Here is a 72,089-nt window from a genome sequence, read left to right as displayed (position 1 = left end):
ATTGTTGATAGGCAGGTTCGCCAGTTGAGGTCCAAGAGGATTTTTGAGGTAAAGGTATAGTGGAGGGGCCAATCAGTCGAGAAGCGACTTAGGAGTCCGAGGAGGACATGCGGAGCAGATATCCACACTTATTCAGCACTTTAGGTATGATTCTAGACCCGTTCGAGGACAGATGTTTGTTTAAGAGGTAGAGAATGTAACGACCCGACCAGTTGTTTTGCTTTTTAGAATCCCGTCCCCCTAAATAAGACTCCCCGTACGTGCTTCTACTGTTTTATGACTTGCGGGGATGGTTAGTTCGGGATTTGGAAGGGTTCGGGTTGAAATCAGAACACTTGGTTCCTAAAGGTAGGCTAAAAAGGCTAAGTTTGACTTCGGTTAACATTTTGAGTATTCAACCTCGGAATCGCGATTTGACGGTTACAACAGGTTCGTATAATGATTTCGGACTTGGGCGTATATTCGGATCAGGTTTTGGATGACCCGGGAGCATTTCAGCGCCTAATAGTGAAAGTTGGTTCTTTGAAGGTTTTGAAGTTCTTTAAATTTGATTTGGAGTAGGTTTTGGTGTTATCGAGGTCCAAATGGGATTCTGAGACTGGTAATAGTTCTGTATGGTGATTTAAGATTTGCACGCAAAATTTTGTGTCATTCCGAGTAGTTTAAGTACGCTTCGGCGCGTTGGGAGTAATTGAAGAACTTGAAGTTCATATTTTTATTCGATTTGGTTTTGGGGTGTGATTCTTGATTTTGTTGTTATCTTACGCGTTTTGATAGATCGAGCAAGTCCGTATTATGTTTATAGACTTGTTGGTATGTTTGGACGGGGCCTCAGGGGCCCCGGATTCCATTCGGACGATGCGCGGATTGAGTTAAGACTCAAAGGGGCTGCTGGTGCATCGGTTCTAGTGTGACCGCACCTGTGAGCTTTTGGCCACAGGTGCGAGCTTGCCGGTGTGTGTTTTGTGCTGCAGAAGCGTCTTGGGAGCATTTGGCCATGGACCGCAAATGCGTATGATTTTGCGCATCTACGAATGCGCAGGTGCGATAGGGGAAAGCGCAGAAGCGGTAAGAGCCGCCGAAGCGACACTCTCATCGCAGAAGTGGGACCGCAGAAGCGGGATCCCGTTCACAGATGCGGCCTACACAGGGCCTGTAGAGTTCCACAGAAGTGGGCCTTGTGACATAGAAGCGGCGTCGCAAATGCCGAAGTACTGCTGGGCAGAATCCTCATTTATTGACGGGACTTGGGCATTTTAGCTCCCTTATTTCATTTGTTTAGGCGATTCTTGGAGCTCTTAGAGAGCGGATTTCACCTAGCACTTTGAGGTAAGTAATTTCTACTCAACGTGAGTTAAATACATAGTTTATGGGTAGAATATAACATGTAAATTAGTGAAAATCATGGGTTTAGGTGAATATCTAGGTTTTTGATAAAAATGAGATTTAACCATGAAATTTGTTATGGAATTTAGTAAAAATTATATATTTGTGCTCATGAGGTTATGGGTAAAACGTTCTTCGAAAATATTCGAAATCCGGGCACGTGGGCCCGTGGGTGAATTTTAAGGATTTTTCAAATATGGTTGGAAATCACTTTGATAGTTAGGATATGCACTTTTGAACATGTATTGATCATTTTATATAACATTTGACTAGCTTCGTGTCATTGGTGCACCGAATTTGAGGGTTTGAGCACAATCTTGGACCGGAAAGTAGGCTTTGAGACAAGGTAAGTCTCTTTTCTAATATTGTAAGAGGGAATTAACCCCATAGGTGAACTTAATTAAAATATTCTTCTATTTGTGGGGGGGGGGGGAGAGCTACTATTTATGCTTATGTCCGGGTAGTTTCAGGTTTACACCATGCTTTGTTGGCACCGTTATTTGATTATGCTTATTAATTGCTTTGAATAGAGCTGAGGTTGAGTATTTCCAAGTTTTTTTAGGGTTCTAGTTAATTTTTCTTATTTTGGAAAGAATTGGGGGATATTATGATAACTTGATAAACTCTATGTTCAACCGCGTCGCAAGTATATTCCGCGAGCGGGGTAAATTTCCACTACTCTCATGGGAGCGGACCGTTCACCTCGGCAGGTTAATAGGTGCATCTATGGTTCGTTCCGTTCGACCCTCGGCAGTGCACACAGTATATGTATATGTATATTCGGATCGGGTCGTACGTCCTTGGCATAATTTATGCGTAATAATACTGGAAGCCCTACTATATTTGATATTGTTTCATTGGCTTGGGAGGTTAAATGGTTAAGTGAGGGAAGTGATTTGATATCTACTGACGGTAAAAGGATTGTTTATTTATTTCCTGCTCCGAGTTCTATTGGCATTTACTTATATCATGTTTAATTAGAATTTCACATACTTTATTGTTGGCCCATAGTAAGTGTCGAAATTGACCCCTCGTCACTACTTCTTCGAGGTTAGACTAAATACTTATTGGGTACACGTTGTTTATATACTCATGCTACACTTCTGCATTAAATGTGCAGGATCTGAGGCAGGTGCATCTAAATTTCAGTCCGGCGCGCATCCTTGACTGCTCCGAGACTTTGCGGTGAGCTGCCTTCTGAGCCAAAGTCTTCCCTTTGCTTTATTTTCTGTCTATTTCATTTCAGACAGTAGTGTAATATTCTTTTGTATATTCTACTAGTAGCTCATACACTTGTGACACCATGTCTTGGTGATTCATGCTAATAGACACTTGAGGGTTTTTGGGTTATTTCATCTATCTCTCATTTTATTTAAATTCTTATTTCTTATTTATGCACGAACTAAAAGATCAACAAAGTTTTAAATCTTTAAAAGAAAGGATCACAGAGCTAGTTCAATGTAGGCTTGCCTAGCGGTAACGTTGGGCGCCATCACGACCTGTAGCAGAAGTTGGGTCATGACATTGATGTTGGCGAAATCCATGTGGGGCTACATATAGGGAAAACCAAGGGAAAGTAAGCTCTGTTTGACTTTATCCATTTGGTGTGGGTAATTTGTGATTTGATTTGCTGATTTTGTAGGCGCATTTCTTCTGTTATCGTGGAGAACCAGCACTTTTGGTTCTTACTTGTTCGTTTAGTAACTCCATTTTGTCATCAGATGAATACGGCAATTAAAATTTAAAGAATGGTTCAAGTTGTAAACAAATGTTGAAAGCTACTGGAAACTAGTGAATTGACCTATATATGCTGGTCGGTTAATATATAGAATGATCTACAAAAAGTTTCTTGGAGAAAAAAGATGAAATAAGAACATACCTGGAAAGAAAGAAAAGAAAAGCTTGTTGGTAATACACCTGGTAACTCTTGGCATTAGTAGTTGATGCTTGAAATATCTAGAATTTATAACAAGTGTTCAAATAAAAAGTACTCTAATTGAAACCACTTCACAGAACCTGCGATTTATTTCGTGCTATTGGATTATCTATAAGATTTTTATCTTTTGCTGTTATTTTTGTTCAGTTATTTATATTATAGATAGTGGACAACTGTAGAGTATATTAAACTACCATACTGTTTGCTATTGTTGTCATATACCAGTAATAAGTACGTAGTTGGTTCAGCCAAATCTTGCTTCTGCAATTTGTATTCTTTTTTTCACCATTCAGTGATATTCAATAGACTTAAGGATGTTTAAGTCGCATGAGGTTGACCTTATTGTGCAAGGAAAAAGGGATAGAATTGATATTGCACTATGAATACTTCAATCTCATAGGATATAACATTTTCTTGTAGGTCTTCTCAACACACTTTATCTCTGAAATTTAGTTTATGAGTTTTCTGAAGTGCACGTCTTATTTCAACCAAAGTAATATGAGATTAAAGCATGAATGCAGTGAAAGGGAGTAACTTTAGTCTTCATTTTGATCGTGACTTTTAAAAAAGCATATTAATAGGATTAAATCATTCCATTTTTATGGTATCAAAATGTGTTGTCTAATAAATCTTCCGAAATTTCTTCTATAGGTGGTAACGGATCTATCCAAAGTGTGCACAAACAATAATGGCATGTCATCTTATGTAACATCACAAAGGAGTTGCACGTGGGGATACGGCAATATTATTCCCTAGAGGTTTTGTTCAGGATTTTTCTCGCACCTTTGACTGCATTCTAGGATACGAGAGAAAGTCATGGTCTTCAAGAGGAAATGATTCTAGCCAAGGAGGAGTTCCAAGATATTTTATTTTTATGTTGTAACTTTTTGTGTGTTTCATGTGTATACACAATTACTATATATTATGAATTTGTTAATAGAAATTCATGTATCATTTTATTTGAAAATTGTCTTCAATGGTCTCTTATAATGTTAATGGGTTGTTCTAATATACATTTGTGCAATATTAGTATGAATTCGGTGTTGCATTTTTTAAAAATAAAAAATAAAAATCAACTATTTATGGCGACCAAAGTCGTCACTAATACATAACTATATTGTGGCGATAAAGACTTGCCACTGATATGTCAGGATTAAAGAGACACAAGCTCTTCCCAGGCACTTGGTAGATAACAATTCAAGCAGTTCTGCGTTGATTTCAACTCCCTGAAGTCTGAAGGATGATGGTAATAAAGCTTGCATAGTTTCAGAAGCTGTAGAATGTGAAGTAGGAATTTCTTTGATTGTTTCCAGCTCTTGATGGGAATAGATAGCATCGCTCGCAATTGAGCTGAAACACGTGTTGTTCCAAATTTATATGAATTTGGACTTATACAGAATGGAATTGGTGCCAACCACAACTAGTTCGGGCTTGAGGCTACTAGCTATTGTACATATTGAAATTTTGTGTATATCAAGGGCCTTATTTAAATGAAAATATTCACTCTTTATGAGTAGCGTATGATGTATGTCTTTATGTTCGAGTGCTCCTGGATTCTCCCCCCCCCCCCCCCTTTTTCTCCCTTTGGTAAGATTTTGCGCATTTCCATATGGGACCAAGTGAATACTAAATGCATGAGTAGTTAATTGACTCCCTTCTGGAGAGCTCATATAAGTTGAGTAACTATCTTGAGTTCTTTACTTCCTAAGACTTTGTGATGAAAGTTGGGGATATACTAAGTACTACTATTAGGTTGTGTTGTTCGACATTTATTATCACAATGTGTCTATCATACATAACTTGCCGGGCTTTTTGGGAATTCAATCAGCAAGTAAAAATGATAAAAAAAAATTGATGTTACCTTAATACAACCACAATGTTAGTACTACTATAAATAGCGTAGTCACTCCAAGCATTTCATCCACAACATTCAAACACAGACATATTAGATTCAACAGAAAAATTTAGGTAGTGAAAAATGGCTTTGATATCCAATTGGAAGCTTGCTTTTCTAGCTCTACTAGTGTTAGGAATGTGGGCTTCTCAAACCACATCTCGTGACTTGAACGAAGCCTCAATGGTCCAGAAATACGAGCACTGGGTGGCTCGCTTCGGATGTGTGTACAGAGATGATACAGAGAAGGCAAAGAGGTTCAAAATATTCAACGACAACGTTGATTATATTGAGTCAGTCAACAAGGCAGGAATTAGGACTTATAAGTTGGGCATCAACGAATTTGCAGATTTGACAAATGAATACTTTAGAGCGACTCACAATAGATTATTAGGCCATGTTAATAATAACATTTTCTTTAATGAATATGCTAGAAAAAGATAGAATCTTATTAAGCGGATAATGTAGGATGTTGTTGGGCATTTTCTGCTGTTGCTGCTACTGAGGGGATGAACAAGATCAAAACAGGTAAGTTAATATCTTTATCTGAGCAAGAACTCGTGGATTGCGACACAGGTTCTGATATGGGATGTGAGGGAGGTCTTATGGATGATGCTTTTGCGTTCATAATAAAGAACCATGGGCTTACTACAGAATCAAATTATCCATGCGAGGGAACTGATGGCACTTGCAAAATTGGAAAGGAATCCAACCATGTTGTTAAGATTACTGGTTATGAAGATGTTCCAGCCAACAGTGAATTTGCTTTGTTGAGTGTTGTTGCTAACCAACCTGTATCTGTTGCCATTGATGCTAGTGGATCAGATTTTCAATTCTATTCTAGTAGTGTTTTTACCGGAGAATATGGAACTGAGTAAGATCATGGTGTTACAGCAATTGGATATGGGAAAACTAATGATGGGACAAAGTATTGGTTAGTAAAGAACTCGTGGGGGACTAGTTGGGGAGAGAACAGTTATATTAGAATGCAAAGAGGCATTGATGCTGCAGAAGAAATTTGTGGAATTGCTTTGCAAGCTTCTTATCTAACTGCTTAAATAGCTGAGAAGCTTTGGTGCATGGGAATTTTTTGTTGATTCTTCTTTAAACACTATTGTTGTTCTCCTTGTTCATATTTTATGTGATGTATCTACTGTGTATATATGCTACAAATGCCTTGTATGTACATAAGTGTTAAACAAAAGTTTCTATGTGAAAATATTGGTAATACGAGTGAATGATATAAAAAAAATGCTTCCCTTGTTTAAGACTTTAGATTCCATAAACACGAGATTACTGTATATACTTTCTTAGATTCCACTATTCAATATTTGATCATTAGGTTTCTCTGTCTTAGATTCCACAAGTTCTTTCAACTCGTTTCTATCAACACTTGGCCTAAAATAAGTAATTTTTGTATGGACCCAAAAACCAATTACTAGCAGTAAGTAATGTTGGAGAAACATTAGAGGATCGTTTGCCTCAAAATGACAAGCACAACGAGGTATATATAATTGTCAAGAGAGACTTCTACACTCACTTGTAGGCTCTAGTTAATTGAATTTTAAAAATGATCTAAATATCTATCATGATAATGCTTAATTGATCTAGAAGAATCAAAATCCTGCATTTACAAGTTGGGATAACCACTCGTCATAAACAAACACAAAAAGAATGTCCAATCCAAATATTAAGCAACTAATTGGATAGTAGTGTCTAATACATACATCATCTCGTTCTAGGTTTAAAATTTATCCAACTTTCAAAGATAAAATTTATAGCTTTTCTTTAATACTTTAATAAGCTTCTCATTTAGCATCGAATTAATTGTACAATATAATATGAATGTTTTTTTTAAATGTGGTTGTGATTGATCAGCATCAATGTGTAGCTTATAAATTTTGATATTGTCCCAAGACTAATGCTGAGTCTTAACAAAAAAAACACAATTGCTTGAATTAATTTGACATGATAGAAAAATTGAAAGGAATGCCGACTTCTTTAGCAGTATTACAATTTACGCGAGAAAACGAGCTATATACCTATGAATCAAAGGTTGAATATTCAGCAAGCTATATATCACAATCTCCGCAATCCATGTCTACTAACTGGCAAGAAGTAAGAGTATATATCAGCAAGATTAGTCTTTACAATTTGACATGATAGAAAAATTGATTGATAAGTGTTTAGAAGGTTAATTAGTCTTTCACTCAACGGTGGCCATAAGTTTCTATATTATGAGATGATGATATATGTGTCTTAAAACATCCCTACCTATTTACTGATTAAAATTTGTAAGGACTAATAAGTATGAACACCATTAGGCAGTTCTAATAAAGAATATACCATCTGGCAATTCGTGGTAGCTTCTGTACTCTCAAGAGTGGAAATCAATATTGAATAGTGGTGTTTAATTTTAGTCATGTCACTGTTGGGAAAAAAAATAATAATCCCGCCAAAAAATAATATCCACGGAAAATAATAATAACACAAGAGAATAACAATGACACCAACTCTTTTAATGAGGTAAATACAATACCCGAACATATTAAAACTTAGTAGTGTCAAGAGACTACAATAAATTTTGAAAGAAATAACACTCTTTATTTAGAACACCTCACTACAATATTACTATCACTCACTATTTATCTCACATACAACAATCTGTAGATTACTCTCACTGCTTTGCTTTCTGCTTAGCTTCTCTTTGTTTTGGTGTATTTAACAGAGAGGGAAGCATCTCTATTTATAGGCAAAGTTGCCAACCTCTCAGCCAATCATATTGATTGGTTCTTTGCAATTTGCATTGTCCACATAATAGTTTGGTTGCAATTTGCAACCTTTTTCCAACCGCCCTCACTGGCAACTTGCTTATCTTTTCTTTCTTTTTAATTTGGGGCTGGTTCCACAAATCTCTCCCTTAATTTTAATTTTTCTTCTTCATTCCAATTCTTGATCTTAATCTGTGAAAATCTTCAAACTTCAGGGGCTTTGTAAAGATATCCGCAACTTGATCATAAGACTTCACATATTTGAGCTCGACTTCCTTCTTGGCAATGCATTCTCTGATGAAGTGATACCTTGTGTCTATATGCTTGCTTCGATCATGATATACCGGATTCTTCGCGAGTGCCTGTGCGAATTTGTTGTCAATGCAAATCTCTATAGCTTCAATTTGTGATAAATTGAACTCCTTCAACAAATTGCTCAGCCAAATAGCATGTCATGTACAAGATGTTGCTACTATATATTCAGCTTCACAAGTCGAGAGAGTAACAATGAATTATTTCTTTGAACTCCAGAAAATAATAGAATCACCCAAGAAAAATACAAAACCAATTGTACTTTTTCTATCATCAATATCTCCCGCATAATCACTATCACAAAATCCCATAAGGTTGAAATCACTAGAAGAAGAATAAAATAACCCAAAGTCAATCGTACCTTTTAGGTAACGAAAAATTCTCCTAGTGACTTTCAAATGGGTAGAGGTAGGAGCATCCATGAATCGACTTACTACTCCAACTGCAAAGAGTATATCTGTCCTTGTACAAGTCAAGTACCTCAAACTTCCCATAAAACTTTTGAAAAATGTGGGATCAACATTTTCTACTTCATCAAACTTGGATAATTTTGTCCCACTCTCCATCTGTGTGTTCACGGGGTTTCAATCGAGCATTTTGAACTTCTTCAAGATTTTCTTCGTATATCTTTCTTGAGAGATGAAAATTTCATCCTCCATCTACTTTACTTCTAGGCCCAGGTAGTATGACATGAGCCCTACATCTGTCATCTCGAACTCACAAGACATATCTTTCTTAAAAACTTCAAACAAACTTGGGTTATTACCCGTGAAAATAAGATCATCAACATAAAGACAAACAAGCAAGATATCTCTAATAGTATGAACTTTAAGGTAAAGAGCATATTCATGGAGACAATGAGTAAACCCATTGTCTTGAAAATACTTGTCGATGCAATTATTCCATGCTTGTGGGGCTTGCTTTAATCCATATAAAGCTTTCTTCAACTGCAACACTTTATCTTCATGGTTTTTGACCACGAAGTCCAATGGTTCTTCAACATAGACTTCTTCATCAAGATAGCCATTCAAAAAGGCTTACTTGACGTCTAGTTGATGGATCTTCCACTCTATTTGCGCCGCCAAAGAGATCAGCAAACGAGTCATCTCCATGCGGGCAACAAGTGCATAAACTTCTTCACAGTCAATGCCCTGCCTTTGCTTGTAGCCTTTAGCTATAAGCCATGTCTTGTATCTCTCCACATCTCCATCAACACTCTTCATTGTCTTGTATACCCATTTTACTCCAATTGCACGATGACCCTTGGGAAGAGTTGTTAACTCCCAAGTGTTGTTCTTCTCTATTGACTTGACCTCCTCTTCTACGACTTGTCTCCACCTTTTTTCTGTAACAACTTCATCAAAGTTTACTAGTTCACTATCAGCAAAGAGACAATATAAAAAATCAAAATTAGTAACTTCTTCAGTGCCATCATAGAGCTCTTGAATGCGTGAGTTTTAATATGTTGCTCCAATGGCTCTTCTTTTCTCCTTTTTATCTTTTCTTCGTAGGTCTGTAAATAGCATCTGTCACCTTCTCAAACATGCTAGCATCTAAACATTGGTGGATGAGCGTGAGGGCTTATTGATCCTTCTTCCTCGTCTTTGCCAATACCTCTTTTTCATTTTGAGGCAGAGCTTCCTCATTATCGGGTTTTGCATACCCTTTTGACTACGATTTTCCATACATCCAGAGAGCCAAGAATGACTTTCATACGTAGACACCATTTCTCATAATTATCTTTTATGAGACGGGGGTACTGATAAGATAACGGACCATTATTCGCTATGGATCTGATACCACGTTATTGGGGGGAAAAATAATAATCCCGCCCAGAAATAATATCCACGAAAAATAATAATAACACTAGAGAGTAACAACGACACCAACTCTTTTAACGAGGTAAATACAATACTTGAGCGGAGCAATATTACCACTATAATATTACAATTTAGTAGTGTCAAGAGACTTAAACAAATTTTAAAAAAAATAACATTCTTTATTTAAAACACTTCACTACAATATTACTACCACTCACTATTTATCTCAGAGATAACAATCTGTGGATTACTCTCACTGTTTTGCTTTCTGTTTAGCTTCTCTTTGATTTGGTGTATTTAACAGAGAGGGAAGCATCTCTATTTATAGGCAAAGTTGCCAACCTCTCAGCCAATCATATTGATTGGTTCTTTGCAATTTGCATCGTCCACACATTATTTTGGTTGCAATTTGCAACCTTTTTCCGGTCGCCCTCATTGGCAACTTGCTTATCTTTTCTTTCTTTTTAATTTGGGGTTGGTCCCACAGTCACTTCTCTTCTAATTTCTTTTCCTGAAATACATTTATGTGTTATTTAGTAGTGGCAAAATCATTAAAAGAAATAGTTATCCATCCATATTATTCAATTAAAAATTAGTTGGAAATGAGCTTTTTAAAAAGCTGGACAAATAACCATATTATCCATTTAAAAAATGGATAACCAATGGATAAGTAATGAGTTAAACTTTTACATTTGTAAAGCCTCAAATTAGGGTTTCTCGAGTTTTTTTTTTGTAACTAAATTTTTTGTATTAATCACCAAGTAAATATTTACATGATCCATAACAAGGCTACACACAACCTGTTATCTCAAACAAAAAAACCAGAACTTATAACACATAGTTAATCTAGAATTTAAGTGTATGACCAACATTCTGAATTCTAGGGGAAGTTCTAACACTACAAACTATTACAATATCCCTTGCTATGCTCTCCCAGCTTTTGCTTTGTTTCTCAAACACTCTAAGATTCCTTTCTATCCATATTGCCATGTACAAATCCAACATATAAAAGTTTAAAAATCTGTGCAGCTTGTGACTTGCCTTTAGCTCTAGCAATGATATTGTGATTGTACCGATCCCATCCAGCAGCAGTCTGATTTTGTCTATGTACCCACATCATCAACCTGGACCACACACTTTGTGCAAATTCACATTTTCTGAATAAATGATCAACTGTTTCATCATAGGTCTGACGCAATACACACTTAGTTTCCACTTTTAATCCCCATCTGGTTAGTCTATCAGTGGTTTCTCAAGTTTGGGAAATTAGAAATTCTCCCATAGGTGATCATATTCAAGACGCCATGCATAATAAGGTTATCCATATTATCCGCCGGTTAATCCGTTTTTTCATCCGTATAAAATATGGGTCGGGTCGGATAATTTATCCATTTTTTGTATTACCCGTTTTCGACTCACCCACTCCACGTTTATTTAATTTGAAAAAAACAAAAGGGAAAGGAGAAAAAATAATCTCATCTTAGCTTGCACCGGCTTAACAGGCGGAGGAAATTTGCGGAGACTCCATTTGCGCAAAATTTACGTATAAGAACACTAGAAAGTGGGAAGTAATTTCTCCTTTTTAGAACAAAACCACCAAAAGTTTCAAAAGGAACAAAAGCATAAAGAATTATGTAGAGCAGAAAGTAGAATATGAGTCTTTCTAATAAACTTGCCGTGGGCCAGTTAGCGTGGACTTGAAGTTGACAGAACCTTTGAACAACAGCATTTGCATCCTATTAGCCAGGAAGACCAATATGCTACTCTAACAGAGTGCCGTTGGGCAAACGACGAAGACTTCTAGATTAAAGGACTGGCGCTAGGAAAATGCAAGTATGAGGCAGTTAAACATCTAATTAAATTTAGCATTAGTACCTTTTCTGCGTATCCTCATAAATAATACCTGGCTATGAAAATTATTTTGATCAGTATGGCTGTGGAAATTTCCGTTGACCTGGGTCGAAATAACAAGCCGTCACGTAAAAGCTAACAAACAAACTTTCGCGACGATAAATCATACAACAAAGAAATATAAATAAATATGTATAATATACTTTAATATGATTTGTTCAATTGACTTAAATCAATCTACTAATATAAAGAAAAAAAAACGTATATACGTGTATTTTGGGAATGTGTAGAGAACATATATACGTGTTATCCTATTTTAGGAGCAATTATTGCACCATTATGTCAAGATTACGGGATACCAACTTTTGCTATACTTATTGTGTAATTAGTTTAGTTTCTCGATACTATAATCAAAATTTCCTGGAAAAGCATAAGATCGGTGTGCAATCCAGAAATGAATAATCTGAAAAAAAGAATTACTCCCCGAAGATACATAACTTCAGATTTTCTATCAATAAATCCAAATGGTCATAAATCAAAACTACTTTTCCAAGACGGAATTGTTTTAATTTCCAGTTGTTAACTAAAAAGGAGGTTATATTACTGGTAGTCTAGAATAGTACATTGGGATATAATTTCTCATCTACGCGTCTCTATATAAACGCTCTGCTACCAAAGACATTGAATGCAAGCCTTAAACATTTACTTACAACAATATTCTTTGTGATCAAACCATATTTCTCCCTCTGTTATACTTAACCATGGCTATGAAAATCAATTTGATCAGTGTTCTAATATTGTTCTTTGTAGTTGGCATGTACAAATCTCATGCAACTGCTCGAAACCTGCAGCCAGCTGAATTGTCTGTGTCTGAGAGACACGAGCTGTGGATGGCACGTCATGGACGAGTTTACAAGGATGAAGTAGAAAAAGGAAAACGACTCATGATATTTAAAGAAAACATGCAATTCATTGAGTCAGTCAATAGGGCAGGAAATCTGTCTTATAAGTTAGGCATCAATGAATTTGCTGATATTACTTCAGAAGAGTTTTTTGCCAGGTATACTGGATTAAACATGCCTTCACACCTTCCATCTTCTCCAATATCGTCGACGGAATTCAAGATTAATGATCTAACTGATGACATGCCGTCTAACTTGGATTGGAGAGAGAAAGGAGCTGTCACTGAAGTGAAGCAGCAAGGTCACTGTGGTAAGATACAACATCATATGATTTTAACGCACCATGTCCTTAGTGACGGATTTACACTAGATATATAGAAATTACTGCGTACATCTAACTTGTTATATATATATATATGTGCATGAGTGTGCATGCGTGTGGGAAAGATAAAATAGTTACTATACTACATATATAAAGATCAGAAACTCTAAATTCTGGATTCTTAGTACTGCATGTCCTTGCAAGCAGTTATTTATCACCCTTTCCTTTATAAGTATTTCTTTTTTTAATGTTGATGCACCTGTATATGTCTTGATATGATGCGTATAGGATGTTGCTGGGCATTCTCTGCAGTTGGAGCACTAGAAGGAGCATACCAAATTGCAACAGGCCAAAAGGTGGAACTTTCTGAGCAAGAACTTCTCGATTGCACCACCAATAACAATGGCTGCAACGGAGGATTTATGACCAATGCATTTGAGTTCATCATACAAAATGGTGGAATTTCCACTGAATCAGACTACCCTTATGAAACGCAACAAGACACATGCAGAAGCCAAGAGCTCACACCAGCAGTTAAAATAAGTAGCTATCAAGTTGTGCCTGAAAGTGAAACAGCATTATTGCAAGCCGTAACTCAACAACCAGTGTCAATTGGAATTTCTGCTAGCCAAGAGTTCCAATTCTACCAAGGAGGAACTTATCAAGGAAGTTGCGCAGATCGAATTAACCATGCTGTTACAGCGATAGGATATGGAACTGATGAACAAGGTCAAAATTATTGGTTATTGAAGAATTCATGGGGAACATCTTGGGGTGAGAATGGATTCATGAGAATTATAAGAGGTACTGGAGGTCACTGTGACATCACCAAGTTGTCTTCTTATCCAGTCATTTAATTTATCCTACGGAAGTATTCTATATTTCAGTTTCTAATTATATTTTGTAGTAAGAATTAAAAGAAAATATTGGTCGTGCATGCAAAACTGTTTTGCATGCATGCAGTATCCGGGTCTTTTGTATTGGAACTTTAATTTATGGAATTATACAAGTGTATTGATTTTATATTATATGAAGCACAAAATGTAATATTGTGGGGTTGTTGTTGATTAAATAACTATTTTAATTTTCTTAGTTGAAGCTGGAAGTTTATTTTTAAGCGAGTGTTATATAGTCACTTATCCAAATTTAATAAACAATCGACCAGAACTTCTCTATACATGAGTACTTTCCATTTTGAATATTTTTTCCTTCTCTGTCAATCACAAACAATAGCTATCCAAGTAGAGGGGAAAGAGGTGTGATCACACTTAGGATTTAAGAATATCATGTTTCACACAGATTAAAAATCATGCTATCTCAGAGGAGAATTAAAAGTCTTTAAAGATTTTACAATCAGTAATCTTTTGAAGAAAGTAAATGAAGATTCAAGAATTTTTGACACCTCAATTTTCTTAAAGCTAGATATTATTGGCCGTATTCCAATATTTATATTCAAAATTTGTTTCTAGATCCCACATGACCCTGGATTATTGATAGTAGTTTGTTCCCTTTTTCCATATCAATTTTCCTATTCACCTATTTTATCTTCTCGCAAGAAATAAATTACAGAAGGAAAAAGGTTGCCATTAATTGGCGTTTTTCTATAAACAAAGGGACTCTTCATTATATTTCAAGTCTATTTTACACTTCACATTTCTTTTGGGAATATAGATGAAAATACATTGTTCGATTTGTGTTCTTTTCTTGGATAATTTAGTGTTATTACCAAGAATATATATACCGAATTTGAAACGTGAGGAAAAAATCATTCCGAAAACCTTACGTAAGAAGGAAAAGTCCGAAACCCTTACATAAGAAAGGAAAAGTCTATATTGTTTGAGTGACCCCCCAAAAAGAAAAGAATTGCGAACTGCAAAGTGAAGAGAAACCCTAGCATCCAAATCGAAGCAATAGATTGCAGAATAGGCAAATCTTGTTAATCAAAGAAACAGAGAAGCTCCAAGGATGACACAAAAGACAGATCTTTTCAATCAAACCAGTAGAGAAGCTGCAAAGATTGCACGAAAGGCAAATCTTTTCAAAGGCCAGCAAAAGAAGATTGTGTGTACTTATTTTAAAGGGAAGAGAGTTATGAAGCCGTTAAAGAATACAACGCAGATGAACGTTGATCCGGCCATGGGAATTCACTTAGACAGAGAAAATAATTATGATATCCTCAGCAGGTTACCTGTGCAGTCTCTTCTTCCATTCAAATGTGTTTCAAAATTTTGGAAGAACAATAATATTGGATCCTTACTTTAAGATGAAACATCTCAATCATGCCAAAAATAACCAAAATTTCCAAAAACTCCTAATTAGCCAATTCTACATAGATAAGGATGACTTCTTTTCCTTCTATTGTTCTTCTTTGTTGGTTAAGGATGTGCAAAAACGTGATTGTCGTTTAAACATCGAACCAGCGGTCATAGAATCTTTTGTTGTTATGATGGCTTGTCTCTTATTGGGGTTGGTGATTTTCCAGTGAAGACCTCATAATTTTGTTATGGAATCCCTCCACAAGAGAATTAGTAGAACTGCCCCTTCTAGAATTACTGCCAGAGACTAGATTGAGACATGACTCTACTAGTGATGATTATAAGATCCTTAAGATTGATGAGGAAGTACGCAGTAAAATTTTAGCGTTGAAAAGTGGTTCCTATTGGCATCTCCTTTGTCGCGTGGGGTACCGAGTCTTTGTCAACTTTACATGGTGCATTTCATTGGCTTGGTATGTCATTAAATTATTCGGTGGTTTCATTTAGTATTTCAAATGAGGATGGAGAGATACCATTACCAGACCCAAATGCATTTGATTTGAGACGTGGATCACATGGAACATGCATGTCGTTTCAATATTGAGAGGAATGCTTTGTTGTTATTCTACTTCTTATATTCTTGGGAAGGAAGGCACTTTTAAGTTATGGGTATTGAAGGACTATAATGTCAAGGAATCTTGGTATCTATTGGCTATTATAACATGTACCGGTCTTTTTCAATCCAGACCAAAATATTGGTTTGCGGAGCATGAGTTGCTACTCTTTTCCATATATTGTGGAGATGCTGATTTTGTATTTGGAACATCCAACGAACCATTTGAATTACAGCCTCAAAGTGATGCCTTTCGGGAAGGATTTGTATATACGGAAAGTTTGATCTTTTCAAAATTATCTACACTTAATATTTGCTTATGTATGATGGAGGCCCTTGGTTTTTTGTTTTGTTGTACTGATGTTACAACAACCCCTTATTTTTATAAAAAAAATTTGTTGCTCGCCAGTTGTTGGTTTCAAATGTACTTAACAAAGTTGTTAGCTTGCTTTTATGTTTTTAAAAAACAACTCTCCCCCACCCCCCACCCCAAGAAAAAAAAAAGTAACTTAAAAGATAAGTCTACACCCCAAGTAATCAAGTAAATACATATTTAATTACATGTTCAGCACTAATCTGACAAGTTCAGAAGTAATTTCTCTTCAACACTAGATCGAACTCTTAATTAGTTTTTTCCTTATCTCCCTCAAAAAGTGGTTAAAATCAAAGTAAAAGTTTCTTCGTAAATTAATTAACATGTTTCTTTTTATATCAGGTGCTTAGCTTGAGGGAATCTTGAGTTTCTCGTATTCAATTCATACTAGCTGTAATTTCCCCTAAAGAAACATTAAAGAAAATTTATGGGTCATCCGTCAAAAATACTGGTCCTCAAGCTTTTGTGGTGTTTTCGATTTGCTAGAATCTGCAAAGTTCAGACAGTATTTAAGAATATGGGCGGTATTTTATTCTTTTCAAAATCGAGGTTGTGAAACTTATAATGATTTATGTTTTAGTTGTGGTTAAGTTAATATCACAATAATGTATTTCTCATTTGTCTACCAATCACCCTCAGTGGTTTCACATTAATCAACTGTAGAAGAGGAACAGAAAATATCTCTTTAGATGAGAATACGGAATAGACCAAGTGAAAAACGGAATAGACCAAGTGAAAAGCCAATTTTGTATTCAAATTTGAAAGACCAAAGACAGGACAATGACCCGTTTACGCGCTAAACAAATAATAACAACTTTACCTTCACACACTATTTTGATAGGTGGATTTGCAGTCGTACCATATATTTATGTCATCTTTTAACTTGTACCCTATTTTTTAAAGTTATTGATTTGGTAGTCATCTCACAAAAAATCCGTAATAATATGACAATTACACCCCTAACAAAAAATATAAAACGATCTCCTCTTCTCCTCTCAGCAACATTATCAAAAAATAAAAACTTGTTCAGATTTATCTTCAGAATCACATTTGCATGAAGTTGTTTCACCTTGAAGTTAAAACTTCATGTTATTGCAGCATGAAGTTATTTCATGTTAATGTATTATCTTTGATTTTAATTTTTTCATGATTATGGCTTTAGATGTTTGAGTGGACACATGAATGTATAGTACATGCAGTGTTAATTTTGGTCTGAAAATGAAAGAAAATTCAACAATTATACCAAAGTGGGTTGAAGATTATCGTATGTATTCAATTCCTTTGCAATATATATGTGATTCATGTTGCACATTCCGTTACTTGTATTCTTCGGTAATTTTTATCGTTCCCTTTTTCTAGGCGTTGGGGAAATTGTTTTAGTATTTTTGTTAATAGAGTTAATTTTGTTTAGGGTCATTAAACTATATTCAGTAAAACAGTAAGGTTATAAACTTATATTTGTAATCATATTAAAGTAAGTGAATTTTACCTAATATATCTGTGGAATTGCAACGCCACATCATGAAGTTTTAGCTAATGCATACTGAAGTTATTTATGCTGCAGTCTACAGTTTTGTCATAAATTTTATCTGAAATTTCAGTCTAAACATGCTGAAATTATTTAGTTCATTTGCTAAAATTTCAGTCTAAACATGCTGAAGTTATTTAGTTCATTTGCTAAAACTTCAGACTAAACATGCTGAAGTTATTTAGTTCATTTGCTAAAACTTCAGACTAAACGTGCTTAAGTTATTTAGTTCATTTGCTAAAACTTCAGACTAAACGTGCTTAAGTTATTTAGTTCATTTGCTAAAACTTCAGACTAAACGTGCTTAAGTTATTTAGTTCATTTGCTAAAACTTCAGACTAAACATGCTTAAATTTTTTAGTTCATTTGCTAAAACTTAAGACTAAACATCTTAAGTTTTTGTCTTGCAATATGTAATTTTCTAATGAGTTTTTGCTAATGCATGTTGAAGTTATTTAGTTCATTTGCTAAAATTTCAGACAAAACATGCTGAAATTATTTAGTTCATTTGCTAAAACTTCAGACTAAACATGCTGAAGTTTTTTAGCTCATTTGCTAAAATTTCAGACTAAACATGCTTAAATTTTTGTCTTGCAGTATGTAATTTTCTAAAGAGTTTTTGCTCATGCAAACTGAAGTTATTTAGTTCATTTGCTAAAATTTCATACCAAAACATGCTAAAGTTTTGTAACACAGTCTACAGTTTTGTCCTGAGTTTTATCCGAAACTTCAGTCTAAACAAGCTGAAGTTTTTTAGTTTATTTGCTAAAACTTCAGCCTAAACATGTTTAAGTTTTTGTCCTGCAGTTTGTTAATAGTCTTTTATTAAAGAAGGGCAAAATCATCTTTTCAAAATGCTTTTAACAAAAAAATGGGTACGGATGCAAACAAAAATGTATAGAAAAAGTAAGGATAACTAGGGGTTTGCAAGAGAAAATAAAAAACCGAACCAAACAAAAAAAAAATATTTTTTGACTCGGGTTAGTATTAAATTAGTCAAAAAGAAGAAGAAAAAAAGTAGACCGATTCTCTCTCAGCAAACACAGAGACATATCAACTTATAAATTCTATGTAATTCTTTTTTACTTTGTAGGGATTTTTCTCAAAAAAATATATTTTTCCACAAAACAGTTGTCTTGAGATATTGCTAATGGCCTGGATCAGGTTTTGAAAAAAAGGAGTGGTAACAAGGCTCTTGACTTCAGCTCTTAAGCTTTTTGAATAGGGATTTTTTGTGAAAATTAACCAACCAGCTACAACGTATGTGAGTTGGTTAGGGTTTCAGACAAAAGGAGAGAAGAGAGCTCAGAGAAAAATCAATATTTTCATTTATGAGTGTTAAATCTGTACAGACTTCTAGAAACCTATATTTATACTTGGGGCAAAATTGTAAACATACTACCCTCTTTTACATGGACTGTAAACCCGGAAATTTATAAATACACGTGGGCCAAATTTTGGCCCAAAACTAAAACTATCTAATAAAACTAACTAATAACTGAGTTGTATCCAAGATATCACGTAATGCCACCCCCCACCCCCACCTATTAAACACTTAGTAAAAATGTCAGCCATTTGAGAAGAAGTAACAACATGATGCAAAGAGATGAGACCATCAGCCAACTTGGTCCGGATGAAATGACAGACGACCTCAATATGCTTTGTACGCTCGTGAAAGACTGGGTTTTTAGCTATGTGAAGTGCAGCCAAGTTATCACAAAAAACAGGAACTGAGGCAGAAGTAGGCAAGTCTAAATCAGCAAGCAAACGAACTAACCAAACAAGTTGGCATTGCAGTGAAAAATCTGATGCAGCATTAAGAAACACCCCTACATCAAGTGTGTCATTCAAATACCTAAGGATATGCATTGCAGTAGACATATGAGGAATGCGAGGAGACTTGAGGAATTGACTTAAATGTTGGATAGCAAAACATAAGTCTGGTCGAGTGTGGGTGAGAAAGTTCAATTTTTCAATGAGGCTTCTATAAGGCTGAGGATTAGGCAACACCTCACCCTGATCAGATCTCAACTTGACACACAACTCAAGAGAAGAGACTATTGCTGAAGCATCAGTACACCCAAACTCAAAAATTAAATCAGAAGTAAACTTCTTTTAGTGAAGAAGAACCCCAAACTCATCATACAATATTTCAATACTCAGAAAATAATTGAGCAAACCTAAATCCTTGATTTTAAATTGGTCATCAAGGAATTGTTTGAGAGCAGCTATCTCAACAGGATCATTACCAGTTAGAATTATATCATCGACATAAACAGCAAACAAGACAGTGAATGAAGCTAATTTCTTAAAGAAGAGAGAGTAATCATTCAAAGAATGGGTGTATACTCTAGTATAAAGAGCTTGAGATAGCTTAGCATACCATTGTCGGGAGGCTTGCCTCAATCCATAGAGAGATTTTTGAAGCTTACAAACAAGAGTAGAAGCAGAATTTGAGGTAGAAGCAACTGTTAGGCCAGGGGGAAGTTTCATGTACACTTCCTCATCTGAGTCACCATGAAAAAATACATTGTTGATATCTAGTTGAAAAAGAGACCAATTTCTCTTAATAGCAACAACAATTAAGCACCTAATGGTGCACATTTTTACCAAAGGGGAAAATGTCTCATGAAAGTCAACACCATCTACTTGTGTATCACCCCTTACAACCAACCCTGCCTTGTACCTCTGTCACGACCCAAAATCTAACTAGCCGTGATGGTACCTAACCTCATCCGCTAGGTAAGTCCAATAACAATAATCCAATTCAATTAATATTTAACTGACTCTAATTCACTTCCCAAGGACTGGTAGTACAAATCATGAGCTTCTAAAATTAAAAATTATAAGTTGGTATAAAATAAATACATCATCTGTTCGAAATGTACATAAACAGATTTTTATAAATCTAAGGCTACCATGAATAAGAGGCAGCTACATCTAGAATGCAGGTACGTCTTCAAATCTAGCTCCCGTCGATCACAGCAATATCAACATCTAATATATGCATGTAAGGTACAAAAGTGTAGTATGAGTAGAACCGACTCCATGTACTCGATAAGTAACAAACCTAACCTTAGGTTGAAAGTAGTGACGAGCTTGTACCAAGGTCAGAGTCCAACTCCCACAAGCAACAATAATTCGTAACAACACAAAGTAAGTAATAAAAGGAGTAACCCAGATATAAAATGCTCAACTGAATCACGATTTCTGAAAATAGTTCTGCCTTTCAAGTACATCAGTGAAAACTCAAATCGTTTACCGAAGTAGCCAAAAATATGAGTAAGTTGAAAACATTGATATTACCAAAAATCCTTTCCACAATAAATAAGATGTTTCATTTTCTTTCCAGATAGCCAGTGAAAAATGCATCAGTATGCCCATAGGCCAGTAGGTGTACGAAGTCATGAATAACGTGATATCGTACAGCATGAGAAAAATACATATCTATGCATGTATGTCATGTGTGCATGTCAATGTGATGCAAATCAGTGATAAAGACCATATGCATACTCTCATAGTATCATTTCACTCAGTCCTCCCAGTCACTCAGTTCTCACGGTCACTCAGTCCTCATAGTCACTTAGTCCTCACAGTCACTCAGTCCTCCCAATCACTCGACACTCGCACTCAGTAGGTACATGCGCTCACTGGGGTGTGTACAGACTCCAGAGGGGCTCCTTCAGCCCAAGCGCTATAATCTGCAGGGACAACTCACATGATGTACGGACAACTCACATGCTATAGTATCAATATTTGTATCCGCACGGATAACTCATGTGCTATAATAAGTCAATTTGGCCTGCTACAACGGGCAGCCCGATCCCATAATAATAAAATTTATAAAGCCAATATGGCCTGCTGCGGCGTACATCCCGATCCCATAATTATCCTCACAATCAGGCCCTCAGCCTCATTCAGTCGTCAATCTCTCCAGTCTCTCGGGCTCACAATGTCATAAAAATAGCCCGAAAATGATAATATGATGTATTAATAAATAGCAACAGAGAATGAGATATGATATGCAATGAAATGAATATGACTGAGTATGAAATTTCAACTTAAAACAAATAATTCATATCAATATGACCTTTGTGGGTCCCAATAATACTGGCACATAGCCTCAACATGATTTTTAATATGATTCTCAGCTAAATTTCTTCAACACATAAAACTGCATGGAATATGCCAAGATTATTTGACTACAAAATTCCAGAGAGCAATTACGTCACAATTTCTATGGTGCATGTCAACACGCCTGTCACTTAGCATGTGCATCACCTTTACAATTCACATAATACATATATTCAGGGTTCATACCCTTAGCTCCAATATTAGAAAAGTTACTTACCTCGAACAAGCCGAATCCAATGTCGAGCAAGTTAAATAATGTTCCAGAAATTCCATTATACGTGTATCAACTTCCAAACGGCTCGAATCTAATCACAATTAATTTGATTTAGTCAATACAAATTATTGTAATTAATTCCATTAGAAAATACTAATTTTTTAATAAAAATCCAAAATTAACTCAAAAATCTCCTGTGGGCTCACGTCTCGAAACCCGACAAAAGTTACAAAATATAAACGTCCCTTCAACCACGAGTCCAACCATACAAATTTTACTCAAATCCGACATCAACTCGACCCTCCAATCTTCAAATTAAACCAAGAGGGTTTATAAAATTTTCCAACTTAATTCACTAATTTAATGTTAAAAATAACCATGGACGGGTAATTAGACCAATATTGAGTTAAGAACACTTACCCCATTGTTTTTCTTAAAAATCTCTCAAAAATCGCCTCTTCTCGAGCTCCAAATCGGTAAAAATAGAAAATGGGACGAAGTTAAACTCTCTGCCCAGTCACTTCTTCTATGCGATCGCGGACCAACTCACGCGATCGAGAAGCACAATTTTCCATTGCCCAAAAATAACACTACGCGATCGCAGAAAATTTTACGCGATCGCGAAGCACAGTCTCTATAAGCCTACGCAATCGCGAACCTTCTTACACGATCACGAAGCATTAAGCGCGTAGCCCAGCTCCTCCCTCTGTTTCTCTTAGCGAATGCGGCCTAGCCCACGCGTTCGCGATGCACAGCCTGGCCCAACATACACGATCGCGGATGCCTTCACGCGATCGCATAGCACAAAATCTCACTACTCCAACTTAGCCTACGTGATCGCGGACATTCTCATGCGATCACGTAGAAGGAAATCAGTGACAGAAAACCAGCATTTTTCAGTTGGAATGCAAAGTCCAAAATTGATCCGTTAACCGTCTGAAACTCACCCGAGGCCCCCGAGACCTCAACCAAATACACCAACAAGTGCTAAAACATGATACGAACTTAGTCGAAACCTCAAATCACATTCAACAACGCTAAAACTATGAATCATACCCCAATTCAAGCCTAATGAACTTTGAAATTTCCAATTTATACAAACGATGTCGGAACCTATCAAATCACGTTCGATTGACCTAAAATTTTGCACACAAGTCATAAATGACATGATGGAGGTATTCCAATTTTCAGAATCAGGTTCAGACCCCGATATCAAAAAGTCAAACCCCGGTCAAACTTCCAAAAATTCAACTTTCGCCATTTTCAAGCCTAATTCCCCTACGAACCTCCAAATAATTTTTTCCAGATGCGCTCCTAAGTCCAAAATCACCATACAGAACTATTGGAATCATCAGAACTCAAATCCGAGGTCGTTTACACATAAGTCAACATCCGATTAACTTTTCCAATTTAAGTTTTCAATTATGATACTAAGTGTCTCATTTCACCCCGAAATCCTTCCGGACACGAACCAACTAACCCGGTAAGTCATAAAATAATTGTAAAGCAAAAATTGAGCAGTAAATGGAGAAACATAATTATAATACTTAAAACGACCGGCCGGGTCGTTACATTCTCCCCACTTAAACAAACGTTCGTCCTCGAACGTGCCAATGGTTATTTCCAAGCCATCAAGTCACTATTCCATCTTACCACGCACGTACCTGGGGGTGATCCCATATCACCCCATTCCACAAAGGCCTGATAACACAATACAACTGAAAATCCTTAATTTAATCTTAGCCCAAAAACCTTGGAATTCAATTCCCAGCCTTCAGAATTTCTTTTCAAGATATGAATCTTACATTTACACATTGTATGAGTCTGAACAAGATGCATCGAGCTATAACTAAAATCACGGATATAATCACCCAACATATTACACAACTCGCTCGCTCGTAGCACTATTCCTGATCACAGTAACTACTCCAAACCAACAAAGTACTAGCATTAAACCATATATCGAACAAAACCTCATCCCAACACCTTCGTACACTGTTGATAATAAAAGAAACACGCAGAATCTCATAACCCCTTATCAGATCAACAAGTCATGGAGCTCTCTCGCCCCAACCAGAACCATAATAACTTGCTAAGACGACTTTCAATATTTTTCTTCCGAATATATTGTAATCAACCATGATAGTACCCATTCTAGGTCCAATGACCTTACATTATTAAATGAAACTATCCCACGGACACGCCATATCAATATAACTCCAATCACATCTGCGCAATTAGTGTACCCAAATATGGGAGATGTCTCAAAGAAGAGAACTATATTGCAAGTTCAACAAGCACCACCATAACCACAATGTTACAACCAACTCCTCAAATTGTAGAGGAAGGAAATTAATGAATCAGATAAATTATCATAGAAATAAAATTCCCACACACGGCACGTACAACTCACACGCCAATAATATGAATCGCCTGGCATGGTCACATGCCTCTAATCCCAGCGTATCATACATGAGTAATTAAACAAGTACACTTGTATATGATAATGAAATAAGATTCTTATGCTCCTGAACTGGTATAAATAACACACCATAGTGTAAGCATGTGCAAAGTCTGCTATCACACTTTAAATCAACAATTTAACGTAGAAATAGTAATTACCCCATTTATTTAGGGAATTTGCCTCTTTATAACCTCAAGTGTAGCCCAGATAGTTCTCAACAAAGGTAAGAACACGAGAAATATTATAACTTTACGCTTAACAATCAACTCTAGGCATATCATAACCTAAGCATTTTTTCGAGTATAAATACTTGCCCTGATGCCCACACATTGGCTCAAACCTCACATATATACACACGTATAGCGCGTAGCTATCACAAATAATTAACGCAACTAGCGTCTCCACTGAGTTTAAATAAAATACTCACCTCAAACAGGCCGCAACCTGAAACAATATGCTTCTGAGAACTCCCAGTCTCCAAATTCATCGAGCACATGAATCACCATAACTGATCCCAACTCCATCACTAGAATGACTAATACATATTTCGTGCACGATCATCCCACGAGGAATACTTCTATATCTCCCGTGCCACATAGCAAAAATCTGAATATCAGCAGTCAACCAACCAGACGAATCCCACGATACCAACGAAACATCCGTAAGTCAAAACACAATGTGCCCTTCTGAATGTACACTCTTCTTAGGTAATACCACTAGTGCTAATATCTGAAATCGGTTGTGCTCTATAAACTCATGACCTTCCTTTTGAAACTGAATCGTATACTTGTAAATGCAAATCCCAATCTCACTCTACGCACAGCCTCTATTAGGCCATCCAATAAAACTATGAGAACCTCATTAACACTCTGAGTTACAAGCAAAATACATACCCAGTTAGTTAGAAACCTTCCTCTTGCTTCCTTCCAAGAGGAAATCACAATACACAACACATTTTCCACACCAGTAGAAAATATCTGGTTCAAACCATGGTAGAAACCATCAAGAACACTTTGAAATCCATCTGCACATAACCAAGCTATTAGAACTAAATTTCTCTAACTCGACCAAACCACGTAGGTCACCAAAACTCAAGAATATTACCAACAAAACATCTGTAGAATCTCACCACATCATAATTACCCCTATAAATACCATAACCGAAACACCCACTCTGAAAATACCTTATGTGAATTTAAAATTATTCCTCTTCCCTTTTCTTATACTTAAATGTAGAATCCATAGTCATATAGAATTACCGCAAGTCCTGACACCATCTAATGTAACTATCCGATTCTAGTGATATACCAATCCGAAAACTTTTCAATTTCCACTTATACATTTTTGAATTCATTAGCACCTTCTCGAGAGTCACCCACTTTGCTCAATTCTAAATTGCACCTCCCAAATGGGCTGAAAGACACGTGCCCTATTAGCACAACAACACTTAAAGAGGTAATCCTACCTTAACACCACTGATCAAATTCAAACTCCGTGCGCACTACACTATTCACAAATAACAACTCACTCACCCCGTAATTTTTATATACCCATAAAGCGCAATATATTCCGTATTTAAAAATTTCAGTACTCGAGTCATCCTCGATCTCAACTTCTGCAAGTCATTACTAATCCACAAGTATGCCTTAGACCAAACTAAAATTTAACATATAACCATCAATTGAATTGTCAATAGCAGGTTCTCCCACTTGACTCAAAGCCATAGATTAAAATACTTCATAACTCACAATACCCATACTTTATTACTGCCATAATACTACAGTCAGTCCAACGAAAATTCTTCTCAAGCTCATACAACGCCAACCATAAAGTACCTCAATCATCCACTAAACTTGCATTTATTCTCTTGACAGTCAAGTCAACTTTTTCAACCAGCTTCAAATTCAAACCTCCACACATAAGCCCCGTTGGCAGAAAAAAAACTCTCCACTCGCATTATAAGAAAAACACCTACATAGATTACTCCGCAGGGGATAATCCACCTGCTTAGCCTCAAATTGGTATCTTGTTGTACTCTTTCGCCGTCACAATTACTATGCAATCACTTAGTCTATCCGAGTCCAAACTCATTAAACAGACATATTAGTCCAAATGTACAAGTTACAACAGAAGCTACCGAGCCTAAGCTACGGTCCAAACCTGGCCTCAAGTCCTCCAGACTGGCCCATCACCAAAACACAAAATACACATCTCGCACGTCATCCCTAAAATTACAAGCCGGCGATACACAGCTGATACCAGCGTTCACATGCGCGCACGAATGCGTGGAAGGAATTCAAAGAGTTATATTTTAAGCTGAATCAATTACACACGATAAAGAAAGAAAGCTGGAAAATTATCATAAATGCCCTGTGTGAGCACCTAATTTTTGCCCCACATGGAAATTACTCCTAAAAATAGTCCAAAAATAATTTTAATGGTTTTTATAGAATTTTAGGAGTTTTTCTTTTATTTGTTTTGCATTATTCGCAGTGTTCATGCATACTTAGAAATGTTTTTTTTTAAATCGTAAAAATTATCAAAAATATTTTTATCTTTCAGTGTATCAATTGCATTTAGGAATTAATCATAGGTTACAAGCATGGTTAAAACAAAAATCACAAAATATATATAATCTTTAATCAATTAGTTTAATTAATTAGTTAAAATGCTAATTAGGTCATATTTGACAAAACAAATTCAATTAGTAGTAATGTGGCCATTTTTGAAAGATCAAATAAAAGAGGAACAAGGTTTTCTGTTTTTTGTTCCAAATTGGCCCAATTCCAGCGGCTCAAAACTCCACCTGCCGGACTCGCCTGGCCCAACCTACCCCTATTCATTAAAACACTCCACATTCCCCAAAACCTAGAGGACAAACCTTCCTTCCCAAAAAAAAAAACCCTAACAGCCGCCCCATCTCTCACCTCACTCTCACCAGAGGATATTCACTCATCTCTACATACACAATTGTCACCTCTCTTGGAATCATGGATACACACTTATAGATACACATTCATTTACGCATCCTAACTTCCTTCACACTCAAAAACATCCAAATGAAGATCTGAAATCAAATAAAAAGAAGAAGCCAAAAACAAAAGAGACGCTGGAAATTCGAAGGAGAATTGGAAAGGAATTGATTGCTGAATTGTTTTTAAAAAGTTCAAACTCTTTTTTTTCCGGATCTATAAAAAGCTGTCGAAGCTCAAATTGAGTTTGTTTTGCTGTTGATGATCGCGGTCCCGAACTGTAAATTACTGCTGCTTTCGTTGGACCCCATCCTTCCTTTTCAGCTTTCATTTAGCCAAAATTTCAGTTTACTTTGCGAAATTAGGTAAGTCATGAAACCTTTGCACCTCACTTTATTTGAGTAATAAAATTGTGTGAATTCCGAATCAGGATATTTGTGTAATCGTTTACTGTTGATAGATCGAGTTATTATTGTTTTGTTTGAAATTCATGTGTTGCTTAAACTTGAATGATTTAGGATAAATACTCTAATCAAATACTATTGTTATATGGGATCCAAAGAGTTCGCTTGTGATTGTATGGGAGTTGTTTAGTGAAGTATGATGTGGGGAAAAATCACGTTTTGGTCAAGTAGCTGAATCTTCTCATGTTTAAATGTTTAGATACTATACATGAATAATTATTCACGTGATAGGTTTAATAGATTGAATCTCTGTATTTGTGGGTCTGCAATTGAAAATTCCTAGTCTATAGCTAATTGAAACCATTTTGGCCATGTTAATTTTCGATTAATTGGTTTGGAATGTGAAGGTTCTGTTTGATCTTGTAAGAATTTAAGCTTTAAGTTCACATTTGGGTTTAGGTAGAAGCTAGCCCACCTTTCAAGGCAGTAAGTTTGGCTACCGAATTGTTTCGACCATGGCTTGATCGTTTTTGGAAAATGAACTTGGGTGGAATAATTTGATCTTGTTAAGACCCAGAATAATTAATAAGTTATTTTATCTCTGGTAAATTAATAGATAATAATCACCTACGAACATCGTAGCTTGCTTTAGGCGCGATTAATAAATCGCCGTGACTATAGGTACGATTCCCGTGACATAATCATGATACGTAAATCCCAATTCGAGTGCGCGTTTCACGCGACTCGACCATAACTTCAAATAACAATAAAAATAAGCATGTTGTAAGTCGCGGGTGCGTTTCACGTGACGCGATTTACAATGTGTACAAATTAATTCCATAAGGAAATACTAATTTTCAATAAAAATCCGAAATTAACTCAAAAATTATCCGTGGGGCCCACGTCTCGGAACCCGACAAAAGTTACAAAATATGAACGCTCCTTCAACCGCGAGTCCAACCATATAAATTTTACTCAAAGCCGACATCAACTCGACCCTCAAATCTTCAAATTAAACCAAAAGGGTTTTCACAATTTTTCAACTTAATTCACCAATTAAATATTTAAAATAACCATGGATTCAGGTAATTTGACAAATATTGAGTTAACAACACTTACCCATTTTTTTTTGGAAATTCTCCCAAAAATCGCCTCTTCTCCAGTTCCAAATCGGTAAAAATAAAAAATTGGGACGAAGTCCCATTTTCAGAACTTGAACTCTCTGCCCAGTCACTTCTTTTATGCGATCGCGGACCAACTCACGCGATCACGAAGCACAATTTTTCATTGCCCAAAAATAACTCTACGCGATCGGGAAAATTCGACGCGATCGCGAAGCACAGTCTTTGCAAGCCTACGCGATCGCGAACCTTCACACGCGATCGCGAAGCATTAAGCGCGTGGCCCAGCTTCAACCTTTTTTCCTCTTTGCGAACGCGGCCTAGCCCACGCATTCGCGATGTATAGCCTGGCCCAACCTCCGCGATCGCGGATGCCTTCACGCGATCGCATAGCACAAAATCTCACTGCTCCAACTTAGCCTAAGCGATCGCGGACATTCTCATGCGATTGCGTAGAAGAAAACCAGTGATAGAAAACCAGCATTCTTCATCTGGAATACAAAGTCCAGAATTGACCCGTTAGCCGTCCGAAACTCACCCGAGGCCCCCGAGACCTCAACCAAATACATCAACAAGTCCTAAAACATGATACAAACTTAGTCAAAACCTCAAATCACATCCAACAATGCTAAAATCACGAATCATACCCCAATTCAAGCCTAATGAACTTTAAAACTTCCAATTTCTACAAACGACGCCGGAACCTATCAAATCACGTCCGATTGACCTCAAATTTTGTACACAAGTCATAAATGACATAACAGAGGTATTCTAATTTTCAGAATTGGGTTTCGACCCCGATATCAAAAAGTCAAACCCCCGGTCAAACTTTCAAAAATTCGACTTTCGTCATTTCAAGCCTAATTCCGCTACGGACCTCCAAATAATTTTTACCGGACGCGCTCCTAAGTCCAAAATCACCATATAGAGCTATTGGAATCATTAGAATTTAAATCCGAGGTAGTTTACATATAAGTCAACATCTGGTTAACTTTTCCAACTTAAATTTTCAATTATAGACTAAGTATCTTATTTCACCCCGAAATCCTTTCGGACCCGAACCAACTAACCCGGTAAGTCATAAAACAATTGTAAAGAACAAATTGAGCAGTAAATGAAAAAATGGAGTTGTAATACTCAAAACGACCGACCAGGTCGTTACAACCTCTCCACACTACCATCAGCTTTATACTTAATCTTATAGACCCATTTGCACCCTATAACTTTCTTCCCTTGAGGTAATTCAACTATTGTCAAGTGCCATTAGCTTCTAGAGCCTGAAACTCTTTCCTCATGGCTTCTTGCCAAGCAGGGCTGGAAGCAGCCTGAATATAAGAATGAGGCTCAGAAGAAACTGTGTGGGCAGCAGAAAGGGATGTAGTAGTGGAGTTAGAGAGGGAAGGTGGAAGCTGAACAACAAAATCATTTAGGTGCGAGGGAAGAGTGTGATTCCTACTGCTTCTCTTAAGCTGAGAAGGCTGAATTGGATCAGCTGAAGGGGAAGTAGTTACAGGGTCAAGAAGAGGTGCTGAAATAGTAGATGAATCAGGAGGAATAGGCAGAACATCATTAGGAACAGGAGAAGCAAGAGTAATAATGGAAGCAGGAGAAAGGGCAGGGGAAGGAGAATGGGAGGTATCATCAGAAATGAAAGTGGGAAACTGACTGGGAAAAGATAATGAAAGGGAGTAAGGGAATATATATTCATGAAAGATGACATCTCGGGAGACCAACACGGATTTAGTAGACAGATTATACAGCTTGTATCCTTTCTTACCAAATGGATAAGCAAGAAAAACACAAGGTATAGCCCTTGGGTCAAATTTATCCCTATTACATTTAGGAAAAGTGGCATAACAGAGGCAACCAAAAGGCTTTAAGTGGGAATAAGAGAGAGCCTTCCCATATAAGATTTCAAAAGGGGTTTTATTGTGCAAAACTGTGGAAGGAAACCTATTTATTAGATATGTGGCAGTTAGGATACAATCCCCCTAGAATTTGGTAGGTAGTTTGGACTGAAACAATAAAACTCTTGCTGTCTCTAACAAGTGTTTATGTTTTCTTTCAACAATGCCATTTTGTTGAGGTGTATGAGAACAAGTTGTTTGGTAAATGATCCTATTATCTGAAAAATATTGTATGGCAGAAGTAGAAAGGCCAATTTCTAAGGTACTATCACTCCTAATGGTTTTGACTAGAAGATTAAATTGGGTTCTGAGCATGGAGATAAAGACTTTTAGTAAATTGAAAGCATTACTTTTGGTTGCCCTGCTATGATCATCCACAATGGTCAGAAAATACTTTGCACCAGAGTATGTGTTAGTATTATAGGGTCCCGGGTGTCAACATGAATGAGTTCAAACAAACACTTGGAAACTGAGTTATTTGGGGGAAATGGCAGCCTTGCCTGCCTTGGTAGGGGACAAATGGGACACACAAAAGATTGTTTAGAAGATAGTTGAGCAGAAATGGAAGAAATACTTTTCATTCTAGCAAATGGAATATGTCCCACCCTATGATGCTAAAGTACATCATGTTTGTTTATACTAGGAACATCATTACTGGAAACTAAAGGAACACAATTCAATGCAGATTTAGATTGTTTAGTATTGGCAAAGAACCTATCAACACTATTCATACATTGCACATCTTTATTGAAAACAAAATTAGGACTAGAATCAGACTCAGCGGCATGAAGGAGCTTGTAGAGGCCTTGGTCTCGTCTACCAAGCTCCAGAAGCTTCCTCGTGAAATGGGCATGTATCAAAAGGCATGAAGAGGAAGTAAACAAGACCATGCAGTGAAATTGCTGAATCAACTTGTAAACTGAGACTAAATTATATTGAAAACTAGGAATGTATAAGACTCTATCAAGAGTGAAAGAAGTGAACAAGATAACAGAACCAGTATAAGTAACTTTTGCCTTATAACTATTGGGAAGAGTTTCCAAGTAAGGAGTAGGAAGTGGAGTAAGATTAGAAAGTATATTTTTGTTTGAGGTCATATGGTCAGTAGCTCCACTATCTATAATCCAAACATTTCTACTAGCACCATACAGTAAGCAAACATGTGAATCATCATTAATATAAATAGGCAGAGAGAAAGTACTACCTGCAAAGTTGGCAGATCCCATGAGGCTAGTTTGAGAATCAGCAGTCGATGAAACTTGAGTCTATTGTAAGAGAGACATAAGTTGTGCATACTGCTGCTTGGTCAATCCAGGTACTGAAGAGACATGTTCTTCATGGTCAGAAGCAGTGTAAAGTTGAGGTGAATTGTACTGAGGTAGAGTGTAGGCTGTTGCAGGATACTCAGCCTCAACAGTCACATTAGCAGCCATCCTTTTCCCTTTATTGAATTTGAAATTCTGTGGAAATCCATATAACTTGTAGCATTTGTCGATTAGGTGTCCAGGTTTTTTACGATATTTGCATAAAATATTTCCCCTGGACTGATGAAAGTCCATTTTCTGAGTATATTTCTTTGGAGGGAATGTCTTATTGTTGGCATTTGGATGAAAATCTTTATTGTTAGCATTCACATTGAAAGAAGCAGCTTCTGGAACCAGTTGGGGAGTGTATTGAACTTGCCTCTGATTTTCATCTTGAAGCAAAATGTTATATGCACTATCAAGTGTGGGAGGAGGTTGCATCATTAGCAAATTGCTTCTCACTCCTACATAGATTTCATTTAGGCCCATAAGAAACTGATGAAGCTTATCCTCCTCTTCATCCTTTTGAATACCATCTCTTGCATCACACATGCAACGATTTCTATGGTTCTTACGCATTGTACCCAACTCATCCCAGAGCTTCTTTAGTTTATTGAAATATGACGCAATGTCAAGGGAACCTTGTTGTGTGGAGGCCAATTCCTTCTTTATTACAAACACCTTAGTACCATTTACAATACCATACCTACGTTCCAATTGATTCCAAATACTCTCAGTTGTCTCGGAGTACTGAGAGTATGGTTAGTGAAAGTGAGCTGTTAGCCACGAAATCACCATATTGTTGCATCTATCCCATTAACGCAGCTTTGCAATATCAGTGGTAGCTGGCTTAGGACATGAGCCATCGTCAAATCTATTTTATTCTTAGCAGAAAGAGACACTATCATGCTTCTTCTCCATCCTCCATACCCCGACCTAGAGAATGGAGTGCTCACCAAACACATTACAGGTATATTAGACGAGTAGAGAAATAAAGGACTTGTGAGGTCAGGAATGTATGTAGAATTATCACTATAACTAGCATTCACAGGAATTTCAGTATTCACCATTTTAGGAAGGTACAGAACACTTACACTACAATAAAACGCTGAATTTGCGGAGGTTTTATTTACATATTGCGGTGGTCACAAACCTCCGCAATATACTTTTACGGCGGTTTTCAAAACCCCCAATAATGTTCGCCGCAACTAATTTGCGGGATTTTTTGACAGACCGCCGTTATCATATAGCGGCGAATATTTGATGGCGGTATAACCTCCGCAATTTGATAGTTTGGCTATCACTTATTAAAAAATAGCGGAGGTCTAGACCCCCGCAATTTCTTTATTTAACCCCCATATATTTTATAACACAATATTATTATAGGTTAAATAGCGGCAGTTATAACCTCCGCTATTCATTGAATATTTTTTTTCCTGCAATGTTACTCCATAACTGTTCCAATTTCAATTATATTAATATAATGATGCATCAACAAATTATATAAATTGCCTACTGGAATCAAGTAATATCAATATATTAATAAACCACAAAATACATTAAATTAAATTATCATTAGTCTCAAAAATTTTCTTTAAACATAACTACTCCAACCATTAAACACAAAACATCAATATTATAATTAGTCTTAAAACTAACATTAAACAGAATATCCACTCCAGCCTTTATGGACAAAAGATCTACTATGACCGTTCAATCGAGTACGATACTTAATTATCTAATACATTTGCAAGCAACTTCAATGGTTGTCGTTAGGATTACTTCCACCAGATGATCTTCTAATATCCATGGGTGAAATGGATCCGCTAGCCGCATCACTTGGCTACAAAACAATCAAAAAAAAAATATAATTAACAAAAAATACCTCAACAATATCCTAACTAATAATACGTGGACTGAACAATCATACTTTACAAAATTAAATAAGAAAGTTATGAACTATTCTTACCGTTGAACGAGGAGGAGAAACAAATATCCCTGCAAATTCTTCAGGTATCTTCCCTTCTTTCATTATCATATACGCCTTAAAAGCATTCATCATTTGAGTGTTAACATTCATCATTTTTCTGTAGTTCTCTTGGCTTTGATTGTGAGCATTCAACATTTGATTGTACTTCTCTTGGCATTGGGAAGAACATGAACCATTATTATAACTTGAAGCATTCAAATCACTATAACAAGGTCTTATTTATCTAAAAGCTCTGCCAGGAACAACTCCTAATCCTAAGCACCTTACCCTTCCAGAGTGCTCTTTTCCCAATACCTTATCAACAACATCATTTGGCGAAATTTCAGACTCATCCACGGTACTTTGGCTCAATGCTAGTTTAATTTTTTTCTAAATATATTACACACCAAAAGCCAGTGTCCTTACTTCAATCAGTGATTGACAAGTTAAAAAAAAATAATAGAAGAATAATATCATTTTCTATTATAAAACAAGTGCTGAAACTTTGGCACTGCAGTTAGTAACACAAAATTTACCATAATAAGGATTTATTTAACAATCTTTAAAATGTGGATATTATTCACATATTCGAAGTTGTTCTTGGGAAATCATAATCCTATTCTTATTCTGTATACTGGTTTCTTTGCTCTGTTTATGATATAATGCTAATGAAGTGCTTTAATTTGGATCATTCCAATTTTAAAGTCTCATGTCTTCCCTATAGTTTACTTCTCTATTTTGTTCAAGTAGTTGCCTTGGAACTCTATTGTAATTCTTGGTGTTCCTTGACAGTTCTCAATTTGTTTGAAGAATTGACCCAAGCAGCCGTCCACCTAATCTCTTTGATATAATAAAGCTAAGCTAATTAAATCAAACAAACATAGATCCAAAATCAGTTATTCCTTGAGGTTCATTTGAATTTATCTTCCTCCTGTAGCTTCTTTTCGTATCCTCAAAATTCAAACAAATTAGACAAATTCAAAATGGAGCCTTCTCATGGCTATGCATAAGCGTACACTTCAATTGTTAGTGTATGGTTAATGTTATAATAATAAACATATATTTATTCTTCTAAATTACTCCTAGGAATTAGGATATAATGAATGCAAACAATCTGGTTATGTTATGCACCAGAATATATGAGTAAATACTTACTCGTACTTGGTTTTTATTCTAATCAAACAGTTTAACTTAGCAATTAAAAGTTGAAAAGAAAATACATTACTTATTCATGATTTAATTGTAAATATGTATATGAAAACATCTATTGACATAAAACAAAGATATTGTATGCCTCAGTAATTCCTTTATAAATCAATCATAACAACGATGGAAGATTGTCACAGGTAAATCCGGCCATTTCTCAAAGTGAATTGGAAAAATAGGGCAGTCGGTTGCTAAAATTCCGCAAAAGCCTGCAAGAACGCCTTGTCCTTCACCAATGGGAGAATCCGTATCGTCAAAATCAACCACAATGCGTTCTCCATTAGATAAATTTAACACATCCCTTTTTTCACTTAAAGTATCTTGCTAGCTCCTTGCGAATCTTAAAAGATAAAATCAGTGTGAGATAGCACAGATACATAAGAGTTTCTTCCACTAGAAGAATACTAAAGTAAAATAGCCCAACATGAATTGAACAAGCAAAGGATAACAAAGTACTTGAGTCAAGTGAAAATTTGAGCAAGAAAGCAGATGATGGAGAAATAGATATATTTAGTGCAAAAAAATACTTCAATGAAGGGGTTGATGAAGAAAATCAAGAAAATGCCACAAATAGTGAACCACAAAACAAACAAAACTGACTGAATCAGCTAGCATTGCCAGTAAACAAAACTGACAAATAGTGAACCACAAAATGCCACAAAACTCCAAGTATTCATTCAGAATCAAGCTGGAATAGTAGAAGTGCATTATTGCAGAATATTTCAAGAAATCATCAGCATCAGCCACAAGCAAATACCAATAACAAGTCCTATGGCAAGAAATTCCTAGCCAGAATTGGCTGCAATTGTTATTGTAAAGACAGGAATTCTGTTAAGGTTGATGATCAAGTCGGCGAAAAGAGTGTTATATCCTTCTTCAAAATACACCGATTCTACCAAATTTCTGCCGATTCTACCAATCCAAAATATACCGATTCTACCAAATTTCTTCAAAATACACCGATTCTATCAAAGCAAAATCAAAGTAAAGAATGAAAGAGCAAAATCAAAGCAAAATCGAAGAGGAATTTGTATGAAAGAGCAAAATCAAATAAACTTACATCCAATTGATTGATAGATCTAAAGTTTTCTTTCATACCTCTTTCATTTTGCAACAGAGGAGGCGCTGAAGAAAAGCGGAGAGCTATTGTATTTGAAATTTTGCAACTACACGGGCTTGAATTCGGAGGAAATGAAGAAGAAATGGAAGAGATTAAGTGAAGAAGAAATTGAAGAGATTAAGTGAAGAAGAAATGAAAGAGATTAAGTAAAGGAAAAGAGATTGATAGATCTGTAGTCGCTTTAGTTCTATGGGTTTTGATTAAGTGAGAGTGGGCGAGGGTTTTTGAAAATGAAAAATAAGTGAAAATGAGAAAAGGAAAAATAAGCGAAAATTAGAAAGGGGTTTGGGAAAAAATGAGAGGGAAATATTAGGGTTAGTGGGCGCTATTTTTTTAAGGGTTGCGGAGGTTACCGACCGCCGTAAATATAATATATTTACGGGAGTAAATAAACCCCCACAATTTGATATAGATTGCTGAGGTTATAGTAACCGCCGCAATAAAACCTCCGCAAATTTAGCATTTTTTTGTAGTTTTAGATGCAAAAGAAAATATCTAGGGTTTTTCTGTCACAAAAAAGAAAACAAAATCTTCTAAACCAACTCCAAATAAAACTCGGCAAAAGAGAAATACTCACTGAGAATCCAATTTCCAGCAAAAAATCAAAATATTGTCGTCACATGACCAGTCGCAAAAAAAATAGCGAACAAGCAAAACCTTCAATTCAAACGGTGAGGGTAAGATCGATCAACTCCTATCGTCAAGATCTATCTAACGCCCATAGCTCTGATACTATGTGAAAATTAACCAACAAGCTACAACGTATGTGAGTTGGTTAGGGTTTCAGACAAAAGGAGAGAAGAGAGCTCAGAGAAAAATCAATATTTTCATTTATGAGTGTTAAATCTGTACAGACTTCTAGAAACCTATATTTATACTTGGGGACAAAACTGTAAACATACTACCTTTTTTTACATGGGCTGTAAACCCGAAAATTTATAAATACACGTGGGCCAAACTTTGGCCCATATCTGAACTAAAACTATCTAATAAAACCAACTAATAACTGGGTTGTATCCAAGATATCATGTAATGCCAACATTTTTACCTTTCTATACTACATATGAAACTTTATTACCCTCCCTAATCAAGTTTTAACTTAATTACACGGTCATATACAATTTATCAATTATATACAAATAAGTTTTAAATGAGTATCCCTTTATATTAGGAATTGAACAAGGAATATCAGTTATTTTCCCATCCCTTTATACATGCCCCCTCTCTCTCTTCGTCTCTCTCTCTCTCTCTCTCTCTCTCTCTCTCTCTCCCCCTCTCTCTCTCTTCATCTCTCTATCTCTCCTTCTCTCTCTCTCTCTCTCTTTCTCTTCATCTCTCTATCTCTCCTTCTCTGTTTGTTTTTCCAATTTTTCCTCCTTTGGTGTTCTCTATTTTTTTATGCTTTCTTGTTGTATAGAGTTTTAATAAAATTCATTAATGAATTTCAATCATTTTACTATAGAGTTTTAACTTAGAAATTTCCTTTCATCTTGCTCAATTGATGTTCGAATTAAAATTGTCAATCAATAAATTTTGAAGGTGTTTGATTCTCCATCTTTGACAGCCATTAAAAAGTTTTGAAGCTTTGAATTCGAATTTAGGTTTTCAAAAACTATTATTGGTTTGGATAAGGTATTGTTGCAAACAATTAAGAATATTTTTTGGAGTTTATATCTCAATTTTGAGGGTGTTTGGTGAAGATTAGACTTGATTTTGGGCGAATTTCAGATTGAAAATCGAAGAAGAAGAAGAAGAAGAAGAAGAAGAAGAAGAAGAAGAAGAAGAAGAAGAAGAAGAAGAAGAAGAACACATGACATACAATATACTTACAAAATTATATTAAAATTATATTATAGTTGTATGGAAATTGTATTTAAGTTGTATTATATTGCAGTTATATATGTTTTTATTTGAATGTTGTATGAAAGTTGAAAACTATTTGTATAATATATGAATCGTTGAAATAAATTTTTATTTAAGTTATAAATACTATCTTTTTATATAAAGTTGTTGATATGTATCAAAATTGTATTAAGAGAGGAAGTTTGGATTGGAATTTTAGAGAGGAGGAAGAACACACTACATACAAAATATATACAAATCAGATACAAAATACATACAAAAGACATATTGTATAAAATTTGTATGAAAATTGTATTTAAGTTGTATGATGTTGTAGATATATTTAACTGGGTAAAATAATGTATGAAGATTGTAGATAAGTCATAAATATGTTGTATACTATATAATAAGTTGTATAAAATTTATTTTTAGTTTATATATTGTTGTAGATGTATCAAATTTATACGAAATTTTATTTTTAATTTGTATGCTGTTGTACCATACAAATTTATCATTGTCGAATTTCTATTGATGCTGTTGATGGTGCTATATCGATGAAGGTGGAAGCATTGAACATTTTACTTAATTTCGACTAACGTGTTCAGCCACAAAAATCAGCCACTTAAACTAATTTTAAACCCAGCAAAAACAGTTGACAAATCGCACACTTTTAACCTAAAACCAAGCCCAAAACCACCTATCAGAAATATTAATTGTACCAATAAATTTTGACCGGGAGAGTAATAAAACGAATATCAGAAAATATTTTGTACTGTGAACTAACATTATGGATCAGTCTAACATTATGGATCAGTCCAAACTGTTGATTAGATAAAAGATAAATGCATTTGGTCTCACTTGGAGTCTGTGTATGCGTAAATATTGACCAACCTTGCATTTGGTCAATATATTTTCCCACTTTAATAAAAAGGAAAAACACACACACACACACACACACACACACACACACACACACACACACACACACATATATATATATATATATATATATATATATATATATATATATATATATATATATATATATATATATATAGAGAGAGAGAGAGAGAGAGAGAGAGAGAGAGAGAGAGAGAGAGATAGAGAGAGAGAGAGAGAGAGAGAGAGAGAGAGAGAGAGAGAGAGAGTAACTAAATCCCCTAATTTAAGTCACTAATAATAGAATGCATATAATTTGTAATCAATCCTTGTTTAGGGCGGGTAATATACAAAACTAGGACAATTTGATAAAAAGTTTGAGAAAACTACCCCCTATAACCCCTTAAAATTTTAATAGCCCATATTTTTTTCTACTGACACAATATGGCCCTCCGACCCAAACATATTATATCTAATAGACCGAAGTGTCTATTTTATATATTTTTTGTATAGTAACAGTCTATTTTGTATATTTGTTGTATAATAACAGTCTATTTTGTATAGTGACAGTCTATTTTGTATATATTTTGTAATATACCAATATTCAAATTTATTTTTACCGAAATAAATACATAAATATCCATGTAAATATATACTAATGGTGGGCCTGAAATTATGATTCCCATCAAAATAAACTAATGACATATATGTGAAAATTTATATGGTGAAAACCAATGGATTTCCCCAGCAAAGAAAGTTAGCCGAGAAAAAAATGAGGCAATAAGAGAGAGCTTGAGATTTTTATTCAAAGGGTGGTTGCCCCTCTCTGTTTAGCCAATAATTTTCCTTTTTCTCTTTTAAAACAAAATCAACAGTCCTTGAATTCCTGGAAATACGTACTACTATACAGTCATTTCTTCAGCATCAATCAATAACAACAGTCAGATCTCTCTTTCTCTGTCTCTGTTTCTGTGATTTTAGTTCTTCTTTTTTGGTACATAACAAATAAGGCAGTGATGATATTTTATCCGAATTCTGGGCTAATTGGATCGGGCATAGAGACTATCAGATCCGTATCTTGGCCTGGCAAATCACCGGACGGCCGGCGATTCAAAAGTTTTTACTTTGCATGCAATCGGTGATTTTGCAGCCATGGCGTGGTCGCCTCTCTTTTTCGCGATCTGTCTTTGCAGATATGAGCCTCTTAGTTAAGTACTTTTGGGCTAGCCACTAAAATTAATTTTGGGGTATAGAATGTATATTGTAATTTCGGGCTACTGGGTGTTAAAAGTTTGGCCCAAGTGACTACAAATGAATTTTGCTCAATAAGTTTCAAATATTGTATTTTAAGTAAAAAAATCCATTTTGAATATACTCACTATTTTGGTCTGCTAGGAAAAAGGGTCGAACTGTCGTGATAATTCATCCTGAAGACGTTTGGCTTTCTGAATTTTTTTGGGAAAGAAAATAATTAAGGTTATTTTCTTTCAGATTTGGCGGTTGCATGTCAAGATTTGAGTATACCCTAGTGTTAGCTAGATTGAGCTGTTATTTGACGTGCTACATTTATGCCATTGACGTTTTTTTAAAATATATATATATATATATATATATATATATATATATATATATATACTTTGTAATTTCAGCTTATGTATTAACGAAATGCACTGGAGCCAGACTTTCATAGATTGTGACAATTTCTACCTGGCATAGGGACGGATCTAGCCTTTCCGCTATGCATTCATCTGAATCTATAACTTTCGCCACGCGGTATAAATATATATGTAAAAATCTATTAAAATCTCAACAAATATTAGATTTGAACCCAAAATTTTAATGATATAATTAGTTCAGTGCAAAGTTGAACCTATTAAGTTTCAATCTTGGATCCGTCTCGCCTTACCGGCATGCTTAACCGGGACAAGTCAAGTTGGCATAATGGATATGTGATCCCTACAAATTTTTCTTAGGTACGTAGTTTTTTTCATTTTCTTTTAATTTGGCATGCCATGAAAGGGATGGTCGTAGCGGCTTGGTTGGTTATTAGAAATGGGTTTAAATTTAATACACCAATAATTCAAGTAGTTTTTACATTATCAAAGCTACTTAACAATCTGCTACGAGATTTGCCACATGATTGAGATTGTGTGTTCCAGAAAAGTCAAACTTTAGATGCACTACGTTCTAGTTTGTTATAATACATCCAACTTACCACACAAAAAATCTTAAAAACAAATCTGCTAAATTTAATTTTGTATTTTCACTGGCATTGGTAACTCAATTTTTTTTTTTACAGCCAATTAAATTTAATAAATCTTTAAATTATTTAATCACGTAAATATTTTCTATTCAGTAATTCAATAAAAATCGAACCCTTCAATTGATTTAAAAGAAAAAAACCCCATCAGAAAAACGGGAACAATTCTAATCTGCACGGTTGATATGCCCATTTTGAATTGTCTGATGATGGCGAGATGGTGACATTGTTAGCAATAAAAAATTAAAAGCATGTTCCATGACAAGCTCTAATAATTGAAGCCCTTCACTATAAATTGGCATTTGCAGATGGGCAAAATGAAGAACATATCGTAGGGAATTAATAAGCAACAAAGAGAAAAAAATACATAAAATTAAGAAAAAAGGGGCCGGAGAGACATGGTTAACATGGCTGAGAAGTGGGAGCAGCTTAGTGGAAAAAACAATTGGGAAGGGCTATTAAACCCCTTGGATCTTCATCTTCGCAAATATATCATTCAATATGGAGAATTGGCTCAAGCAACTTATGACACTTTCATTACAGAGAAAGCGTCTAAATATGCTGGAGCCAGTAGATACTCAATGGAAAACCTTTTTACTAAGGTTGGACTTGACCCGCTAAAGTATCGCGTAACCAAATTTTTCTATGCTACCTCATCCATTCCACTTCCTGATGCTTTCATTGTAAAATCATTGTCAAGGGAAGCATGGAGTAAAGAATCAAATTTTATGGGGTATATTGCTGTGGCTACTGATGAGGGTAAAGTTGCCCTGGGAAGGAGGGATATTGTGGTTAATTGGAGAGGAACGATGCAAAAGTTAGAGTGGGTGAATGATCTTCAATTTTTAGCTGTCCCAGGACCTAAAGTCTTTGGTGATGGAGGTTTGCTTCCTTTGCTTAAACCTTTGGTGCATCACGGTTTCTACAATATTTATACAACAGAAGATCTACGATCACAGTTTAATCAGGCTAGTGCCCGGGATCAGGTGCGTATTAACTTGCTTATTTGATAAAGCTTCCATGTTTTTACAAGAATATGATTGTTTACTTCACAAGTAATTTTTCTCTTACAAATATCAGAATTTTAAAGATAAATACTTTTGAGTCTTAATAAACAACTGTTCAAAGCCCCGTTTGATCGTAAATAATAAATATTTCAGTATTTTCAAACACTAAAGCAAATATTGAACCTCAATGTTTCGGAAGGCTTGTTAAATATTGAAAAAGTTGTTAGAAGAGTATTTTAAGATCTAGAAATAATGGTTTTAACTTAAAGGTATTCAAACCTTTTCTTTGAAATTCATTTCTAAAACACAAAGTCAACTTCCGTATACTCTTTTTGATCTTCAACATCAAATACATTTTTTCCTTCAAAATATTGTCAAAAACATGCCTACTTGATCTTTTCTCTCTCTCTCTCTCTCTCTCTCTCTCTCTCTCTCTCTCTCTCTCTCTCTCTCTCTCTCTCTCTCTCTCTCTCTCTCTCTCTCTCTCTCTCACAGAAGCTTTTATAATATGTCAGAATTCAAGATGCCTACAGGACGGCGTAACTAAACCCAAAAAAAAAAAAAAAAGATTCCAACAGGAATAATAAATTTGTGATCAACATTTGCGTTTCTTTATTATAATCTAAAGCAATATTAGGTTATAGGGAAACATATCAATTGCATCTTTCTTTCTTTCTTTTAAATTTATATGGATCGAAAGAATTACTAAGTGCCTAGATGAAGCTAAGGAGTATAAAAGTTCATCATTTTCTTCTTTTCAGGTAATTGAAGAAGTAAAAAGATTGGTTGAGGAATATAAGAATGAAGAGGTTAGTATTACTGTAACTGGCCATAGCCTAGGTGCGTCACTTGCAACCCTAAACGCGGTTGACATAGCTTTCAATGGTATCAACAAAACAAGCGAAGGCAAGGAATTCCCCGTGACAGCTTTTGTATTCGCAAGTCCTAAAGTTGGGGATCTCAATTTTCATAAGGCATTTTCGAAGCTGAATAATCTTCATATCTTGAGAATTCATAATGTTTTGGATATTGTCCCCAAATATCCACCCGTTGGCTATATAGACGTTGGCGAGGAACTAATAATTGACACCACAAAATCTCCGTATGTGAAGCCTCCTGGAGAAGTTGTCAGTTGGCATTTGTTGGAGCCATACTTGCACGGAGTTGCAGGCACTCAAGGAATAGGAATTTTAGCCGGTTTTAAACTAGAGGTGAATCGTGATATCTCACTTGTCAATAAGCAGTGGGACATAATAAAAGATGAATATTGTATTCCTGGGCTTTGGTGGGTTGACAAGCACAAAGGGATGGTTCAACAACAGGATGGATCTTGGCTTCTCTTGGATCGTGAGGAGTATGACTTCTGAGAGAGCTAAGGTTTCAAATGTGGTTTTATTTCCTTTCGTGTTATGTTTGAATAAAGGGGTTCGCTACTATATAAATATGTGTTGTGCTTCCTCTTATAACAGAGGATAGACTTGTATGTGCATCTATTTCTTTTAATGCTTAATATGAGTTTTAACTTCTGTGTCCACTTAACTTGTATGCTTTGAATTATTTAAAAGATCGATAATGCTATTAGATATTTGGAAGTACTAGGGAGGCCCCCTGGGAATAAGGCACAGAAATGTGCATATTAGAGAGGTTCTGCATAATTGGTGGAGTGAAAATACCAATAACATTGTGCACAAAACTCTTCTGCAAATTACTCCTATAATAATTTGTTTGGAAAATCTGGAAAGCTTGTTGTGCTTGCAAGTATATATGGGATCAAAAGAATTTCAAGTTGTACAAAATGAAGCAGCAAATAGAATGAACTATTCAGGCTCGATGAATCTTAGCTTCCCTACACGCAATTAGAATGACTCTTGGTTACACATCTGTGAAGTAGTACACAAACTGAGACCTATATCCTTATCTATACTCAAGTATTCTGGAAAAAACCTGAACTTGGTTGGGTCAAGCTAAACACAGATGAAAGCTATTTTTAGAGAGTGGTAAGGCTGGTCAAGGAGGAGTTGTCAGGAATGATATTGGTGATCTTATTATGGCATTTTCTATCGCAGCTGTTTAACCAAACAAAAAATAGATTTCTCAGTTAAAGTCTATATTTAGGAAAAAACGGGTTATTGATAATCAAGTTTTACTTCACTTCCATAATAAACTTTTAGAAAAATAACAAAGGTAATAGAGAAAATTATCAAAGAGAAATAAGGAATGAATCAACAATCAATCCGTAAAATCAAGGCTAGAGACTTTGATAAAGCAGAGAATAATGAAATGTATTTCAGTAGTAATCGTAATCTTCCTCTACAAATGAAATTCTTTATCCTTATATAGGAGCGTACAATCATAACTGTTTCCATACTTAATTTGGATTCATTATGTGCATTAATTGTATTGATTGCCCATTATCATGGATAACCGTAACTGACATATTTATAGCTATAGATTCCTTATAACTGCTCTGATTCCCATTCCTTAGTTACTTCTAGTTCGTGTATCTTCCCCTCTTTTTAACCTTTATTCATTTTGCTCCCGCCTTTTCTTTGACAACTGTCAGGCCCGGTTCTTTTCTCTGTACTATCTCGAGGGTGTTTCTCCCGTACCTTCTCTTAATTCTATTTGAGTGTGCCACTTGTCGCTATACCGTTGTTCCACGCGTCATGTTTCATCAGCTTGCTAATATTCTATGTGTAATGCCTTTTTTTCACCAATACAGATAGTCCCCTCACTTTCTGAATATTCTCAACTGAATATTTGGGAAGTAGTAAGTTTTTATGGCGGGAATTCATTGTCATCATTTTTCCAGTATCATCATGTTTCTTTCAGAAGCGATGCAACGTATGTCACATCCATTTAATGCCCACGCCGTGTGGCTTTCGACGATTGGATCTGTAGTATTTTAGTGCTTTTTAGGGTTTTTTCTGCGGCTGCGCCAGTCACGAAGTGATGGTTAGACCAACTTTAACGACGATCGTGTCTTCTTATAAACACTTCATTCTTTTTTGATTTCTTGGAGTCTTCCTTCTTCAGTATCCATTACATTACTCCTTATTTGTATTTCTGCACCCTTCCTTCTATATTTATTTGAATAATCATGTCTTCGACAACACTAAGACCCCCGCAAAGTTATGATTGTTGATGAACTTGCTCCTTCTACTTCCCCTACTAGAAGTAGGAAAAGTGGTAGATTTCGTAGCCTTGGTTCATTATCTAATCGTGGTTCTTCTTCCCAGAGTAGTTATGTTAAGCCATCCTCTTCTAGACTTAGGGCTCCTCTAACCTCTAGATCTTCTTCTAGGAATAGAGATTTAAATGAACCTGCGCGTGAACCCACAATTGCAGAGATTGTTCCCCAAGAATTTTCTTTTGTAATTGATCATGAAACCATGAGAAATTAAGTTTCTTCTATATCCTCCCTCAATCCTGCTGATCTTTACCCGAGTTTAATCACTACTGGTCTTCTTTTCCTGGTTCGACGAGAGTGTTACTGGAAATCAGATTTTCCAGTTTTAATCCCTGGTGCCAATGAGAGAATCACCTCTTATAATGTCGGTTTCTCCTTTGTTTATACCTACCCTTTTGCGTTAGGGTTCAAGCCACCTATTGATCCAGTAATCATTGAGTTTTGTCGTTACTTCAACGTGTGTCTTGGCCAGAATGGCCCAATAGTATGGAGGGCTATTGCATGCCTTCGTTATTTGCCGGATCTAGTTTTCGTGCCTTTTACCTTTCGACACTTGCTTCATCTCTACTCCCCCAAATTGTTTCGTGAAGGAGGTTTTTCACGTGGCTAGAAGTAAGAGAGTATTGGTTAGCCCTGAAGACGATCCTGACCGTGGCTGGTACGCTCGTTTTGTTGCTGCCCCCTCCCCTCCCCCCCCCCCCACTAGTAGATTAATGGGTGAAGAAAACATGCCTTTTTCGAAGAAATGGAACTTTGCAAGTAAGTTTTTTTATTATATATATATATATATATATATATATATATATATATATATATATATATATATATATATATATATATGTTAAAGAACTTCATGTAATCAAATACCCAATTTTCAGCAACCATGGAAGTTTTTGATGAGATTTCCATCTTCCGTGCTTGGGTGGAAAAATGTTAACTGCTGCTCCTATGGAAAAAAGATCCTGGAAATACCTTTCTCAAAAATTCGGTTGGAAAGTGAAGACGCACAGTACTTTTTCCCTTCATTGTTCTTCTTTTTCTCTTTGTTGCTTATACAAGAATTTTTCATTCTTCCCTTTTCTTTTCTTTAGGATTTGATATTCGCGGCATTAGTCCCACGTCTGTTCCGTCAACCAGGCTTTCCGTGAGTCTTGCCCAAGAGCGAATTTCTAAATGCTTCTTCTTCAAAAAGGAAAACTGACGGAGCTCGTGGCTCTGATGATGAAGAAACAGAGAAAGGTTCTTTGGTGCGAAGGCCACGCGTTAGGAGATGTGTGGTTTTTGAGGATGAAACTCCTTCCTCTCATGACCTTCCATTAAGTTCAATTCCTTTTAGACTTGCGGATGAACCAGAGACTACTTCTTTGGTAATTTCTGATGAAGATGTTGTTGATACTCCCCCAAGTTCTGCTGATAGATTGTTCGATCAAGACTTCGAGGGTGAAGAAGATTTTAGGCCTATTTATGAAGAATTGCCCCTTGCTTCCCTTCTAGCTTCAGTTTTCATTAAACCCCCTGTGTCTTTACCTGACGGTACTCCTGTTGTTACTCACGTGACTGCTTCTACTCTATCTGCTATTCTAGTAGCTGCTTCTCATGCAGAGACCGAACCTTCTAGCAGCATGAGGGAGATGAAAAGAGTTGTTATCGAAGTCCCTGAAGGCGAAAATTTATTGAGAAAATCTGGTCAAGCTGTCGTGTGGTTGAAGTCGCTGCTAAGCCCCGTGGAGAAGAAAAAGTTAAAAAGCCATAACTCACTGACTTTAATGAATGACATTGTTCATTCTTCTTTGAATGTACAAACTTACTTACATTTTCTCTCTCCTTCTTTTTTTATTTATAACTCTTCCCATTTGCCTCTTTTCTTTGCAGATTAATTTGATTGGCACTGAGCTTATGAAAATAGTTTCTCATATGGACCAGCTAATTATGAAATTGCGCACTGAGGCCGACTACTGGAAGGAATAATTCGAGGGTCTTCAACTGAAAAAAGAAGTTTTTGCAGAAGAAAAGAGTGCTTTGGAGCAACAAATGAGGGTGAATTCCGCTAAATTAGCGATTGAAAAAGCTTCTTCTAGCCAGGTTGGAAAGGACAAGGATATAATGGAGTCCTCTTTTGCTGAACAACTTTTCAAGGCAACTGAAGAAATGAGGAGTTTGAAAGAACTCCTGGATAAAAAAGAGGTTTATGCATGAGAATTGGTTCAGACAGTTACTCAAGTTCAGGAAGATCTCCGCACCTCTACGGGTAAGATTCGGTTCTTGGAAAGTTTGCTCGCTCCTTTGAAGACAACTTATGATGCTTCGGAAGTAGAAAAAGAAGAGCTGAGATCTGAGATTGACCATTGGGAGAAGGATTATGAGACTCGAGGATAAACTATAGTTGGATGTGAGCTGGGCTTTCTTAAACACTCGCCTCGAGACTCTAATTGAAGTCACCCAGGAGGGTTTTGACCTTAATGCTAAGATTGCTAGGGCTAAAGAAGCAATTGATAAAACTCAGCAATGTCAAAGCTTTTCCTCACCTAAAGACGAAGGTCCCAAGGGTAATGGAGATGGACTTGTTCTTGGCGGGGCTGATATTCAAGCCTCTTCTTCTCAAGTTAATCCTTCTTCGCCTGTTGATGATGCTCCCGTGGATGAAGCTTCCATTGATGATGCTCCTTAGTTTTCTCTTGCTTTTTTTCTTAGCTTTTATTTAGATCTTCCTTGTGCTATTTTTCTCTTAGCTTAACAACTTTTTGTAAGATTTATTTTTGGCTACCCCTGTCTTCTCTCTCTCTCTCTCTCTCTCTCTCTCTCTCTCTCTCTCTCTCTCTCTATATATATATATATATATATATATATATATATATATATATATATATATATATATATATATATATATATATATATATATATATGTTTCGGTTGCTTTTGCCGCTTATTCTGCTCTTTGATATTTGAGCTTTTTCCTTGCATTAAAAAATGCCTTAACAATCCGTGGCTTTGATAAACACGAATTTTTATAAAAGAGGGCCCTTTTACGTTAACGACACTGATGAAAATGATGTCTCATCTTCATATTGGTGTAAATATATGAAAGATGAAGTATACATGAAAAAAGAAATAATTTGAGGAAGTTTTATGCTTTGAACTTTCAAATAATTTCGTACATCATTTTCATAATTATTCGTATAATATTTTCATAACTACTTTCTTTGTAGCAGATTTTAGAATACAAAATCGGATCTATTATCCCATGACTACATTTTGACTTTAACCTAAAACTCGTAGGAATATAGAATATCTTGCATCTTTTTTGCGAATTCACACCTCTTTGAAAAATTCAAGGTTTCCTCAAGGTTTTTGATTCAAGCTGAACTAAATTATGCCTTTTTAGTTCTCTTTCTTCTATATGCATAGTCCCCCCAGTGTTAGAGTTTTGAAGTATGAAATCTCGAACACTGGATTATTTCATCCTTTTGGTCCATTCACTGAAAAGGAAAATACGAACGGGACTTGGAGATATTCATTTAGATGATGAATGCACAACACTTTTCCATTAGAAAGGCTGCAAACTAGACTGAGAATAATCAGTATTCCGCGTGTCTTTCGGGTTTAGTATCATTATTTGGTACGGGCAAGCTTTTTGCCTATCATCTAAAATTGTTAGTAAAATTCAAAAGAATAAAATAAAATTGAATCTGAGTGATACCTGATCATGGGTACTTTCTTCGTCTAGAAGTAATGCTTCTTCAAATGAACTGCATTCCAGTTTGATGGTAGTACCTTGCCATCCATGGTTTCCAACTCATATGCTCCCTTTCCAGTGATGCCTCGAACCCTATAAGGGCCTTCCTAATTTGGACTCAACTTACCTGCATTGGCCGCTATTGTAGATCGGAACACGTTTTTGAGGACGAAATCCCAATCTTGAAGTATCTCAAGTTAGCTTTCCTGTTGTAATATCGCTCAATCATCTGTTTTTGAGCCGTCATTCTAATTAACACTGCTTCTCTCCTTTCTTCTAATAGATCTAAATTTACTCGCATTTCCTTCTCATTTGACTCTCCAGTAGCATGTGTGTATCTCGTACTTCGTTCACCTATTTTTACCGGAATTTAGGCTTCAACACCATATACAAGTGAAAATAGAGTCTCACCCGTACTTGTGTTTGCTGTCATTCGATAAGCCCACAATACCCCTAGTAACACTTCCGGCCAATTGCCTTTTGACTCCTCTAATCTCTTCTTCAATTTATTAATAATAACTTTGTTTGTGACTCAGCTTGCCCGTTCGCTGTAGGGTGGTAAGGTGCGGATGTAATCCGTTTAATCTATCAACTTTGAAAGAATTCTGTGATTTTCGTGCCTATGAACCGTGGGCCATTATTCCTGTCACACCTTTTTTTTTTTTTTTTTTACCTTAACTACCCTCTTTAAAAAAGATAAAGTTGATTTTAAAGCTCAAAAGGGTTTTCAATTAGAAAGTGACAGAAATTGTGTTTCAAAGGATTTCCAGAGTCGCCACCTGATATTTGATTTCGATGTGCCAGGTCACCGTTTTAAAATGATTTTTCCTTTTAAAAACACATTTAGACTCTAAAACATAGTCTGCACCAGTAATTCTGAGTTAGGGGGTTCATTTGACTCAGGGAGAATGTGTTAGGCATTTTCCGAGTGCCATAACTAGTACGGTTGCATACATGATCCGGTTAGCTTTAAAGGGTATTCAAATTGAGGTAAAACACATAAAAGCAGAAATAAGCACAAAAGGTTCGAGGTTGTCCCCACCTAAAAGAAAAATAAGAGAAAAGAAATTACTAAAGAAAGAATACTAAAAATTCTAATCTATCCTACACTGCTCCCTTCACGATACTCATCACGGCCTCCAAATACAAGTACTACGGGGCATTCCTCGGATGGATTAATTAACTAAGGGGGCGACCTCTCACCTCAAATAAAAGAAAAAAAGAGGCCTAAAGTTTGCCTACTCAAGTGTGGCCGGCCTAAACATGCTACTAGCAAATAATATAACAAATTAAATGAATAAATAAAAGAGAACTAAATAACAAGAAAATTCTAAATCATGCTCATATTCTTTTAACTTCTTATTTCAGGTATTTGACCAAGCCCAATTTTTAAAGCATGTGAGAAATAGTCAATTAATGATGGGCTAAGTTTTTCCCTATCCTACGGCCAAACAACCATTTAAGACACATAATGATCAACCAAATTCAATCATTCAACACGTAAAAGCATTTAAAAAAGTTATCAACTAAACTAAAATGGAACGACAAAATAGGTGGTCTTGAAACATGAGAAGAGCCTCTGAACTTTGATTAACCTCATCCTTGTATATCATCTCTCAATTCCAGTGAACTACGCACTATATGGTGGCTAATCCTATAGCTCTATAAAGTTGCACGAACTCACTGTTCAGTTCAATTCTTATCAATTGCACTCATATTGTATTCATCTACGCTAGCCTCGCGAGTTACCCCAAAATCCATTTTAACAAGTGATTATTTTAAACAAGATCCAATTAAAAGAGGTATGAGCCAAACTATGAGACTAATCCACTAAAGCTCAAAGGTACCGTCAAATAATTCCAACTTGACACTAAGAGGACCTATTAATCTATTGAGAAAATGATCTCCATCAAACATGTGAATAAGATAACTTTCTGTCTAGACACCCATTGACAATAAGAACACTAGTTACATTAAGCTCTAACACTTTGAAGGGAAGATAAAATTCGAATAAACACTTTGTGATAGAAGTAACTTAGGACCTAACAAATCAAGAATAATCTGTGCCGCTCCCGACAATTTAAATGTGCTATGGACAAAATTCTCTATTAATGACTGTGAGCACGTAATATTTGCCTGATAAAATACTCCTATAAAATCCACAAAAATAGATTTTTTCTAATTATTTTTATGTTTCATAGAATTCTAGGAATTTCTTGTTAATTATTGTTTGCATTTAGTTGCATATTTAATATTCTAAAATCATAGAAAACACCAAAAATGCTCAATGTTTCATTGCATAAGCATTTTAGATCTTAATTGTATTTAGGATTTAATCAAACTATTTAATTGCATTATTAAATAAAAAATCACAAAAAATAATGGTCATTCTGACATTTGTAGTTTTTAGTCTTAAATTAGTAATTTTCTTTCGTTAATTTTAAGCTAAATTAATTTTTCAAATGTTAGAAATAGTTAAATAGGTTTATTTTACAAATTAGATTTTATTTAGGATTTAATCTAGGTTTTTAATTAATTAGATTAGGATTTAAAATCAAAGAAAAGGAAAAGAAGAAAGAAAAAACAAAGAAAAGGAAAAACAAAGGATGTTTCGGCCAAATTTCAAGTGGCCCAGTTGCTTAAACCCCAAATCCGCCCCAGCCCAGTTCTCCTTTACCCGGTCCAGCCTCCCCCCCAACCCAAAACGACGCCATTTGGACCAAGTCAATCCCAGCCCTTCATCTAATCTAATCCAACGACTCCCAACTCCCTCCCATCTACTCTTAAAACTGTCTGAAATTCCCCCTCCTAACCCTAGAGACCTCATACTTCACCTCTTTCACTCTCTGTCCCGCCGCTGCTGGAGATCTCCCCACGACGGCGGCCCGTCGCCAAACCACCCCAAATTTTCACCAGACAATCCTCAGCCTTCCCCCATAACTAATCCCCCATTAATTTTTCCAAAATCCTCACCAAGGTCGCCGAATTTCAAATCTGAGATTACAAAAATCCTAATCTTTCCCTCTTCTGATTTCTTGGGCGATGCCAACTCGTTTTGGTCTAGAACTTATGTTAATCGATTGCTATTGACGAGAGCAATCGATTGACATTAGTTTTAGCTCATTTCGAGGTCACCGGATTCCGGCCAACTCCCCCCTAGCCGGCCAAAGCTTCATCATCACCGGCGGTCGTCGTTTTGCTTCAATCGTCGTCTCATTATTGGTCCGAAACAGTGTACCTCTCTTCTCCTATTTCTTTGTTTCTTTTTCTGTTTTAGATTGTCAGTTAGGTTTAATTTTGATTAGATTGGTTATTGATTGCATGATCATTAGTTTAATCGCATGTTTTTAGGTTAATTGAATCAATTTTAATTAATTTAGTAATTTAGCTAGGTTTAATTAGTAGATTGTTTATGTCTGTTCTCTGATTTTTGTATTAATTGGTTGGTTTGTGATGTTTGAATGACAATTAGAAATTAGGGGGTTGAAAGGGTAATGACAGAAACCCTAAAGGGGTAATTGAAATCAAAATTAGGGAATCTGAATAGTTTGCTTAGGATGATTTTAGAAAAGGGCTAAAGTGCAATAAAATGAAAGGAATTAGGTTAGATTGGGGTTAAAAGAGGTAAAATACAGAAGTTAAAAGAGCTAAAAAATATGGGGAATATCTGGATAGATAGCTGTCCAACACCTGCCCATTTTTTGTTAAAAAAGATGCCTTTTCCCTAAGTTTTAGGGACTGACATTCCGGAATTATTCTCTGATTTTTCAGTGCACATAACCAAATTCTCACTCTCTATATAAAGACCTCATCTCCTCTCATTTGATACTCTGAATTCTGAATTACACACAGGATAGAAATCACACACACATTCCCTCATCTTCACAGATTTCTCTCAAAGAAAACACTCAAAAATGAGAGATTTAAAAGGCTGCTTCAAAACTCATCATATTCTTGCATGAATTCTGGGTTCAAGAGCTAGTTTTATTTGAATAAAGTGTTGGTCTTTTGCTGTTGATTTCGAGTTGTATCACTGCTGTCAAGCTGACCTGCAATATGTGGATCTCCTTTTTCTATTTATTTAGATGATGTCTGAGTTTTATTCCTGCTTCTAAACTAGGTACACATGTACCCCTGAGTTTCTTAGTGACTTATGTAGGAATGAAATGAAATTTAATTCAAATTCTTGTTTGATGTGAATCTATGTGTTAACATGTTTGAATGTGATAAGTGACGGATTTATGTATGCCTACTAACTGCGTATGGGTTAATCTAAAGTGAAATCCAATTTTGAGAATCATTGCTTGGATGTAGTATCTGAAGTTATCTGTGAATTCTACTTATTCTGCTCTAGGAATTATGTTAGCTTAACCGAATGGTTCTGATCCAGGTGATATGAAATTAATTGGCTATTTGTTTGTCACAAAAGAAGGAAAAAGGGATTATTGTTCATACATGTTCAATATATAATCTGTAATTCAAAGGACAAGTAGCGGGGCAAGACGCAACATGGATTGTTCGCCAAAATTTGAGAATTGAATCAGTGACGACTTTAATGAATGAAATGGAAAAAGAAGCTCCCAACTAGTGGTCGAATTTTCATTATTTGAAGTAAATAATGAAGTTCTAGATGTTCTGTAAATTAATTTACTTATTTTGTTTAATTTTCTAGTCATACAGATTTGCATTTTTATCTTTGTATGTTAAAAGAGACACTTATTACCATATATTGGACAACTTGACTTCATGAATTCAACTTTAAGCAAGGGGATGAATGTGAAATTGTTCGTATCTATGCCTATGATTTTAAAATCGCGGACCCATTGGTTAGAAAGATGTACAGAGCAGTGATAAACTATGGCTAGCATGAACTCATTTGTGGAGTATTAAATGCTCAGTTATTTGCTTTCATTTGGTTATGTAAAAGTTGTAAATGGTTAGCCTTTGTAATTAATGATTTAGATTCTGCCATGTTTATAAATTACGACTAGTTGCGTTTCGTGGAATTTGGAGTAAATGGACTTCAATATCACGTTGTTAGGCCAATGCCTTGAAGTCTAGTAGGATTTGTTCCACGAACGTAAATAAGCAATTAGGGAACTGATTATAATTATCCTTAGTTTACTTTCACAGAAGCTCAACCAAAAATGAACTATCGTAGTTTGCTTTAGACGCATAAATAAATCACCATGGCCACGGGTACAGTTCCCGTGGCATGGTCACTATACGCAAATCCTATTTGGGTGTGCATTTTATGAGACCTGACCACAACTTCAAATAATAATAAAGTCAACATGTTGTAAATCGCGGGTGCATTTCACGTAGTGCGATTCGTAATGTGTACAAAAACAAATGGGTGTGCGACACCGCGACTTGTTCAAATAAATTTCATAAATACTAAAAGCGGTTAAAAGTTAAAAAATGCACAATAGGTTTCAAATATATATTAAATGAGATAATTAGGCCAATTATTAATAGTTGAGAGATCGTGCTAAAATCACGGAACCCGGGAATGCCTAATACTTTCTCTTGTGTTAACAGAGTTCCTTACCCGATCTTCTAGTTTTTGCAGACTTTAAACAGAGTTAAACTTTCTCGATTTGGGATATAAAAATAAATCGGTGACTTGGGACACCATAACAATTATTCCAAGTGGCGATTCTGAAATTAAATAAATAATCCCACTTCGAACAATGTCAGTTTAATTGAAAAAACTCCATATCCCTTCGGAAAAAAGGAGGTGTGACAGCTCTGGCGACTCTGCTGGGGATCGAACCCAGAATCTCTGGTTCAGGGTTCAGAATTCAAGCTTAGAATAACTGTTAAACTGGGCTTTCTTGTGATTGTTTGATATTACATGTTTGGGCCTAATGTGCTAAATGCCGCTTCTTACCGCTTTGATATTGTTTGAACTGTATATAAAACTGTTACGAAACCCTTCTTCTCTCTGAGTCTTCTAAATCTTCTGTGAAGTGCACGCTGGCGTGACTTCTTTTCTGTTAGTTTAATACCCTAATTTAGAACGAGGATTGGTTCAGTTACAAAGCCGGATGATCTTTTGGTTACCGGTACGTTGCCCCCCTCGGCTCGAGTTGTCCGCTCGGGTAAGGCAGGTCTAGAACAATACATCCAGGTTTTAAACCTAGAATAACATAGCCTCATGTCGGATCCCTTGTAGGAACGCTTTTTTGCATCACGTGCATTTGACCTTGGGGACTCAACACAGGGATTGGGTCCGTCTAGAACAGGTGTACCCGAAATAAAAAGACCATCCTGATACATTTTACGTGCCACTTGTGCATTTATTTATTTCGGCTTGCATGTTGATCGGCTTCTAGAATAGGAAAATATAATCAAGAAAAACCAAGAGTGAGATAGGACAGAAAACACCCGTTTCTGAAAATTTCGGTATTCAAAATATCCCGAAACTCTGCCGAAATCTTGAAAAAAAAAAGAAAGAAAAAGTCATTTCAAAATAAATCATATTTTCCTGTTTGCGTCAAAACTTACCGAACTACGCGGGTTTGATTCTCACCGGATATGGGATACGTAGGCAACCTTCATCGAGTCCGGCCCCGCTTTTGAAAAAATAACAAAAAATATGAAAATGTCAACATTTTGTCATAAATAAAGTTAGGTTATCCCGTTTTTGTCCAAATAGCCAAAAATGTCCCGACAGGATGCCGGAAGGCCTTTTTTGCAAGAATAGCCACCTATGGTCCTTTTTTCTAAATTTTGGCCACTTAACAAGCACAAGCCCTAAAAGCTTCCCATCCAAAGTGCTGAGGGGCCGTATTTGCAAAAGTAGTCATGATTTGTTTTCAGTTGGATTTTGCAAAAAAAAAAAAAAAAAAACTTTTCATGATGAGTTTGTTTTTTAAAAAACAAAATTCACATGTTTTAACCTAGTCACCCTAATTTAAAAATGTGCAGAATGAGCACTATTCAGAATTTACCGGTGAAGGTTATGGATCAGATTTTACTAGCACTCCACATGTGATGGGAAGACTTGGGAAAATAAGGACAAGACTGAGTCAACCAATACCTGGGGGCACTCACTGGACTATTGAAAATTCAACCTAGAACTGATTTGATAGAAGCATTAGTGTCATTTTGGGACCCCGCTCACAATGTTTTACACTTCTCAGAGGGAGTACGAGGGACTAAGGCACAAGTATCTGATATCTCCAAGGACCGTTACTCCCCACAAGTTTCTAGACCTACTGAAAATAAACAGGCATATCAAGACTGAAAGTCTAGCTGGTGGAGCTTCCACCTTTCACTTTCTATACCAGCGGTATGGGCATTTAATGGGATTCAAAAACCCAGAAAATGGACTCTGCAGTAAGGGAAACCGATCAAAGTGGGAAACGCATAGATGCTTTGCCTTCATGGTGGCATTTTTAGGACTTTTGGTGTTTTCGAGGGAGGACGGGCGCATTGATTTGCATGTAACCAGAGTTATCCATGTTTTGACTACCCAGGCCAAGAGTACCCTCGCACCCATGATCGTATTAGATATATTCCGAGCTCTTACATCATGTAAGTCCGGAGTCATATTTTTTTAGGGGTGTAATCTGTTATTGCAAATGTGGATGATCGATCACCTTTGTCACCGTCCTCGACACATGAACTACGGGTCTACGAAAAAAACTGCATCGAAGAGTTTGGTACACGAGTGATAGGATTCGAAATTCCAGAAGGGGTCAAAGATTGGATATCCCGCCTTCGTTCTATAACCACAGATCAGATAAAGTGGACATTGGGTTGTCTTCCCGTTGATGAGATTGTTTACATGCCCGCCATCGGTCCCTACTTCCTTCTAAGGGGTCGGAGCATCCATCCCTATGCTCCGTACCGGGTGTTGAGACAATTTGGAAGATACCAAACAGTTCTTAGAGATAAAGATCTTAGTACTCATGTGGTTGAAATCCGCTCTGAGGCTCAATTTCCTGAAGAAGTGGTTCGCCAAATGTGGAACGAATGCCAGTATTTAGGGGCAAACACCCAAGCACGTGATTTGTCCAGGGATGAGGTTTTACCTGGTTATCTTGCTTGCTATGGAAAGAGAGTCGCGACAAATGATGAATCTGAAAGACCGACTAAAAGGCCTCATATCCAAGAATTTGTCGACGCATTGCAGGAACAATGGGCTTGGTTAGCCAAAGAGGATGAGTACCAGACTACCATAAGCAAACTAGAAGATCAAATCAGAAATATCAAATTTAATAGTAGTTTGCAGGCCACTGTGGATGTAGGGGAAAAGAAAAAGTAGGCTCAGGAAAACGAAGTCCTCTGAGCTTAGATTCAAAAAATGAAAATAGCCGCTGAAAACCCGGTAAGAAGCGAAAAAGATGAAAGACTCATAAGCAATCTGAGGCGAAAAGTGAATGATTATGGGTTTGATCTGACAAAGGCCGAGGATGAATTGGCAAAAGCTCGGGCAAAATTGGCAAAAAATGCAGAAGAATGGACAAGGTTTGTTCAACAGTTAAAGCAAAAGTATGACAGAGGAGTCATGATCTTAAAGAAAAAGCTGACCACTCTTGAAAATGAAATGGTCCAGCAAACAAAGGATTTCAAAGCGGAAAATGAGCATTTCTATATATTGATTTCCCGATTGGAAGAAGACATGCAACAATTGCAAGACCAAAACCACACGGCCACACAAGTTTTGGAGGCCCGGTCTCAGCAAATTGGATGCCTGCTCCAAGAAAAGGGTGTCATTAGAATGAGGATTGAATAAATCACTGATTATGTTGTAATGAAGTGCCATGAATGCGAAGATATGACCATGTCCATGTTCTTTGCTGCTGTGATGACCTTTGTCTGTCAGGTGATGGCTGATTTAGAATACCTTCAAGAAGAGATTGCGTGCAGGCCCGCGTCGAGACCAACTGATGTCCCGCGGGCCTGCAGAGTAGCATTGGAGGCTCTTGTGTATTCTTGACCTTTTTGGCTTTGAGTCTGTATTCTACTTTTTCGAGTTTGTTCGTCCTTTTCAAGTCTTTTGTTTTTCTGTTTTGAGTCGGTATGTTTTTATTTAATCGTTAGTATTTCCAAGTCTTTGTAATAGAAAAATCCAAAAAGATTTTTATTTAATGAAATATTGAAAACCCCAAAATTTTGTCTTTTCTTTTATTCCACATTCGTTCCTTGAACTATGTAATGGTCTGATTCATGCGATGTCATGATACGTAGAAAATCCCCATCAGATTCGATCATAGCCATAGACAATTTGAGTGAAAAATAAATAGAAAAATAAAAAGAAGGGAAAAGAAAAGGAGAAAAATTGAGTGAAAAAAGAAAGAAAATAATGAAAAATAAAAGAGCGAAAAAAACAACAAAAAATAAAAGGGAAAGAAATCAGGATTTGAAATTCGAGAAAAGCAAAGCCAGGATAAAATACACAGCCGTTACAAAAAACATTTAGAAATTGTTTAGGTGCATTGTATCCCCAATCTGCGATTCCCTATCTGTTAAAATGTCTCAAACTAACAAGGTTGTTGGGTGTGAAAATTAGCTAGGTTTTGTTCAGGTGGTTGGTTTTGTTGGTAATCTGGTTTTCTATCTTTACTTCACAATATTTAAAGGCAGTGTTCCTATGGCATCCGAAAGTCATCTACCAATTATTGAGCCCGAGGATAGTCCGGTATCGGCTATTCCACAGTCAGAGTTCGCAGGCGCTAAAGAAAATATGAGGCTGCGCGTCCGCATGTTAGAAATGTGGGACGCTTGGTGAAATGGCAAAGAACCGCCCAGTACAATCCCTAGATTTCCTGAACTACTTCCCAGGACGAGTGGAACCTCCAATGTCCCCATCCCCATAACCAACCCATTCATCCTGTTTGCGTACCCCACTATATCAGCCAATTTCACTGGTATGCCTTCTGACGTTCGCCCCCATGCACCATTTTCGGGGGTACCTTCTACATTATTCACCGCACCGCCAGTCTCTACTATGGCACAACCAACAGTGCCTGGGCCATGCTTCGAGCCTTCAGCTTTCACTTTTCAAGTCCCGCAATTTCACCTAGACACAACTCATGTTACCCCAAAATCTTACCCTCAGCACCCGCAATATGAGTCTCCAATGGAACAGGAAAGAACAGTGAGAAACTCAAAGCAACAGGATATGGCTCGGAAGATGAAAAGCCTCGAACAAAGTCTAAAGAACATACAAGGCCTGAGTGGCCAAAAGAGTGTCTCGTACTCTGATCTGTGCATGTTTCCCCATGTTCACTTGCCCGCTGGCTTTAAGCCGCCAAAATTTGAAAAGTATGACGAGCACGGAGACCCGATCGCTCATCTGAAACAATACTGTAACTATCTGAGGGGTGCTGGTGGAAAAGAAGAATTATTGATGGCTTATTTTGGGGAGAGCTTGATGGGAATTGCGTCAGAATGGTACATGGACCAGGACATCTCCCATTGGCATATATGGGACGACTTGGCCTGATATTTCATTAGGAAATTTCAATACAATGTTGATATAGCTCAAGATAGGAATTCCTTGACCAATTTCAAGAAGAAAACCGCGAAAAGTTTCCGTGAATACGCTATCAAGTGGCGTGAGCAAGCAACTAGAGTGAAACCGCCTATGGATGAGACAGAAATGGTCAATGTTTTCTTACAGGCCCAAGAGGCCGATTACTTTCAGAACATGATGTCTGCCAAGGGTAAACCTTTTGCAGAGGCCATAAAAATCGGAGAAATGGTAGAAAATGGCCTGAAAACTGGCCGAATCATAAGTCAATCTGCTTTGAGAGCCACCTCCCAAGCCATCCAGAACGGCTCGGGGGGTCTAGTAAATTGAAAAAAGAGGGAAGAAGGAGCCATGATGGCTTCAGGTTCGAGAGGCCCCCATCGATCCCGTGATCATTTTTACCTGCCTCCCAGAACCCACAACACTACTACCCCCATCAAGATGCAGCATATGCCGTGGCACCGCCTCCTTATGCGGTGATGAATGCCCAACCCTATACACGGCCACAACAACACTACAACCAAAACTGAGCTCCACCTCCCAGAAATAACCATCCTCACCAAGCTCCATATAACCCCCGTCCACCACAAAACAATTACCAACATAATACACGTCCTCGTCAGCCTCCCAGGAGAAACGACTTCACCCCTATTGGTGAGTCCTACTCTAGCCTATTTCTAAAATTAATCTAGATGGGTCTATTGCAATCTGTACCTCCAAACCGAAAAAATCCGGAATCTCAATCATACTGGCCAGGTACCAGGTGTGCCTATAATTCGGGGGCAGAGGGTCATGATACGGAGGATTGTTGGACTATCAAGAGGGCAGTTGAGAATTTGATAGAACAAAAACGAGTGGTGTTGAGGGATGAGGAAGTCCCCAATGTGACTAACAATCCATTACCGGCTCACAACAACGAGCCGGTCATTGGAATGATTTGTGATGATAAAGAGTTTGATCCAACCTTAAAAGCCATCATCGCCATTGTCGATTCAGAGGCAAGACCCAAAGCGGCGACGAAACAAGCCAGAAATGAGAAGAAAATCACTTCAATTCCTCAAGTTGTAGAAACAAAAACTGGGGCAGCACCTTCTAAGGACGCAATTCTCTAAGTTTCCAGGGCCCCAAGGAAAGAACAGGTCATGTCGAACACTCCCAAAAGATTCGAGCAAAGGAAAGCCGCGCTGAATGTCAAAGTTGTATGTGCCAAAAGGGACTTATGTAGCGCGGGGGCCGGTAATTCCACCAAGGTTGACTGAGCCCGTGGTTATCAGCAGCGCACCACAGAGCCCTGTGAGAGACCCCACTGCAGTTCCCTGGAATTATAACAAAACAATAGTTACTTACAAGGGGAAAGAGATTATAGGAGAGGTGAACGAAATAAACCTATCTGGGAGGTACCACAATCCGAAAGAGTTAAAGAAATCAAAATTGAACAAGGAGAAACTGTTACATCCCGTAATTAAATATTAGAATTAGTCGTAGTAATCCATATGATCTAGAAGGTATTAGGACTATTCATGAGATTATAGAGGATTTGTGACTATGTTACTATAAAACTCTGTACGTTTAACAACATTGATACCGTTAGATATTATGTTAATGTGGTATTTTCTTTTAAGTGGAGTATTTTAGTAAAACTTTTATAAGTATAATTTTGGATAGTTACCATTATTACTGTTTTTGAATATGGTAAATTATACACATAATATAAGAAAGTTTATGAGATTTTCTTTATTGTAAAGATAGAAATTATTTTCTTACAAGAAAAAAAAGTTATCTTTTTACCATTTTAAGAATTAAGCGTACGAGATTTTTTACTCTTTATATGACACTAGGAAAATTGTAATTTGAGAAAATATATGTATTTTTACATGGATGTTTTGATAAAAATAATAATGTAGGTATTTATTTTATGTGGTACCACATGACCATGATAGTATGATATATAAAGTATATCAAAAATATGTAGAATTTTAAGTAATTTGAGATAATTCTTAATTGTGCGGATAATTAGTTAATTACTGGGTAGCGGGATATTACCTAATTAATTAATTGATTATAAGATAAGATTAAAATCCCCAACCCACCCCCACGTGGCAGCAAGTGGAGTAAGATATAGGTAGCTCTTTGTGATGACCCAAAATGTCATCTTATATTTTAAAACTCGAATCTGCGCTCTTCAGCCTTAAAAATCTCATGTTTACCCTCCTCGATTTGCCTGCGCAGTCCGGGCAGGTTTTCGGAAAGCTTTTATGTTGAAAATTGATGAAAATAAGAATTTATGCCTTAAAAACTTGATTTTATTTGACTTCGGTCAATATTTTTGGTAAACGGACTCGGATTCATATTTTGACAGTCCTGGTGGGTCCGTATCGAATTATGGGACCTGGACGTATGCCCAGAATCGAATTCGGAGGTCCCTAGCTTGAGTTATGAATTTTTGATGAAAATTAAAAGTCTGGAGATTATTTGTTTTAAAAATTGATTGATGTTTAGCATTATTAGTATCGGTTCCGTATTTTGGTTTCGAAGCCCGATACAGGTTCATAATGATATTAAAGACTTGTCTGTGAATTTTGGTGTGAAAGGGAATTGATTTGACGTGATTCAGACGTCCAGTTGAGAAATAAGAAATTTAAAGTGTTCTTGGGAATTCCATTTGATTTGGTGCTAAATTCTTAGTTCTAGGTGTTATTTTGGCGATTTGATCGCGTGAGCAAGTTCGTATGATATGTTTAGACTTGTGTGCGTGTTTGGTTTAGAGCCCCGAGAGCTCGGGTGAGTTTCAGATAGGCTACGGGATATTTCGGACTTAGAATTTCTGCTATTTTGCTATTGCTGGTGCATAAGTATTTTGTGGTTCGCGATTGCGAAGTGTAAACTAGGCTGGGAGGTAATTTCTTCTTCGCGAACGTGAAGGACTGGTCGCGAACGTGAAGCATTGGGGGTGGTACCCTTCGCGAACATGATCAGTCTCCAGCGAACGCGATATGTTAAGGGACCTGGGGGAGGGGGTCATGATTTTCTACGCGAATGCATCCACTGGGTCGCGAATGCGAAGTCTTGAGGGGAGATGCATTACACGAACGCATAGAAAGACTCATGAACGCGAAGGCCTTAGGCCGTTGTGCATCACGATCGCGACAGGCCTCTCGCGAACGCGATGAAGGCTTGTCCAGTGTTTTAATTAGGGATTTTGGGAGAATTGGGAATTTTACAAATTTGGGAATTTAGACATTGATTTGAGGTCGAATTCTAGAACTAATTACATACTCGGGCTCAGGGGTGGATGGGTAAACGAATTTTGGTCCGAACCTCGAGTTTGGACCAAGCGGGCCCGGGGTCGATTTTTGACTTTTTAGGGGAAAATTTGGGAAATCTGTAATTATTCATTAAAGTTGATTCCTTTAGCGATAATTGATAGTATTAAGCTATTTGTGACTAGATACGAGTAGTTTGGAGGTGGATTCCAAAGGAAAAACTGTGATTGAGAATTAAGTGGCCTTCGGAGCGAGGTAAGTGTTGTGTCTAACCCTGACAATTAGGAATCTTATATTATTTGCTAAGTAAAATTTATGTGAGTGGCGTATATGTGAGGTGACGAGTACTTATGCACCGCCAATTTACCTGTATTCCATGTTTCTTCCGTTTTCTTATATTGTCACTTTCCTATGCCTAATTGCTACATATTTATACTAGTGTTGTTAAATCGATCGTCATTATCATGGTTACGGATTTTCTGTTGGTAAATGAGTATTCATTTAAAAGTTGAGATTTATATTGTGGAACCAAATGTTGAAGTAAGGTTTTTACTTGTTATTCTATCTCCCTGTTGTTATTTATGAATTGCATTATGGTAAGGGAGAGTGTTAAGGCACGAAGGGTGATGCCGTGCCATATTGTGAATGTTAATGCATGAAGGGTGATGCCGTGCCATATTGTGAGTGTTAATGCACGAAGGGTGATGCCGTGCCATATTGTGAGTGTAAAAGCACGAAGGGTGATGTCGTGCCATGATGTGAGAGTTAATATACGAAGGGTGATGTCGTGCCGTTTCTATTGATTTTATGGTGAGATTGAGAGTAAAAGCACGAAGGGTGAGGTCATGCATTTTTCCTTACTGTATTCACTATTCCTGTTGATTCATGGTATATTGACTGCTCGAGTGATCATTCCGTTGTAGTTCTTTATCTTGTATTCCCCTCAGTATGTTCCCCTCCCGACATTTCCTATTTAGTTCTTCATTTCTGTTATTTGTATATACACTATTAAATTGTATACGTAGATTTATCGGTGCCTTGCCTTAGCCTCGTCGCTACTTCGTTGAGGTTAGGCTCGACAACTTACCAGTACATGGGGTCGGTTGTACTGATACTGCACTCTGCAATTTCTGTGCAGATTTTGATACCGGCTCGGGTTGATCGAAATTTTGCTATTGGTCCGCTGTCTGGAGAGTCAAGGTAGAACTGTCTGCGTTCATGGACCTTGAAGTCCTCGTCTATCTTTTCTGTTCTACTGTTTCTTTCATTTAGACAGTTCTATTTCTTTCAGACTATTACTTGTAGTAAATTTTAGAATGCTCGTGAATTGTGATTCCAAATCCGGGTGGTAGTAATTAATACAGTTTTATGATAGTCCGTACTTATTATATTTCATCTTAGTTAATTATTGTTAATTACTGAATAGAAATAAGGAATTGGTTTAATGATTTTCTAACGTTGGCTTGCCTAACAAGTGAAATGTTAGGCGCCATCACGGTCCCGTCGGTGGGAAATTCCGGGTTGTGACAAGTTTGTATCAGAGCACTAGGTTGCCTAGGTCTCACGATTCACGAGCAAGTTTAGTAGAGTCTGGAGGATCGGTACGGAGATGTCTGTGCTTATATTCCAGAGGCTATGAAGTTTAGGAACAAGTTTCACTTCTATTCTTCTCTGTCGGGCGATTTTGCTTTCTCATACTGATTGAACTCTTCCACTCTTATTCTCTAGCAGATGGCGAGAACACGTACTACTTCCTCAACTGAGCGGTAGCCAGAGCCTCCAGTGGCATCTCCTACGCGGTGTAGAGGTCGAGGCCGAGGCGGTGCCAGAGGCCAAGGCAGGGGCACGGCTCAGCCTAGAGCCCGAGCAGCAACCCCAACAGTGGATCCTCAGATAGAGCTTGACGAGGAGGTTCCAGCCCAGACGTTTCCTATCAGACCAACTCATGTTCCAGAGGGGTTCATTGCTACCCCAGTACTTTAGGACGCTTTCATCCGTTTGGTGGGCCTTATGGAGAGGGTGGCCCAGACTGGCGCATTTCCCATGGCACCAGCAGTCTCTCAGGATGGAGGAGGAGCCCAGACTCCCACCACTCCCTCTTCGGAGTAGATAGCTCCCCAGTGTCAGGCTCTTGCATCTCAGCCAGTCGGATTAGTTTAGCTAGTTATTGCGGCACATTTCGGAGATGGGCCAACTATGTCTGCTGAGGCTTTATGGATATTGGACAGGTTTACCAACCTCTTTCCTGTACACTTCAGTGGTGCTCCTTTATAGGACCCCTTGGAATATCTTGACAGCTATCACGAGGTTCTACGAAACATGGGTATAGTGGAGACCAATGGGGCCGATTTTGCTGCATTTCAGATGACTGGTTCCGCCAAGAAGTGGTGGAGGGATTACTTGTTGACCAGACCAGCTGGGTCGCCTTCTCTTACTTGGGACCAGTTCTCTCAGCTCTTCATAGAGAAGTTTCTGCCTATCACATTGAGAGAGGAGCGCCGCCATTAGTTTGAGCATCTCCAGCAGGGCGGTATGACTGTTACTCAGTATGAGACCCGTTTTGTGGATTTGGCTCGTAATGCTATTCTTCTTCTTCCCACCGAGAGAGAGAGAGGGTGAGGAGGTTTATTGATGGACTTGCTCATCATAATAGATTGCACATGGCTAAGGAGACTGGGAGTGAGATTGCTTTTTGGACGGCTGCTAATGTCGCCAGATAAGTCGAAATGGTTCTTACTCAAGGAGGTCAAGGGTCTGACAAGAGACCTCGTCATTCCAGTGAGTTCAGCGGTGTCGCATCTAGAGGAAGGAGTACTTTTGGTAGAGGCCATCCTCCCAGGCCGTTTCATTCAGCACTCCAGGCATCCCACGGTGCCTCAGGTGGTCGTGGCCCTCAGATGCATTATTCGGACCAGCTAGCCTACGGTGCACCATCAGCTCCTATTAGTGCACCTCCACTCCAGAGTTATCAGGGTGGTTATTTAGGTAGACAGGGTCAGTTTCAGGGTCAGCGGTCTCAGCAGCCGAGGTTATGTTATACTTGTGGTGCTCCGAGGCACATTGTTAGATTTTGCCCTCGGGCAACGGGCAGCTTACAACATCAGAGTTCTCATGCCATGGTTCCGGCACCAGTTGCTGCACCAACTACTCAGCCAGCTAGAGACAGGGGTCAGGAAGCCAGAGGTAGAGGCCAGACTGTTAGAGGTAGAGGTCAGGCCGTTAGAGGTGGAGACCAGCTAGTTAGAGGCCGTCCCAGGGACATAGTTTAGGGTGGTGGGGCCCAGCCCCGGTGTTATACTTTCCCATCTAGGCCTGAGGCTAAGTCATCTGACACTGTTATCAGTTGTACTGTTTCAGTTTGCAGTAGAGATGCTTCAGTTCTATTTGATCAGGGGTCTACTTACTCCTATGTGTCATCCTATTTTGCTTCATATTTGGTTGTGCCCCGTGATTCCTTGAGTGCTCCTGTGTATGTGTCCACACCAGTGGGGGATGCTATTGTTGTGGATTGTGTTTATCGTTAGTGTGTGGTCTCCATTAGGAGTCTTGAGACTCGTGTAGATCTTCTACTTCTCGATATGGTTGATTTTGATGCCATACTAATAATGGATTGGCTGTCACCTTATCATGCTATATTAGATTGTCACGCCAAGACGGTGACCTTAGCCTTGCAGGGATTGCCTCGATTAGAGTGGAAAGGGACTCTTGGCCATTCTAGCAGCAGGGTTATCTCTTATGTCAAGGATTGGCATATGGTCGAGAAGGGATGTCTAGATTATTTGGCTTATGTCCGCGATTCTAGTAAGGAGGTTCCTTCCATGGATTCAGTGTCGGTTGTTTGTGAGTTTCCAGAAGTGTTTCCTGTAGACCTGCCGGGGATGCCACCCGGCAGGAATATTGATTTCTGCATTGATTTGTCTCCGGGCACTCAGCCCATTTCCATTCCGCCATACCGCATGGCCCTGCCATAGTTGAAAGAATTGACGGAGCAGTTGCAAGATTTGCTTGATAAGGCTTCATTAGACCTAGTGTCTCGCCCTGGGGTGCACGTATGTTGTTTGTGAAGAATAAAGATGGAACAATGAGGATGTGTATATATTATCGGCGTTTGAACAAAGTCACCATTAAGAACAAGTATCCATTGCCGAGGATTGATGATTTATTTGATCAGCTTCAGGGTGCCAAAGTGTTTTTAAAGATTGATTTGAGATCTGGGTACCATCAGTTGAGGATTATGGCATCCGATGTTCGTAAGATAGCTTTTCAGACTCGGTATGGGCATTATGAGTTTCTAGTGATGTCATTTGGGCTGACAAATGCCCCAGCAGCATTCATGGATTTGATGAACCGGGTGTTCAAACCCTACTTGGATTCCTTTGTATTTGTGTTTATTGATGATATCTTGATCTACTTCTACTATCGAGAGGAGTATGAGCAGCACCTTTATATCGTTCTTCAGACTCTGAGAGACAGCCAGTTATATGCTAAGTTCTCAAAATACGAGTTTTGGTTGAGTTCAGTTGCTTTCTTGGGTCACATTGTATCAACAGAGGGTATTCAGGTGGATCCTAAGAAGATTAAGGCAGTTTAGAACTGGCCTAGGCCCACCTCACCTATAGAGATCCATAGTTTCCTGGGTTTGACGGGCTATTACCGTCGATTTGTGGAGGGGTTTTCATCCATAGCAGCCCCGTTGACCAGATTGACCCAGAAGGGTGCCCGGTTCAGGTGGTCAGACGAGTGTGAAGTGAGCTTTCATAAGCTCAAGACAGCTTTGACTACGGCACTGGTATTGGTATTACCCACAGGTTTAGGACCTTATACAGTATATTGTGACACATCTCGTATTGGTTTGGGTGCGGTATTGATGCAGGGTGGCAAGGTTATTGCATATGATTCATGGCAGTTGAAGGTTTACGAGAATAATTACCATGTTCATGATCTAGAGCTGGCAGTCATTGTTCATGCGCTGAAGATTTAGAGGCATTTTCTTTATGGCGTGCCTTGTGAGGTATTCAGGGATCATCAGAGCTTGCAATATTTGTTCAAGCAGAAGGAACTCAATTTGAGGCAGAAAAGGTGGTTGGAGCTATTGAAAGATTATGATATCACCATATTGTATCATCTCGGGAAGGCCAATGTGGTGGCCGATGCTTTGAGTAGAAAGTCAGTCAGTATTGGTAGCCTTGCATATATTCCAGTTGGTGAGAGACCGCTTGCATTGGATGTTCAGGCCTTGGCCAACCAGTTTGTGAGGTTGGATGTTTCTGAGCCGAGCTGTGTTCTAGCTTGTACAGTTGCTCGGTCTTCTTTGTTTGAACGCATCAGAGATCGGCAAAATGACGATCCTCATTTACTTGTCCTTAGAGACACATTGCGGCACGGTGGTCCCAAGTAGGTTACTGTTGGAGATGAAGGATTTTTGAGGATGCAGGGTCGTATTTGTGTGCCTAATGTGGATGGACTTCGTGAGTTGATTCTTGAGGAGGCCTACAATTCCCGGTATTCTATTGATCCAGGCGCCGCCAATATGTATCAAGACTTGCAACAACATTATTCGTGGAGGAGGATGAAGAAAGATATTGTTTCATATGTAGCTCGATGTCTAAATTGTCAGCAAGTAAAGTACGAGCATCAGAGACTTGGTGGTTTGACATTGTTAGTACCGGGTCCGTATTTTGGTTCCGGAGCCCGATACAGGTTTATTATGATATTTAAGACTTGTTTGTGAAATTTGGTGAGAAACGGAATTGATTTGACGTGATTCAGATGTCTAGTTGAGAAAATAGAAATTTTAAAGTGTTCTTGAGAATTTTATTTGATTTGGTGCTAAATTTGTAGTTCTAGGTATTATTTTGGCTATTTGATTATGCGATCAAGTTTGTATGATTTTTTTAGACTTGTTCGCATGTTTGGTTTAGAGTCCCGAGGGCTCGGGTGAGTTTCGGATAGGCTACGGGATGTTTCGGACTTAGAATTTCTGCTATTTTGCTGTTGCTGGTGCACAAGTATTTTTGTGCTTCGTGATCTCGAAGTGTAAACTAGGTTGGGAGGTAATTTCTTCTTCGGGAACGCAAAGGACTGGTCGCGAACGCAAAGCATTGGGGGTGGTACCCTTCTCGAACGCGATCAGTCTCCCGCGAACGCGATAGGTTAAGGGACCTGGGGGAGGGGGTCATGTTCTTCTACGCAGACGCTTCCACTGGGTCGTGAACGCGAAGGCTTGGGGGGAGCTACCTTACGTGAATGCATAGAAAGACTCGTGAATGCGAAGGTCTTAGGCCGCTGTGCATCGCGATTGCGACAGGCCTCTCGCGAACGCGATGAAGGCCTGTCAAGTGTTTTAAAACAGACTTCAAAACGTGATTTGTTCAAATTTTCATATTTTCTTCCATAGAACTCGACCTAGGGCGATTTTTGAAGAAGTATTTCGACACCCAATCATAGGTTTGCACTTTCTAACTTGTTTTCTTTAATTTCCCTCATCATTTATTGAATTCTCAGTCTTTAATCTTGTTCTTTAAGGGTAGAAATTAGGGATTTTGGGGGAATTGGGAATTTTATAAATTTGGGGATTTAGACCTCAATTTGAGGTCGGATTCCGGAACTAATTACATACTCGGGTTCGGGGATGAATGGGTAAACGAATTTTGGTCCGAACCTTGAGTTTGGACCAAGCGGGCCCAAGATCGGTTTTTGACTTTTTTGGGAAAATTTGGGAAATATGTAATTATTCATTAAAGTTGATTCCTTTAGCGATAATTGATAGTATTAAGCTATTTGTGACTAGATACGAGTGGTTTGGAGGTGGATTCCAAAGGAAAAGCTATGATTGAGAATAGAGTGGCCTTCGGAGCGAGGTAAGTATTGTGTCTAACCCTTACTTGAGGGAATTAGGAACCTTAGATTATTTGCTAAGTGAAATTCATGTGAGCGGCCTATATGTGAGATGAAGAGTACTTATGCGCTGCCAATTTACCTGTATTCCATGTTTCTTCCATTTTCTTATATTGTCTCTTTCCTAGGCCTAATTGCTATATGTTTATACTAGTGTTGTTAAATCGATCGCTATTATCATGGTTACGGATTTTCTGTTGGTAATTGAGTATTCATTTAAAAGTTGAGATTTATATTGTGGAACCAAATGTTGAAGTAGGGTTTGTACTTGTTATTCTATCTCCCTGTTATTATTTATGCATTGCATTATGGTAAGGAAGAGTGTTAATGCATGAAGGGTGATGTCGTGCCATATTGTGAGTGTTAATGCACGAAGGGTGATGTCGTGCCATATTGTGAGTGTTAATGCACAAAGGGTGATGTCGTGCCATATTGTGAGTGTTAATGCACGAAGGGTGATGTCGTGCCATATTGTGAGTATAAAAGCACGAAGGGTAATGTCTTTCCATGATATGAGAGTTAATGCACGAAGGGTGATGTCGTGCCGTTTCTATTGATTTTATGGTGGGATTTAGAGTAAAAGCACGAAGGGTGATGCCGTGCATTTTTCCTTACTGTATTCACTATTCTTGTTAATTCATGGTATGTTGACTTCTCCGGTGATCATTCTGTTATAGTTCTTTATCTTGTATTCCCCTCAGTATGTTCCTCTCCCGACATTCCGACATTTCCTGTTTAGTTCTTTATTTTTGTTATCTGTATATACACTATTAAATTATACAGGTTGATTTGTAGGTGCCTTTCCTTAGTCTCGTCACTACTTTGTCGAGATTAGGCTCGACACTTACCAGTACATGGGATCGGTTGTACTGATACTGCACTCTGTACTTTCTGTGCAGATTTTGATACCGGCTTGGGTTGATCGAGATTTTGCTATTGGTCCGCTGTCTGGAGACTCAAGGTAGATCTGTCGGCGTTCACAGACCTTGAAGTCCCCGTCTATCTTTTTTGTTCTACTACTTCTTTCATTCAGACAGTTGTATTTCTTTCAGACTATTACTTATAGTAAATTCTAGAATGCTCGTGAATTGTGACTCCAGATCAGGGTGATAGTAATTAATACAGTTTTATGATATTTCATACTTATTATATTTTATCTTAGTTAATTATTTTTAATTACTTAATGGAAATAAGGAATTGGTTTAATGATATTCGAACGTTGGCTTGCCTAGCAAGTGAAATGTTAGGCATCATCACGGTCCCGTCAGTGGGAAATTCCGAGTCGTGAGACTCTTACCTTTTGACAAATCAATTAGTAGGCACCTGGATATCAATATTAAGACATTTACACGTGAAAAGTGAAATGATTTTGGTCTATCTCTAACTTATCTTCAAGGTTATAAAATTCATTTGTTGCAAGGGATTTCCATATATTTTGTAAGTAAGACACTTACGGTGGAAAGTCTTAAACATGATTTTACAAAGTGGCTCTTGTTTCATATACCTTGTTTCATATGACTCTTCTACAAAGTGAGATAGATTGACGTGATTTTTCTCATCAAAGAATTTCATACGAAATTATACTACGTAATAGCAACGGAATTTTGCGATTCTAAGGGAGTACGGTATAATCTTTCTCAAGAAAATTGACTCAGGTATGTTAAGGCTAATCCTTCTTTCTTTTGGCATGATTCAAGTAACGAGACGTAAACGTAATGCTATTCCATAAGTGGTTCTACTCTTAGCAGTTAAGG

General features: G+C 37.2%; 3 protein-coding genes and 1 pseudogene across 3 annotated transcripts; 3 read left to right on the top strand and 1 right to left on the bottom strand.

Annotated features, from left to right (window-relative positions):
- The first annotated feature begins 5,300 nt into the window (after positions 1-5,300).
- LOC107762152 (senescence-specific cysteine protease SAG39-like) lies at positions 5,301-6,274 on the top strand (annotated as a pseudogene).
- A 6,366-nt stretch (positions 6,275-12,640) lies between these two features.
- On the top strand, positions 12,641-14,266 carry LOC107763929 (senescence-specific cysteine protease SAG39). The gene is made up of 2 exons (XM_016582440.2): positions 12,641-13,182; positions 13,483-14,266. The coding sequence occupies exons 1-2, from the start codon at positions 12,732-12,734 to the stop codon at positions 14,049-14,051; spliced, it is 1,020 nt and encodes a 339-aa protein (XP_016437926.2). The 5' UTR covers positions 12,641-12,731; the 3' UTR covers positions 14,052-14,266.
- Positions 14,267-28,108: 13,842 nt separating this feature from the next.
- LOC107763937 (uncharacterized) lies at positions 28,109-37,021 on the bottom strand. Its single transcript, XM_075234954.1, has 2 exons — positions 34,453-37,021; positions 28,109-34,326 (listed from the first exon to the last, which is right to left on the bottom strand). Exon 2 carries the CDS (start codon positions 33,060-33,062, stop codon positions 32,445-32,447), a length of 618 nt encoding a protein of 205 aa, XP_075091055.1. The 5' UTR covers positions 33,063-34,326; positions 34,453-37,021; the 3' UTR covers positions 28,109-32,444.
- A 5,063-nt stretch (positions 37,022-42,084) lies between these two features.
- LOC107774655 (phospholipase A1-IIgamma-like) lies at positions 42,085-44,292 on the top strand. The gene is made up of 2 exons (XM_016594263.2): positions 42,085-42,745; positions 43,528-44,292. The coding sequence occupies exons 1-2, from the start codon at positions 42,158-42,160 to the stop codon at positions 44,131-44,133; spliced, it is 1,194 nt and encodes a 397-aa protein (XP_016449749.1). The 5' UTR covers positions 42,085-42,157; the 3' UTR covers positions 44,134-44,292.
- Positions 44,293-72,089: the final 27,797 nt, after the last annotated feature.

Source organism: Nicotiana tabacum, chromosome 17 (genome assembly GCF_000715075.1).
Source record: "Nicotiana tabacum cultivar K326 chromosome 17, ASM71507v2, whole genome shotgun sequence".
Taxonomy (NCBI): Eukaryota; Viridiplantae; Streptophyta; class Magnoliopsida; order Solanales; family Solanaceae; genus Nicotiana; species Nicotiana tabacum.
Note: the sequence above shows the minus strand (reverse complement) of the source record. Positions and strands in the feature narration are given on the sequence as shown.

What these genes read in the sequence shown, in the direction of transcription:
- LOC107763937 (XM_075234954.1), bottom strand. Translation starts at nt 33,062, where the DNA reads ATGCGTAAGAACCATAGAAATCGTTGCATGTGTGATGCAAGAGATGGT.
- LOC107774655 (XM_016594263.2), top strand. Translation starts at nt 42,158, where the DNA reads ATGGTTAACATGGCTGAGAAGTGGGAGCAGCTTAGTGGAAAAAACAAT. An exon ending in AGGCTAGTGCCCGGGATCAG is followed by an intron (nt 42,746 to 43,527) that starts GTGCGTATTAAC and finishes TCTTCTTTTCAG; the next exon opens with GTAATTGAAGAAGTAAAAAG.
- LOC107763929 (XM_016582440.2), top strand. Translation starts at nt 12,732, where the DNA reads ATGGCTATGAAAATCAATTTGATCAGTGTTCTAATATTGTTCTTTGTA. An exon ending in GAAGCAGCAAGGTCACTGTG is followed by an intron (nt 13,183 to 13,482) that starts GTAAGATACAAC and finishes TGATGCGTATAG; the next exon opens with GATGTTGCTGGGCATTCTCT.